This window comes from Scyliorhinus torazame, unplaced genomic scaffold (genome assembly GCF_047496885.1).
Source record: "Scyliorhinus torazame isolate Kashiwa2021f unplaced genomic scaffold, sScyTor2.1 scaffold_551, whole genome shotgun sequence".
In the NCBI taxonomy this organism is placed as follows: domain Eukaryota; kingdom Metazoa; phylum Chordata; class Chondrichthyes; order Carcharhiniformes; family Scyliorhinidae; genus Scyliorhinus; species Scyliorhinus torazame.
Genome location: NW_027308278.1, coordinates 72,794 through 137,000, shown reverse-complemented (window position 1 = coordinate 137,000; position 64,207 = coordinate 72,794). Strand labels below are relative to the sequence as shown.

The 64,207-nt window shown below is 48.9% G+C and overlaps 2 protein-coding genes, 1 long non-coding RNA gene and 1 pseudogene across 11 annotated transcripts in view; 1 reads left to right on the top strand and 3 right to left on the bottom strand.

Annotated features, from left to right (window-relative positions):
• Positions 1 to 18,222: 18,222 nt before the first annotated feature.
• On the top strand, positions 18,223 to 45,450 carry LOC140406477 (uncharacterized). Of its 9 annotated transcripts, none has more exons than XR_011939159.1 (3): positions 18,327 to 18,615; positions 41,794 to 42,125; positions 44,964 to 45,450. XR_011939159.1 is itself a non-coding variant. In XM_072494505.1 (2 exons), exon 2 carries the CDS (start codon positions 19,376 to 19,378, stop codon positions 20,219 to 20,221), a length of 846 nt encoding a protein of 281 aa, XP_072350606.1. In that variant the 5' UTR covers positions 18,223 to 18,615; positions 19,020 to 19,375; the 3' UTR covers positions 20,222 to 23,289. The 9 variants fall into 9 exon arrangements, 1 of the variants encoding a protein (XP_072350606.1); XR_011939161.1 differs by lacking the exon at positions 18,327 to 18,615 and adding an exon at positions 37,907 to 38,201 and having other exon boundaries at positions 41,794 to 42,255; XR_011939162.1 differs by lacking the exon at positions 18,327 to 18,615 and adding an exon at positions 37,911 to 38,201 and having other exon boundaries at positions 41,794 to 42,170.
• Positions 25,109 to 37,864, bottom strand: LOC140406479 (uncharacterized). The gene is made up of 2 exons (XR_011939166.1): positions 37,731 to 37,864; positions 25,109 to 25,393 (listed from the first exon to the last, which is right to left on the bottom strand). It is a non-coding gene; the product is annotated as an uncharacterized lncRNA (long non-coding RNA).
• Positions 32,112 to 34,965, bottom strand: LOC140406481 (uncharacterized; annotated as a pseudogene).
• Positions 45,451 to 54,336: 8,886 nt separating the features above from the next.
• LOC140406476 (uncharacterized) overlaps positions 54,337 to 64,207 on the bottom strand; it is a 10,349-nt gene continuing 478 nt past the window's right edge. The window contains exon 2 of the mRNA XM_072494504.1: positions 54,337 to 58,404. Coding sequence (XP_072350605.1) covers positions 56,618 to 58,045 — 1,428 coding nt within the window. The 5' untranslated portion in view covers positions 58,046 to 58,404 and the 3' untranslated portion in view covers positions 54,337 to 56,617. The remainder of the gene's footprint in view (positions 58,405 to 64,207) is intronic.

Below are 64,207 nucleotides of genomic sequence, written 5' to 3'. Positions count from 1 at the left end.
GGTGCTCCGGTTTCCTCCCACAGTCCAAAGATGTGCAGGTTCGGTGGATTGGCCATGATAAAAGGTAGATTGGCCATGATAAATTGCCCTTAGTGTCCAAAAAGGTTAGGTGGGTTTACTGGGTTACGGGGATGGGGTGGAGGCGTGGGCTGGGCTGGGGTGCTATTTCCAGGGGCTGGTGCCGATTCGATGGGCTGAATGTCCTCCTTCTGTACTGTAAATTCTGTGATTCCACCGGGTGCTTCGGTTTCCTCCCACAAGCCCCAAAAGACGTGTTGTTAGATAATTTGGACATTCTGAATTCTCCCTCTGTGTGCTCGAACAGGAAGTTGGGGCTTTTCAGAGTAACTTCACTGCAGTGTTAATGTAAGCCTACTTGCGACAATAAAGATTATTTTAAAAAAGAGGGAGGAAAATCTGAAGGGTTGAGGAGAAACTGCTTCTCCCAGAAGGCTGTGAATCTATGGAATTCACTACCCCAGAGTGTGGTGGAGCTGGGACAGTGAGTACATTTAGGGAGGAGTTAGACAGATTTTTAATTGGGTTGAAGGGTTATACTCGATGGGCCAAATGGCCTAATTCTGCTCCTATATCTTTTGAACTAATGAAAGGGGGAGACATTGATTTGCTTCCTGATGTTGCCTAGAGGAGGAAGTTTTAGTCTGAAACTCATTGTCCAACCTCCACATTATGACATCACAAAGGAGTGTCCAGATGTTGGCTGATAAGTAGCAAGTTACATTTGTGCTACACCAAGTGGCAGACAATGACCATCTCCTACAGTGGCATTAGCATCGCTGAATCCTCCACAACCAACATCCTGAGGGTTACCATTGATCAGAAACTGAACTGGACTAGCCATATTAATACGGTGGCCACCAGGGCAGGCCAAAGACTACAGCGAGTAACGCACCTCCTGACCCCCAAAGCCTGTCCACCATAACAAGGCACAAGTCAGGCGTGTAATAGAATAATCACTACTTGCCTGGTTGAGTACAGCTCCAACAACACTCAAGATGCTGCTCTACACCATCCAGAACAAAGCAGCCTGCTTGACTGCTCTCCCTTCCACAAATATTCAAACCCTCCAACACCGACGAACAGCGGCAGCCGTGTTTACCATCTACAATGTGCACTGCAGTAACTCACCAAGGTTCCTCCGACAGCACCTTCCAAACCCAAGCCCACTACTATCTAGAAGGACAAGAGCAGCAGATACCTGGGAACCCCACTACCTGGCAGTTCACCTCCAAGTCACTCACCAGACGGACTTGGAAATATATCGCCCTTCCTTCATTGTTGCTGGGACGACATCCTGGAACTCCTTCCCTGACAGCATAGGGGATGTACCTACAACTCAAGGACTGCAGCGGTTCAAGAAGGCAACTCATCACCACCTTCTGAAGGGCAACTAGGGATGGGCAATAAATGCTGGCTGAACCAGCGACGTCCACACCCCGTAAATGAATTTTTAAAAATGTTATATCGTACAGAGATATATCTAGTGTTATATGGAATGTATTAGATATATTATTGATGGTTCTGTAATAAAATACATGTATTATTATTTCTAGTTTTGTAAATAGTACTGTACCTACATTATATATTTCCAGTCATACAGTCATTGCAGCACTGACAGAATCCATTTGGGAACTCAAGTCAATGCTGACTCTCTGTACAGCAATCCAGTCAGTCCCATTCCCCCTCGATATCCCTGTTCCTCTGCAAGTTTATTTTCTTCATATTTTATTTTGAATTATTGATCATATCGACTTCCACAACCCTTGTGGACAGTGGGTTCCTGATCATGCCCACTCCATGACTAAATCAAATTCTTCCTCAGAATCATCCCATCTCTAATCAGTAAATATACTTAAATGGAGATTCTCTACTCTTGTGCAGGTTGGTCGTGAGTTTAGATTTGTTGATCAGCATCAATCAGCACCTTCATAAGAATTGGGAGGGGAAGGAAGTGAATCCAGTCTGTATATTGCACACATTTATCATCCAGTAACAGAGACATATATCTGTCTGGCAGCCTCTGTGCCCAGGACAGGAAGCAGTGAGCATGGATATATCGATCAGCCTGAATCAGTGCCTTCAGGAGAATTGGGAGGGTGAATATTAGATACAGCAGAGTGAGACTGGAGGGAGAGCGTGTGGAATCGAGATTTAGAGCATTTGAGGGAAAGGGAGAGAGCTAACAATGTTCGATAGAAACTAGAATTGTCTGTTCTGAATTTCTATCCTGTACTGACAGTGATGATTTTTGTAAAATCTTTTTACAGGAAGTATGAACGAGAGGTGTTTGAGGCCGATATCTCAAACTAAATATCACGTCAAGAACTAACTGAGTCACTCAATTCTTGGGAACCGAATATCATCAACCTTTGAATCCAGAAGGAGAAATGTTTGTCTATTCTGTCTGCTTCAAAAGATTTTAAACATCAGTTTGTTTGGAAAAGCACTGAGACACACACAAACCCACGTGAGATTGTTCCAGTGAACTGACTGTGGAAAGAGCTTTAACCAGTTACACAGCCTGAAAAAATACTACACCGTTCACAGCAGGGAGAAACTGTATAGGTGTTCTGTGTGTGGACGAGACTTCGACTGATCGTACAGCGTGGTGAGACGCAAGATCACCCCGACCATGGAGAAACCATGGAAATGTGAGGACTGTGGGAAGGGCTTCAAAGGCCCGTACGGACTGGAAAGGCATCAACGCAGTCACATTGGAGAGAGGCCATTCACCTGCTCTGTGTGTGGGAAGGGATTCACAGCCCCATGCAAGCTGGAAAGGCACCAACGCAGTCACACTGGAGAGAAGCCTTTCACCTGCTCTGTGTGTGAGAAGGGATTCACTGACATTGGCAACCTGCGGAGACACGAACGAGTTCACACTGGAGAGAAGCCATTCACCTGCTCGGACTGTGCGAAGGAATTCATTCAGTTATCCCACCTGCAGAGACACCAGAGAGTTCACACCGGGGAGAGGCCATTCACCTGCACTGTATGTGGGAAGGAATTCACTCGGTTATGCCACCTGCAGACACACCAACGAGTTCACACTGGGGAGAGGCCATTCATCTGCACTGTGTGTGATATGGGATTCACTCAGTTTTCCAACCTGCAGGTACACCAGCGACTTCACACCGGGGAGAAGCCATTCATCTGCACTGTGTGTGATAAGGGATTTGCTCAATTATCCGGCCTGCGTAGCCACAATGTCACTCACACCAAAGGCAGGCCCTTTAAATGCTCTATCTGCAGGAGGGGTTTCAAAAGCTCTCAGCTACTGATGTCCCACCAGCGCGTTCACTCTGAGGAGAGACCGTTCAGCTGCTCTCACTGCACAAAGAGCTTTAGAACCTCCACCAACCTGATGAAACACGAGCGAGGTCACACCGGGGAGAGCCCGTTCACCTCTCCGACTGGGAAAAGATTCACTCGGTCATCACTTGCTCAACCACAATGTCACTTACACCAATGAGAGACCCTTTAAATGCTCCGACTGTGGGAGTGGGTTTAAAAGCTCTCGGGTACTGATGTCCCACCAGCGAATTCACACTGAGGAGAGACCGTTCAGCTGCTCTCACTGCACAAAGAGGTTTCAAACATTATCCACATTGCGGAGGCACCAGTGAGTTCACACTGGAAAGAAGCCATTCACCTGCTCTCACTGTGGGGAGGGATTCACTCAGTCGTCCAACATGCTGAGACATCAAAGGGTTCACAAGGGATGACGGGTTGGATTCTGCTGTTTTTCCTGCTGTTAATCACATCCAGGACTGAACATGGAGTGGGTGGAGGGGTTTGCCGTCTCATCAACTCCTCCTGGTGCTCGGACGTGGCGACCCTGGTGAACTACTCCTCCCCGGACCAGGAATACCCGACTGTGAATTACCGTCCATACTACCTTCCACAGAGTTCACTTCTGCCATCATCATGGCGTTCTACATCCCACCCCAGGCGGAAGTGAATTGGATTGGATTGGATTTGTTTCTTGTCAAGTGTACCGAGGTACAGTGAGAGTATTTTTCTGCGAGCAGCTCAACAGATCATTAAGTACATGGGAAGAAAAGGGAATAGAAGAAAATACATAATAGGGCAACACAAGGTATACAATGTAACTACATAAGCACCGGCATCGGATGAAGCATACAGGGTGTAGTATTAATGAGGTCAGTCCATAAGAGGGTCATTTAGGAGTCTGGTAACAGCGGGGAAGAAGCTGTTTTTGAGTCTGTTCGTGCATGTTCTCAGACTTCTGTATCTCCTGCCCGATGGAAGAAGGTGGACAGTGAGTAAGCCGGGTGGGAGGGGTCTTTGATTAGAAGAAGGCGCTTGATCAATTGTACACCGCTATCAATAACAGTGAAACAGAATACCCGAAGGCCTTGTGCATAGTGGCCGGGGACTTTAACAGGGCCATCCTCAAGAGTGTACTGGCAAAATTCCACCAACACATTTCCTGTCCCGACAGGGACCCTAACATCCTTGACCACTGCCACACAAACATCAAGGGCGCCAAGTCTGAGGCGTTCAAGTCAGGAAATCCGGATCTATACAAGAAATCTAGGTACAACCTCCACAAAGCCATCAGGGACTCCAAGAGACAATACCAGACTAAGCTAGAGTCACAGACTAACAACGTGGACTCTCTTGTTAGTTGTGGCAGGGCTTAAACAACATAACGGGCTACAAAGTAAAGCCGAGTAGAATCTTCTGCAGCAGCGCATCCCTCCCCATCAAACTCGATGCATTTGATGCTTGTTTTGAGCAGGAAACCAACAATCTGTTGTCAACTGTCCAGCAGCTTTGGACACACCCATACCCACCATCACAGCCTCCAAAGTCCGATTGGCCTTCTTGAAAGTGAACCCTCGGAAAGCGATGGGTCCTGTCGAGATCCCAGGTCGTGCACCCAGATCCTGTGCGGACCAACTGGCAGGTGTGTTTGCGGAATCCTCAACCTCTCCCTACTCCGAGGTTCCCACCTGCTTCAGGAAGACCACCATCATACCGGTGCCAAAGAAGAAGCAGTCAACGTGCCTCAATGAATACCGTCCGGTGGCCTTGACATCGATCATTATGAAGTGCTTCGAGATATTGGAGACATCTACTCCATACTCCCAGCATTCCTTGATCCACTGCAATTCGCACACCGCCACAACCGGTCCACAGCAGATGCCATCTCCCTGGCCCTATACACGCCCCTGGATCATCTTGACAACAAGGACTCTTACGTCAGACTCCTATTGATTGACTACAACTCCACCTTCAACACCATAATCCCAGCCAAGCTCATATCAAAACTCCAAAACTTAGGGCTTGGCTCCTCCCTCTGCAACTGGATCCTCGACTTCCTGGTACATAGACCACAATCAGTAAGGATAAACAACAACACCTCCTTCATGATAGTCCTCAATACCAGGCCCCACAAGGCTGCGTACTTAGCCCCCTACTACACTCATGATACACACACGACTGTGTGGCAAAATTTGGCTCCCACTTCATCTACAAGTTTGCTGATGACACGACCGTAATGGGTTTGATTTCAAACAACGATGAGTCAGAGTACAGGAGGGAGATAGAGAACCTAGTGGCATGGTGTAATGACAACAATCTCTCCCTCAATGTCAGAAAAACTAAGGAGCTGGTCATTGACTTCAGGAAGCAAAGTATCGTACACATCCCTGTCTGCATTAATGGGGCTGAGGTGGAGATGGTTCGCAGCTTCAAATTCCGAGGTGTGCACATCACCAGCATTCTGTCCTGGTCCACCCACATCAACGCTACGACCAAGAAACCTATACTTCCTCAGAAAACAAAGGAAATTCAGCATGTCCACAGCGATTACCACATGGGCGGCACGGTAACACAGTGGTTAGCATTGTTGCTTCACAGCGCCAGCGTCCCAGGTTCGATTCCCGCTTGGGTCACGATCTGTGTGGAATATGCATGTTCTTCCCGTGTCTGCGTGGGTTTCCTCCGGGTGCTCCAGTTTCCTCCCACAAGTCCCGAAAGAGATGCTTGTTGGGTGAATTGGACATTCTGAATTCTCCCGCAGTGAACTCGAACAGGTGCCAGAGTGTGGCGACTAGTGGATTTTCACAGTAACTTCATTGCAGCGTTAATGTAAGCCTACTTGTGACAATTATGAAGATTATCATTGACTTTTACCAATTTTTACAGATGCACCAACTTTTACAGGAGCACCATAGAAAACATCTTATCTGGCTGCATCACAGCTTGTGTTATGGGCCAGGGTTCAGAAAACTCCAAAGTAGATCATGGAGTTCACCTGACCTACAATTGTTTATTGACTTTGGTTCCGATGAGCACAAGGGCCTGCCTTTCAGGTGTTATTCAACAGAGGCCTTAAGCACTTTTAATCAAAACAAGCTTAATTCTACGAATTTAGTTAACATTTTTATAAACACACACAGTAAGCCCTTTTATCAATTACAAACATAAATACCCCACACAGCTGCAGTAATCTATGTACAACCCTTAATAAATTCCCCCCTTTAATTGTTCCAATTAAATAACAAGATCCCATAAACCAGTACCTCCTGTTCAAAGGTGTGGCCCAGCACACAGCACTCAAGACCTGGTATGGATGCTCTTGTTTCCTTTCCAAAACAGCAGGTTTGAATTCCTTCCAGAAAACAATTATTTATTTTCAAGTTATCAAATAATCTGGAAACAGCTTTTAAAATGAAGATCGCGAGACAGGCCAAAATACGCCTCTTTCTGAGTACAGCAGCCAAAAATGTGAGAACGAAAGCAAAATACTCCGAGCCACAAAACAGCCCCAAACCAAAGCGAAAGTAAAACCAACACCCAGAGCCACAGCCCAGCTCCACACACACAATGACATCACTGAAGCCATGTGATAAGACAAAACATTTCTTAAAGGGACACTCCCATGACACTGATATGGCAACTGCTCAGCCCAAGACTAAGAAACTAGAGAGTTGTGAACACAGCCCAGTCCCTCACACGAACCCGCCTCCCATCCATTGACTCTGTCTACACCTCCCTCTTCTTTGGGAAAGCGGGCAGCAAAATCAAAGACCCTCCCACCGAGGTTATTCTCTTTTCCAATCTCTTCCATTGGGCAGGAGATACAAAAGTCTGAGAACTCGCAATAACAGATTCTTCCTCGCTGTTACCGGACTCCAGAATGACCCTCTTATGGACTGAACTGATCTCTCCACACATCTTCCCTACTGAGCAGCACTACACGCCGTATGCTTCACCCGATGTCTATGTATTTAAATTGTGTATTTATCATATGTCCTATGTTTTTTCATGTATAAAATGATCTGTCTGTATTGTACGCAGAACAATACGTTTCACTGTACCTCGGTGCACGTGAATAAATTTAATCAGATCAAACTTTCTTCATTCTGACACTTGATGAAGTGGGAGGGTCGGAGGGCTTCTTTCTGCTGGATTGGCCGGTCTCACGACTTTGCTTCCAGTGGACCGATGCTCTTTGAGCCTGGGGGAGAGCACATTTCCACTGGAATGATCCACAAAGGCTGAAGTACATTTATTTTATCCTGGATAGTAAATAGTGTTTTTCCCCCACTACCGATGGATCCAAAATAAACCAGATGGGTTTTTACAACTATCGACAATGCTTTCATGGTCATCGATTACTTTTAATTCCAGATTTTTAATTAATTTAAATTTCACCATCTGCCGAACCTGGATCCCTATTGTATTACCCTGGGTCTCTGGATTACTAGTCTGGCTATTGTTTTCCGAGATGTGTTTTGTGAGAGATGAAGTCACTATAGTCAATAAGTGAGCTGTTTTCAAGTTGTTTCCTTTGCGTCCTGTACTTCACTAATTTGCAGACAAAACAGCTGCAACCGTACTGTGTATAAATGTGTTATTGTAACTACTCTGAGTGGTTCGCTGAAGCATTCCCCTGCGTGCTTGTAATAAAGATTCCCAAACTTTAACCAACTCTGGAAATTGGGAGGGTTGGATGGTTTCTTTCTGCGGAATTGCCCAGTCTCACACTTTGCTCCCAGCCTCAAAGACCATCCGTCTCCTTTCGGCATTTTGAGAATATCATTCAAATGCTTTTTATGTTCAAGCGACAAGGTTTGATTTTCCTGTTTTGGAGCAAATGGGATCTTGGGCATCAGAAATAGAGGGATTGAGAATAAAAGCAGGGAAGTTATCAAACTATTCGGAAGGACGAAGTGGATGGTAAGGGAGGTGGTGTAGCTCTGTTATTTAAGGATGACATCCGGGCATGACACCGATGTCACCAGATGACATTGGTGCTATGGAGGATAAGGTTGAATCCATTTGGGTGGAAATCAGGAATATTAAGCCGAAAAAGTCACTGATAGGAGTAGTCTATAGGCCACCAAATAGTAACATTATGGTGGGGCAGGCAATAAACAAAGAAATAACTGATGCATGTAGAAATGGTGCAGCAGTTATCATGGGGGATTTTAATCTACATGTCGATTGATTTAATCAGGTCGGTCAAGGCAGCCTTGAGGAGGAGTTTATCGAATGTATCCGTGATAGTTTCCTAGAACAGTATGTAATGGAACCTACGAGGGAACAAGCGGTCCTAGATCTGGTCCTGTGTAATGAGACCGGATTGATTCAGGATCTCATAGTTAGGGATCCTTGCGGAAGGAGCAATCACAATATGATGGAATTTAAAATACAGATGGAGGGTGAGAAGGTAAAATCAAACACTAGTGTTTTGTGCTTAAACAAAGGAGATTACAATGGGATGAAAGAAGAACTAGCTAAGGTAGACTGGGAGCAAAGACTTTATGGTGAAACAGTTGAGGAACAGTGGAGAAACTTCCAAGCGGTTTTTCACAGTGCTCAGCAAAGGTTTATACCAACAAAAAGGAAGGACGGTAAAAAGAGGGAATATCGACCGTGGATATCTAAGGAAATAAGGGAGAGTATCAAATTGAAGGAAAAAGCATACAAAGTAGCAAAGATTAGTGGGAGACTAGAGGACTGGGAAATCTTTAGGGGGCAACAGAAAGCTACTAAAAAAGCTATAAAGAAGAGTAAGATAGATTATGAGAGTAAACTTGCTCAGAATATAAAAACAGATAGTAAAAGTTTCTACAAATATCTAAAACAAAAAAGAGTGGCTAAGGTAAATATTGGTCCTTTAGAGGATGAGAAGAGAGATTTAATAGTGGGAGATGAGGAAATGGCTGAGGAACTGAACAGGTTTTTTGGGTCGGTCTTCACAGTGGAAGACACAAATAACATGCCAGTGACTGATGGAAATGAGGCTATGACAGGTGAGGACCTTGAGAGGATTGTTATCACTAAGGAGGTAGTGATGGGCAAGCTAATGGGGCTAACGGTAGACAGGTCTCCTGGCCCTGATGGAATGCATCCCAGAGTGCTAAAAGAGATGGCTAGGGAAATTGCAAATGCACTCGTGATAATTTACCAAAATTCACTAGACTCAGGGGTGATCCACGCGGATTGGAAATTAGCAAACGTGACACCATTGTTTAAAAAAGGAGGTAGGCCGAAAGCGGGTAATTATAGGCCAGTGAGCTTAACTTTGTTTGTAGGGAAGATGCTGGAATCTATCATCAAGGAAGAATTAGCGATGCATCTGGATGGAAATTGTCCCATTGGGCAGATGCACCATGGGTTCATAAAGGGCAGGTCGTGCCTAACTAATTTAGTGGAATTTTTTGAGGACATTACCAGTGCAGTAGATAACGGGGAGCCAATGGATGTGGTTTATCTGGATTTAAAGAAAGCCTTTGACAAGGTGCCACACAAAAGTTTGCTGCATAAGATAAAGATGCATGGCATTAAGGGGAAAGTAGTAGCATGGATAGAGGATTGGTTAATTAATAGAAAGCAAAGAGTGGGGATTAATGGGTGTTTCTCTGGTTGGCAATCAGTAGCTAGTGGTGTCCCTCAGGGATCAGTGTTGGGCCCACAATTGTTCACAATTTACATAGATGATTTGGAGCTGGGGACCAAGAGCAAAGTATCCAAGTTTGCAGACGACACTAAGATGAGTGGTAAAGCAAAAAGTGCAGAGGATACTGGAAGTCTGCAGAAGGATTTGGATAGGCTAAGTGAATGGGCTAGGGTCTGGCAGATGGAATACAATGTTGACAAATGTGAGGTTATCCATTTTGGTAGGAATAACAGCAAAAGGGATTATTATTTAAAATGATAAAATATCAAAACATGCTGCTGTGCAGAGAGACCTGGGTGTGCTAGTGCATGAGTCACAAAAAGGTGGTTTACAGGTGCAACAGGTGATTAAGAAGGCAAATGGAATTTTGTCCTTCATTGCTAGAGGGATGGGGTTTAAGACTAGGGAGGCTATGCTACAGTTGTATAAGGTGTTAGTGAGGCCACACCTGCAGTATGGTGTTCAGTTTTGGTCTCCTTACTTGAGAAAGGATGTATTAGCACTGGAGGGTGTGCAGAGGAGATTCACTTGGTTAATCCCAGAGCTGAAGGGGTTGGATTACGAGGGGAGGTTGAGCAGAATGGGACTGTACTCGTTGGAATTTAGAAGGATGAGGAGGGATCTTATAGAAACATATAAAATTATGAAGGGAATAGATAGGATAGATGCGGGCAGGTTGTTTCCACTGGCGGGTGAAAGCAGAACTAGGGGGCATAGCCTCAAAATAATGAGAAGTAGATTTAGGACTGAGTTTAGGAGGAACTTCTTCACCCAAAGGGTTGTGAATCTATGGAATTCCTTGCCCAGTGAAGCAGTAGAGGCTCCTTCATTAAATGTTTTTAAGATAAAGATAGATAGTTTTTTGAAGAATAAAGGGATTAAGGGTTATGGTGTTCGGGCCGGAAAGTGGAGCTGAGTCCACAAAAGATCAGCCATGATCTCATTGAATGGTGGAGCAGGCTCGAGGGGCCAGATGGCCTACTCCTGCTCCTAGTTCTTATGTTATACTGAACCTTTCTAAAGCTCTGGTTGGGCCACAACTAGAGTATTGAATCCAGTTCTGGGTAACCACACTTTAGGGAGGATGTAGAGGAGATTTACTAGAATGGTCCCAGGGAGGAGGGATTTCAACCACTAGGTTCGGCTGGAGAAGCTGGGGTTGTTCTCCTTGGAGCAAAGGAGGTTGAGGGGAGATTTTATGAGGTGGACAAGGTTATGATAGGTTTACATAAGGTGGACAAAGAAAAGCTGTTCCCATTAGCTGATGGTACAAGGATGAGGAGGACACAGATTTCAGATTATGTATCAGAGCTGTATCTATATCACAGCGTGGACTCAATGGGTTGAATGGCCTCCTTCTCTGACCAATGACTGTGATATAAAGGGAACAATTTCAGCTTCTCCAGTCTCTCCAACTAACTGAAGTCCCTCATCCCTGGTACCATTCTCGTAAATCTCCCCTGTACCCTCTCTGAGAACTTCACATTTCCTAAAGTGTGGGGCCCACATATAGGGTTCCAATCTAGAGGGATAGAACTGAAAAGGTTATGTTCAACTTGTTTAGACCCAGGGTTAGACTATGCTGGGAGTACTATCAACAGTTGTGATCTCCATATAGTGTGATGAATGTATGTATTATATGCATCTGGTACCAGAATGGTTACAAGCCAGGTTAGTGTGTGTACATATCTGCTGCAGTATTAAAACAAATCCTGGTTTAAAAGACAGGCAGACACTGTGGCTACAAAACAGGTAATTAAGGTTTCATAAAAATGAGATCATCCTTATTTCAAGCATGTTAATGTGTAAAAGGACAAGCCGAATGGATGTTTGTTGTGATTTCTGTAGAGTAGATAATTAGAGGCATTGTGTTTCAACTTAATTGATCTGGTCATGGGATTTGAGTGGGACATGGATTATGTAACTAATGGAAGGAGCTAGGTTTGTACCATGCCTGTAGCATTGAGTCAGTCAGTTGAGATTTGACTGTGAACAGAACAGCAGCTTTTGGAAAGTTAAACAGTGGTTTGACACAGGCAAGAATCTGAGGGCTGTTTCTCTCTCCAGGGTTCCTCTTTCTGCAAGCAGTCTTTGAAAGGAATGATTTATTTAGAGGCTGGCCTGTATTCCTGTGTTTACTCACTGTATTTAAAATGGGCTTTGACCTGAAATAGGTTTTGCCTGATTGGAGATGAAGAAAATAGCAGTCAGGAGTTTGTGTTTCATTTTATTGTTAAGCATTGTTTAACTCACAATTTTAAGCTATTTATGTTATAATGTTAAAGTTAGTTTAATGCTGTGGCAATAAAGTTTGTCTTAATAAACCATTTCCCTATCTGTGTGTGGAAACACTCCTGGAACAAAGTATTATTTCTTCACAGCTATTGTTATGGGCCAAAGTTCAGAGAACCCCAAAGTGTATCATGGAGTTCACCTGACCCACAACTTTTACTAGATTGTGATATGGGGAGCACACGGCTCACTCTACAGGTGTGGTACAGCAGAAATGGAAAAGTAGTTTTTTAAAGCAAAACAATGTTTATTCTATGAACTCAAGTTAACCTTTTTAAAACAACAGTGAACATCTTAGCAACCATTAATTCAAATACAACCCACAAAGAATACAACACTAAGTAGAATCGTAGAATTTACAGTGCAGAAGGAGGCCATTCGGCCCATCGAGTCTGCACCGGCTCTTTGAAAGAGCACCCTACCCAAGCCCACACCTCCACCCTATCCCCATAACCCAGCAACCCCACCCAACACTAAGGGCAATTCTGGACACGAAGGGCAATTTAACATGGCCAATCCACCTAACCTGCACATCTTTGGACTGTGGGAGGAAACCGGAGCACCCGGGGGAAAACCACGCACACACGGGGAGAACGTGCAGACTCCGCACAGACAGTGACCCAAGCCGGGAATCAAACCTGGGACCCTGGAGCTGTGAAGCAATTGTGCTAACGACTACACTACCGTAATCCTTAGTAAATTCCCAAACAACATTCAGAAGACAAAATACCTTTTTCAACACCAAGATCGGGTTTAAATTCACTATTGAGAACATTTACTCCTTTGAAAATCCCAAATGAACATTCATAAGCTTGCAGGTTCACACACATCCAGCTGTGATTTCAGCTTCTCCAAAATTAAAATGAAACCAAACCCACCCTGCAGCAAACAGCCTAAAGTGAAAGTAAAAAGCTGACAGACCGCCCAGCTCCACCCACTCTCTGAGATCACTGCAGTAATAAACACCCATTTCTTAAAGGTACTCTCACTACAGATACTTATATACACACCCATTTATAAACACCCATGACACTATACAAATCAAAAATAAATTTCTGTCCTGGGTCATAACAGAAAAAGGAAATTGAGGCACTGGAGAAGATGCAACAAATATTCACAAGAATAATACCAGAACTGAGAATTTTTATCATAGAACTTACAGTGCAGAAGGAGGCCAATAGGCCCATCGAGTCTACACCGGCCCTTGAAAGAGCACCCTACTTAAGCCCACACCTCCATCCTAGCCCCATAACCCAGTAACCTCACCTAACCTTTGGACACTGAGGGCAATTTAGCATGGCCAATCAACCTAACCCACACATCTTTGGACTGTGGGAGGAAACCGGAGCAACCGGAGGAAACCCACGCAGACACGGGGAGAATGTGCAGACTCCGCAGACAGTGACCCAAGCCGGGAATCAAACCTGGGTCCTTGGCACTGTGAAGCAACAGTGCTAACCACTGTGCTACCTGCCGCCCCATTGCACATTAACCCTCAGGAAAGGCTGGGGCTGCTTTTCGCTAGATAAAAGACTAGAGGGTGATCTGATGGAAGTCCTTAAGATTATGAAGGGGTTCAATAATCCAATAGGAATTTCAATCAGAAACCTCTTTACCCAGCGAGTGGTGAGAATGTGGAACTCACTACCACAGCGAGTGGTTAAGGGGAACAGCATGAATACATTGAAAGGGAACCGAGATTCATAGAATCATTGAATTTACAGTGTAGAAGGAGACCATTCGGCCCATCGAGCCTGTACTGGCCCCTGGAAGCGTTCATGAGGGAGAAAGGAATAGAAGGATATGCTGATGGGGGAGATGAAGAGGGGTGGGTGGAGGCTCATGTGGAGCATTAATACTGACATTAAATTGTGTTGTTGCGCTCCGAGGTTCAAAGAGCATCAAACTAATAAAGACTTTTATCAATGAAGGAATTTTATTTCCCTGTTAAGGGGTAATTTAGTGTGGCCAATCCACCTACCCTGCACATCTTTGGGTTGTGGGGTGAGACCCACACAGACACCCGTGGGGGAGAATGTCCACACGGACAGCGACCCAGAGCCGGGTTCAAACCCAGGTCCTCGGTGCCAAGAAGCAGCAGTGCTAACCACTGCACCACCGTGCCGCCCTGACATCAGCTATTTGTGAAGGGGATATGATAATGCACGGTTTGAATAAACTGCACATACACTGTATTTCCCAAAATAATTCCATTATGTTCCTCCATGTCCAGTTGTATCTGTGCCTTTTCCATGTAAGGTTTACTGAACAGTAAGGATATCTCCTCAGATCAGTGATGGCAGACTCGGCTAGTGAGTGGATCGCATGAGTGACCCTCATTCATCTCTGTGTCGGCAAGATTGAAATCCACTAACTGTGACCTATCTATCAGATTAAATACATTTAATACATACCAAATATTTCATAATGAGTTATAGAAAATGCTTAGTTCAATTCATTTATATTTTAATTGAACTATCAACTTCAAATGTTAAAAATAAAATATTTACACTTTGGATGCAGAGGGAGTGCACGGCTCACAGTCAATGTTGTGCAATCAGAATGCTCCTCACTTCACTTCCCCTCGCTTCACATGTGTCAAGTCAAGTCGCCATAGTGCCAGTTGACCACAGGCTGCCTTCCCCTTTGACAGGGAGAGCTGAGATATGGTGATTTAACTGGAGGATTACCATACCTCAGGTGAGGGCCAAGGTTGAGAAGGCAAAGCCTTCATGAATAACCTCAGCCAGTACGGGATTTGAACACGTGCTGGTGGCCTCGCTCTGCATCATAAACAAGCTGTCCAGTGGATCACTTCAGTAATACCGGTAGAAAAAAACTATGTGGACGGGAATCGGTGGAATATGGCAACCCTGCCTGTGGGCAACAGTCAGCAAAATGCCTTGTGGGCCGCGCTCAGAACCCAGATGGGCTGCATGTGGCCCCCAGGCCGCTGGTTTCCCACAACTGCTCTGTGTGTGGGAAGGGATTCACTCAGTCATCCCACATGCTGAGACACAAATGAGCTCACAGTGTGGACAAACCGTTCATGTGCTCTGACTGTGGGAAGGGATTCAAACATTCATCCACCCTTCTGACACATCAGCGAGTCTCTCCCCGGTGTGAACTCATTGGAGTGTCAGCAGGCTGGATAATTGAGTGAATCCGATCCCACAAATGGAGCAGGTGAATGGCCTCTCCGTGTTATGAACTCGCTGATGAGTTCACACAGGGGAGAGACCATTCACCTGCCCGAAGTGTGGGAAGGGATTCAGTGAGTCATTCAATTTTCTGACTCGCCAGCGGGTTCACACCGGGGAGAGGCCTTTCACCTGCACTGTGTGGGGGAAGCGATTCACTCGTTCTTCTAACCTGCGAATACACCAAGTCACTCACACCAATGAGAGTCCCTTTAAATGCTCTGCCTGTGGGAGTGGCTTCAAAAGTTCTCAAGAACTGATGTCCCACCAGCGCACTCACACTGAGGAGAGACCGTTCAGCTGCTCTGACCTTGGGAAGAGGTTTAGGTCATCCAACATGCTGGAACACCAGAGAGTTCACACAAGGAGAGGCCATTCACCTGCTCTGAGTGTGAGAAAGGATTTATCCAGTTATCCAAACTGCAGATGCACCAATGAATCCACATCGGACAGAGGCCATTCACTTGCTCTGATTGTGGGAATGGATTCTGTGATTCATCCACCCTGAAGCCACACCAGTAGAGAGAAGTCGTTCATCTGATCTATTTGTGGAAAAGGATTCACTCTGCTATGCATCCTGTTGAGACAGCAGTGTTCAGAAGTGATGACAGGGATTGGCTTCTGCTGTTATTGCTGCTGTTAATCACATCCAGGACTGAACCATCTTCATTCTGACACTTAGTGAGGTTGGACGGTTAGAGGGTTTCTTTCTGCTGGACTGGCCGGTCTCACGACTTTGCTTCCAGTGGGCTGATGCGCTTCGAGTCTGGGAGAGTACATCTCCTTTGAATTAATCCACAAAAGGTCACTTCCCACAACCGAGTGAATCCCTTCCCGCAGTCAGACAGGTGAACGGTCTCTCCCCGGTGTGAACTCATTGGAGTGTCAGCAGGCTGGATAATTGAGTGAATCCGATCCCACAAATGGAGCAGGTGAATGGCCTCTCCCTGTTATGAACTCGCTGATGAGTCGGAAGGCTATATGAATCACGGAATCCTTTTCAGCAAGTAGAGCAGGTGAACACCACATCCTGGTGAACACTTTCTCCCCAGTGTGAATGCACTGGTCGATCATCTGGCTGAATGACTCAGTGAATCCCTGTCCACATGCAGAGCATTTGAAAGGCCTCTCCAGAGTGTGAATTTACTGCTGTGTCTGCAAGGTGGATAAATTACTGAATCCTTTCCCACATTCAGAGCAGGTGAATGGCTTCTCCCCAGTGTGAGCTCTTTGATGTGGCAGCAGGTGGGATGACTGAGTGAATCCCTTCCCACACACAGAGCAGGTGAGTGGCCTCTCCCCAGTGTGACGACATTGATGAGTTTCCAGCACAGCTGGGGATCTGAATCCTTTCCCACAGTGCCCACATTTTCAGGTGCAGGCGTCCTTGAGACTCTCCAGGTTTCATAATCAGTTGAAGCCTCGTCCACAGCAAAAACGTGCAGGATTTCTCTCCGCTCTGAATGGTGCGATGTTTTATCAGGCTGTGTAATTGGTTAACACCAGAGCGGCACGGTGGTGCAGTGGTTAGCACTGCTGCCTAGGGTGCGGAGGACCCGGGTTCGATGCCGGCTCCTTGTCTGTGTGGAGTTGCACATTGCCTCCATGTCTGCGTGGGTCTCATCCCCCCCAACCCAAAGTTGTGCAGGTTAGGTCGATTGGTCGCACTAAATTGCCCCTTAATTGGACAGAATAATTGAGTATTCTAAATTTATAAAACAAAGTAATTGGTTGATGCTTTTTCCAGTCAGTTCCTTGGAACGCATTTACCCAGGTGTCTGTGTGTCTTGGTGCTTTAAAATCTCTTGAGACAGACAAACATTTCTACTTCTAGGTTCAAAGTCCGATGATATTCAGGTCCCAAGGAATCGAGTGACTTTGTCAGACCCAGATGCGAGATTTACTTTCAGATTTCTGTCTGTAAATCCTCACTTTCTAATGTACTGTAAAAGGAGATTATAAATATCATCACTGTCAAATAAAATAGAAATTCAGAAGACAATTCTAGTTTCAATGGAATATTTTTCCTCCCTCGTTCCCCTAAAGCTGTAAATTTCCATCCCACATACTCCCTCCATTCTCACTCTGCTGTATCTAATATTAACCCATGATTAGATATATGGTGTAGTGGGGGGGAAGTTTATTTCGGCAGTGAGTGCTGATGACTTGGAACTCACTACCTAGTGGTGCAAGTTGAGACGATAAGATTATTTGAAACTGAACGTAGAAGGGCACATGAAGGAAATAAACTTGCAGAGGTATGGTGATATCGAGGAGAAATGGGACAGCCTGAATTGTTCTGCAGAGAGTCGGCATGGACTCAAGTGACTGAATGGATTCCTTCTGTGCTGAAATAAAACTGTGAAATTATTCACAGACCTATATCAGAAGACAAGAAATAATAATAAATGGCTTAACCCCTTTAATGTGAACATTATGAAAGAGACCATTCTTTTAGCCAGACAAATAAATATGTCAAGCTGAGGGAGCAAAGGATGTCAATGTCTTTCAGAGAGAGAGACAGAGAGACCTGGGCCAAGCTTTTCAGAGTCTGCACCCTCCCTGGATTCGCTTCCTTTCCCTTCAGTTGCTGCAAGTCACCAATGTCCCCACAGAATGAGAAAGGAAATGGAAAGGGGGAAACACTGAGCTCCCAGATGAGGAGGAAGTTTTAGTCTGAAACTCATTGTCCAACCTCCGAATTGTGACGTCACAATGAAGCCCTGCCTGAATCAACCAATACCAAATCACACAGCTCCACGGTGACGTCTGCGGGTTCCAGTGCGCAGTCCCGTCCCCATTGTTCCCCCTCCCCCGACACCTCCTCCAGACACGGATTCCAGGCAACCGGCTGACGGCTCCCGCCAGAGCGAGAAGCCTCTCGGTGATCTCCGCCCAGGTCCGGGACTGCGCATGTTCAAGGGGCGGGTTGGTGCGCATGTGCGGGGAGGCCCCGTCCCTTGACCCTCATGCAGAAATATTGACCAATGGCAAACTGGGAGGACCGGAAGGCCTCTTCACCGCCTGCCAATCAGAGTTCCTTCATTGTCTACCTGCAGACTTTGGAAATTGAGCTTGTTAACCTGCTCATTCCTGCCCAGCAAAGCTGCTGCTCCTCACTCTGAATGAGCTTGAGCTTCACACCTCCCGTCTCCAACATCTGTGAGTAAAACACTTTATTTTCTCCCCCTTTCCATTTCTTTTCTCATTCTCACCTTCAATTGGTGACTTGCAGCAACTGAAGGGAAAGGAAGTGAATCCAGGGAGGGTGCAGACTCTGGAAAGCTTGACCCAGGTCTCTCTCTCTCAAAGACATTGACATCCTTTGCTCCCTCAGTTTGACACATTTATTTGTCTGGCGAAAAGGATGGTATCTTTCCCAATGCTCACAGCTCAGTCACTCCGCCCCTCCGAATCCGCTCCCTGAAGACGACGTATGGGGTAGTTTTTGGCGACTAGGTATTGGGGAATGAGAGAGGAAAAAATGTTCCATAGAAACAAGAGTTGTCGGTTATGAATTTCTATCCTTCACTTTTGTAAACTCATTTTGTAAACTCCTTTTATAGGATATTAGAAGAGGAGGAATTACAGACAGAAATCTCAAACGTAACCTCTCGATGTGACGGAGTCACTCTGTTCCTTGGGACCTGAATATCATCAGCCTTTGAATCTAGAAGGAGAAATGTTTGTCTGTTCTGTCGGCTTCAAAATATTTTAGCCATCAGTGTGACTGGAAAAGCACCGAGACACACACACCCGAGTGAGAGTGTTCCAGAGCACTGACTGTGGAAAGAGCTTTAACCGGTTACACAGCCTGAAAAAAAAATCACACCATTCACAGCGGGGAGAGACCGTACACGTGTTCTGTGCAGGAGGCGTCAACTGATTGTCTGACCTGGAGAGACACGAGGAGACCCAAAACATGGAGAAACCGTGGAAATGTGGGAACTGTGGGAAGGAATTCAGATCCCCATCTGTACTGGAAGCTCATCGACGCATTCACACTGGGGAGAGGCCCTTTACCTGCTCTGTGTGTGGGAAGAGATTTGCTGTGTTATCCAACCTGCGGGCACACCAGCTAATTCACACCGGCGAGAAGCCATTCAGCTGCTCTCAATGTGGGAAGCGATTCAGTGATTCATCCAACCTGCGGAATCATCAGCTAATTCACACTGGGGAGCGACTGTTCACCTGCTCTCAGTGTGGGAAGAGATTCACTCAGTTATCCCAGCTGAAGAGTCACCAACGGGTTCACACTGGCGAGAAGCCATTCACCTGCTCTCTGTGTGGGAAGGGATTCACTGAGTTATCCAGCCTGAAGAAACATCAGCGAGTTCACACTGGGGAGAGGCCATTCACCTGCTCTCAGTGTGGGAAGGGATTCCGTGTTTCATCCGTACTAGTGAAACACCAGCGAGTTCACACTGGAGAGAGGCCATTCACCTGCTCTGCTTGTGGGAAGGGATTTACTGAGCTATCCATATTGAAGAAACACCAGCGAGTTCACACAGGGGAGAGGCCATACACCTGCTCTCAGTGTGGGAAGAGATTCACTCGGTCAGACACCCTGCAGTCACATGAGCGAATACACACTGGGGAGAGGGCATGCAAATGCCCTCAGTGTGGGAAGGCATTCTATGTTTCAACCAGCCTATGGTCACATCAGCGAGTTCACACTGGGGAGAGGCCGTTCACCTGCTCTCAGTGTGGGAAAGGATTTATTCACTCATCCAGCCTGCGGTCACAACAACGACTTCACACCGGATAAAGGCCACTCGTGCCCACAGCCTGGGAAGGAAATCTGTGATTCATCGCAGCTGCTGATTCGCCAAGTTCACAATTGATTACAGTGGTTGGATTCTGTTATTGTTTCTGCTTCAATTACATCCAGGACTGCATTTTGTTCATTCTGACAGTTGGCCAATGGGGATGGTCAGACGGTTTCTTTCTGCTGGACTGCCGGTCTCACGAGGTTGCCTCCAGTGGGCTGATGCTCTTTGAGACTTGTTGCAATTGCCTGGTTCTAAATTTCACGAGGATCACAGACTGAAAGAGTGTTTGTAAGTTTGAAGATATTTAGTTCCCATTTCTGTTTGGAACCCCCAAAGCTTGCCACCTTGCCATGGAGATGGGCTGTGGTGGTTACATGTTTTTTTCTGTTTAATTTATTTGGGTGTTCTTCACAGAAGAAAACTATGAGGGTATGAAATAAATGAAAGAAAATTGCTTATTGTCACAAGTAGGCTTCAAATGAAGTTACTGTGAAAAGCCCCTAGTCGCCACATTCCGGTGCCTGTTCGGGGAGGCTGGTAGGGGAGTTGAACTGTGCTGCTGGCCTGCCTTGGCCTGCTTTCAAAGCCAGCGATTTAGCCCTGTGCTAAACAGCCCCCTCGGAGGGGCAAGTTGTTTGAGGTGGATTGGGAAACCGGGATTAGCTAAGATTAAAGGAAATATGACATATTTACCAGCTGGTCAGTTAGCTCAGTTGGCTGGTTCATGATGCGGAGCGACGCCAACAGCATGGGTTCAATTCCCCTACAGAGGTTATTGATGAAGGCCCTGCCTTCTCAACATTGCCCCTCACCTGAAGTGTGGTGACCCTCCAGTAAGTAATCACCAGTAAGCTCTCTCTCTCTCAAAGGGGAGAGCAGCCCATGGTCCTTTGGTGACTTTCATTTTACAGAATACAACAAGATTCCTTTAAGGATCACAAATCAAAGTTAAAGATCCCATTAGATCAAAGGAAGCGGCTCTTGAAGTGGCCAAAACAGTAGTAAGCCTGAGGATTGGGAACTTGTTTCGAATTCAGCAAAGGAGGACAAAGAAACTGATAAAGAAAAAATAGAATATGAGAGCAAACTGGGGAGAAACATAAAAACCCACTGGAAAAGCTCCGATAGGAATGTGAAAAGGAAAAGATTAGCAAAGACCAACATGGGTCCATTCCAGGCAGAGACAGGAGAGTTTATAATGGAGAATAAGAAAATGGCAGAGAAACTAAACAATGTGTGTCTGTCTTCATGGAGGAACATACAGAAAATTGTTCAAAAACTCAAGGGAACCAAGGAACTGGTATTCAAGAGGGACTGAAAGAGATTAGTATTAGTGACAAAGTAGTATTGGAGAAATTAATGTGGGTTGAAAGTTAATAAATCCCACAAAGTTGATGCTCTACATCCCAGAGTGCTGAAAGATGTGGCTGTAGAGATAGTGGATACATTGGTGATCATCTTTCAAAGATTCTACAGATTCTGGAATGGTTCCTGCAGGTTGGAAGGTGGTAAATGTAACCCCAATATTTAAGGAGGGAGAGAGTAAACAGGGAACCACAGACGCATTAGCCTGACATCAGTAGGAGGGAAAATGCTGCAATCTATTATAAAGGATGTGATAACAGACAAATTAGGAGCAGGAGTAGGCCACTCGGCCCCTCGAGCCTGCTCCACCATTCAATAAGTTCACGGCTGCTCTGATTGTAACTTCCAATCCACATTCCCGCTACCCTCCCGATAACCTTTCACCCTCTTGCTTACCAAGAATCTATCCAGCTCTGCCTTCAAAATATTCACAGACTCTGCTTCCACTGCCCTTTGAGGAAGAGTGCTCCAAAGACTCACGACCCTCAGAGAGAAAAAAGTTCTCCTCTGCCTTAAATGGGCAAGTTATTACTTTTAAAGTGACTCCAATTTCTAGATTCTTCCACAAGAGGAAACATCCTTTCCACATCCACCCTGTCAAGGCCCCTCAGGATCTTTTACGGTTCAATCAAGTCACCTAAACTCCATCGGACACAAGCCCAGCCCGTCCAATCATTCCTCATAAGACCAGCCTCCAATTCCAGGTACGAGTCCAGTAAACCTTCTCTGAACTGCTTCCAACACATTGACATCATTCCTTAAATGAGAGCAATACTGTACACAGTGCTCCAGATGTGGTCTCACCAATGTCCTTTGTAACTGAAGCATAACCTCCCTACTTTTGTATTCAATTCCCCTCACAATAAACAATAACATTCTATTAGCTTTCCTAATTACTTGCTGTACCTGTATACTCGCCTTTTGTGATTCATGCTCTTGGACACCCAGATCCCTCTGAATCTCAGAGCTCTGCAATCTCTCACCGTTTAGATTATAAGCTTTTTTTATTCTTTCTACCAAGATGGACAATTTCACATTTTTCCCTCATTATGCTCCATTTGGCAGATTTTTTCCCACTCACTTAACCTACCTATATCACTTTAGTCTCCTTATGTCCCATTCACAATTTACTTTCCTTCCTATCTTTGTTACAATTGGAACATAGGAGCAGGACTTGGCTATTCAGCCCGTCGACCTGCTCCACCATTCAATACGATCATGGCTGATCATCCACTTCAATGCCTTTCCCCCCACACTATCCCCATATCCCTTTGTGTAGGGGCTGGTTTAGCACAGTGGGCTAAAACAGCTGGCTCATAAAGCAGGATAAGGCCAGCAGCGAGGGTTCCATCCCCGTACCAGCCTCCCCGAACAGGCGCCAGAATGTGGCGATTAGGGGCTTTTCACAGTAACTTCATTTGAAGCCTACTTGTGACAATAAGCGATTTTTGTTTCATTTCATGTTATTGGGATTTAGAAATCTGTGTCTCTGCTTTAAACACACTCAATGACTGACCTTCCACAGCCCTCTGGGGTAGAGAATTCCAAACATTCACAACCCTCGGAGTAAAGAAATGTCTCCTCTGAGACTGGTCCTAAATGGCTTCCCCCTTATTTTGAAATTCTGTCCCCTGGTTCTAGACTCTCCAAACGGGGGAAACATCTCACCTGCACCTGTTACCCATTATTTTTGGCTATCCTCAACAGACACAGAATACAAAGCAGCTGATAAATGTGAAGAACTGATGATGAATGCTGCAGCATCGATAGCAACCTGTCTAACCATCAAGAGAAGAATTCTGCTGTCAGAGCCAGGCAACTACATATCACTGAATTGTTGAAGCTTTTCTTGTGTAATCTTGGAGGCCGCCCCGGTCTTTGGAAATCTAGGAATGGGTAAATTTATGCTCGCGACTGTGACATGTGAGACTAAAATGGACTACACTCGTGTGTATGTTTGCCTGTTGAAAAATGTAAAATGTTATTATAGAGTACAAGTTGCATGTAATCATAAGAAATGTTTAAAATTTTAAAAGTTTTTAGAAAAATAAAGCCATCTGCGTACATCGCTGGTTCATTTTTTTTGAAGGGGGAGGTGTGACGATTGGAAGATTTTTGGAAAATTTGATTATAAATGTATTGGGCAATTTAAGGGTTAAAAGCGTGGGGTTAGAGTGTGATTCACTGCAAAATTATAGAGAGCAGTTTTTGGAGAAAGGTTTGGAGAGAGAAGTTCAATTTTGGGCCCACAATTCTCCCACAGTGAGATAGATTGAGATCTGTATCTTTCTTTTCCTGTTGTTTAATGGGAGATTGAGTAGTAATGTTTAAATGGGTAATTGTAAGCTGTTGTTTTGGGTGTGAAGTTAAAAAGTTTAATATTGTAGCCACAATAAAGTTTTATTTTAAAAATAACCACGCCCTATTTCTTCATGCGATCATTCCTGGAGTGAATCATTCCTTCCGCACAGTCACACAAATAGACTGAAATATTGGGGTTTTGGTCCAGTATCCTAGCCACTGTTGGGGTCTGGTCTGGGATCGGAATAGTGACCGATGTAACAATTGGTTGGTGGCCCATTTTCCAGTCAGTCCTCCAGCACCTTCCTGTCTCTCTATTACTGCGACGCCCATGGCAGTTTCCCAACTGGGACACAGGCCCCGTTATTCTCAGCTAAATTCATCCCTCAGCTCTGTCGCCCGGCTGTCATTGATATGAGCAACAGAGACAGAAAGGTGCAGAGGAGCAATGGGAAGTTAAAACTTGTGGCTCAAAATCAATACTTCAACATTTGTCAGTGAAATCCATGTTATTTATACTGGGTTTTTAATTATTAGATTTAGGCATCGGAGGCAAAGGGTGGAGGGTTTTAAAGCGTAACTTTTCCTTTCTAACTAGAATCCGCCATGGCTCAGGGGGCAGCACTATCACCTCTGGGTCAGAAGGTTAAGACCCAGTTAGGGACCTGTGGACAAAAACCAGTTCCAACATTCCTGGTCCCAGCACTGAGTGAATGCTGCACTGTCAGAACAGCTTTCTTTCAAATAAGATATTAAACTGAGGCCCTGTCTCCCCCTGCCCCCGCCCCCCCACCCACCCCCACCCCCCCCCCCCCACACCCCACCCTCCCCCCCACTTTGAAGAAGAGCAGGGGAGTTATCCCCGGTGTCCCGGTCAATATTTATCCCTCAATCAACATCACTAAAACCAGATCATCTGCTCATTATCATTTGGTGTGTGGGATCTTGCTGTGTGGAAATTGGCCGCTGCGCTTCCTACATTACAACAGTGACTACACTTCAAAAGAACTTCATTGGCTGTAAAGCACTTTGGGACGTTCTGTGGTTGTGAAAGGCGCTATAGACATGTAAGTTTTTTAATTGAAGGTTTATGTTATCTGATCTTGTTATCTGGAACTTAATTGATTTGAGCCACACCCAACTTGCGATTTAATAAATTCACTTTGGTTCAGACAAGACTTTAACCAATTAAGACAAAATCAAAATTCTCTGGATAGTAAATTTAAAAATAAGTTTATTAAATGAAAAAAGTTTACTGAATAACTTTAACACATTGACTTTTCCAACTTCATGTGGGTGATCAGTCTGTAGAAGCGTAACCCTCTCTGGCTCCTTTGACAGTAATTCTTGTAGAATTCAGCCTCTGGAGTCTGGCTCCTCATTTGACAGTAATTTCTTTGGAACTCGACCTCGGGAGTCTTCAGTACTTGGCCAGCAAGGAAGATCTTCAGAACCTCTACTTTTATCCCCAAAGTGACCATTACCTCACGTCAGAGTTGGGTCTGTTGTAACATGATAATTGGTCAATTTGGTCACTAGATTAATTTAATTGGATCCCCAATTACTGACACCTTCTCATTATCTCAGACAGGAATACAATAGAACTGTTTCATACTATCCCTTCATCTGATTCTCTACAATCCCTTATTCATACAGTTTCAAATGTTGAGGCTAATCAGAGCTTGAAGGTCTCTCTTGTCAGTACATTTGTCCTTATTGCACTTTCTTTATACACAGCAATTAACCTTTGACATTTTTACAGCAAATGAGAATCGGGGCACGATCGAATGGCCACGATGCGCAAGGCGCGAATCCAAGTGCGCCAGTTAGATCGCAGGAGAGTCCGAAATTGGGCACCAAGAGGCAAACGGTTTCCGATCTAACCGGCCTATTCCCACTGGCTGGATTAAGGCCAATCTCCATCCCGTTAACGGGAAGGACCCCCTATCTAAAGGCAAAGCTTGATTTAAGCGACTCCATAGCCGGTCACATGGACGCCGATGAGTATTGGCCCCACACAGACATGGGCCAGGCATCACGGTACCGGAGGGGTTCCCGGGCCATGGAGGCCCCCGAATGGTCAGGTATAGGGCAGGGTGCCCCGCCCGGCACAGCCCCTGGGACGTGTGCATCTTGGCACCGCAAACCTGGACATTTCACACTCTGCCCACTCACTAAGATCATTCATAAAGACTGAGTCTTGATTTTGTGCAACAACCATGTCTTTCTCTCCATTTCAAATCCCCTGTGAAAATCCAAACACAGTGTATCGTGAAATTATTAGATTTAAAAAAGAACGAGTTGTTGGGATTCACTGCCTCACAATGGTGCAGGAAGGAAATTCAACTGTAACTTTCACAAGGGAACTGGACAGATTCTGGAGGAAAAGAAACTTGCCGGGCGATGGGACTAATTAGTTAATTCAAAGAGCTAGCATGGGAACAATGGGCGGGATGGCCTCTTTCTGTGCTCACTGAGACTCGTTTGCATTTGAAGAAAGTGGGAAATACCTGGAAGCCACTTCCTACGATGCGGGTAGAAGCAGAGATAATGGAAAGTCTCCCAAAGGAAATTAGATGGGCTTTTCAGGGAAATAAACTGACGGATACGGGAATAGGACGGGGCAATGGTTTGATCTACAGAGATCTACAAGATGTGAATCTTTGGAATTCTCTACCCCAGAGGGCTGTGGGAGCTCAGTCATTGAGTGTGTTTAAAGAAGAGACTGACAGATTTCTAAATACCAATAACACAAAGGGATATGGGGATAGTGTGGGGAAAAAGCCATTGAAGTGGATGATCAGCCATGATCGTATTGAACGGTGGAGCAGGCTCGACGGGCTGAATGGCCAATTCCTGCTCCTATGTTCCAATGATACAAAGGTAAGCAGGAAAGTAAATTATGAAGAGGACATAAGGAGGTTAAAAAGGTAGATGTTAAATGAGTGAAACAAGATCTGCCAAATGGAGAATAATGTGGGAAAATGTGTAATTGTCCATGTTGGGCAGAAGAGTAAAAAAGTTTATTATCTAAATGGTGAGAGATTGCAGAGCTCTGAGATTCAGAGGGATCTGGGTGTCCAAGAGCATGAATCACAAAAGGCGAGTATACAGGTGCAGCAAGTAATTAGGAAAGCTAATAGAATGTTATTGTTTATTGTGAGGGGAATTGAATACAAGAGTAGGGAGGTTATGCTTCAGTTATACACAGTAGCACAAGTGGATACCACTGTGGCTTCACAGCTCCAGGGTCCGAGAATCGATTCCCCACTGGATCACTGTCTGTGGAGTCTGCACGTTCTCCCCGTGTCTGCGTGGGTTTCCTCCAGGTGCTCCGGGTTCCTCTCAGTCCAAAGGTGTGCAGGTCAGGTGGTTGGCCACGATAAATTGACCTTAGTGATCAAAAAGTTTAGGAGGGCTTATTGGGTTACGGGGATAGCGCTTAAGTGGGTCGGTGCAGACTCGATGGGCTGACTGGCCTCCTTCTGCACTGTATGTTGTATGTACCATATTGGTGAGACCATATCTGGAGCACTGTGTACAGTATTACTCTAATTTAAGGAATGATGTAAATGTGTTGGAAGCAGTTCAGAGAAGGTTTACTGGACTCATACCCGGAATTGGAGGCTGGTCTTGTGAGGAATGATTGGACAGGCTGGGCTTGTGTCCGATGGAGGTTTGGTGACTTGATTGAACCGTATAAGATGCTGAGGGACCTTGACAGGGTGGCTGTGGAAAGGATGTTTCCTCTTGTGGGAGAATCTAGAAATTGGAGTCACTTCAAAAGTAATAACTTGTCCATTTAAGGCAGAGGAGAACTTTAACTCTCAGAGGGTTGGGAGTCTTTGGAACTCTCTTCCTCAAAGGGCAGTGGAAGCAGAGTCTTTGAATATTTTTGAGGCAAAGATGGATAGATTCTTGAAAATCAAGGGGGTGAAAGTTTATCAGGGGTAGGTGGGAATAAGACCACACTAAGACCATAAGGAATAGGAGTAGGCCATTCGGCCCTTCAAGCCTGCTCCACATTTCAACAGGATCATGGCTGAAACCAACATTCCTCACATTCACTTTCCGGCCCTTTCCCCATAATCCTCGGTTCCCTGACTGAGCAAGAATCTAGCTCAGCCGGGCAGCACGGTGGCACAGTGGTTAGCACTGCTGCCTCACGGCGTCAAGGTTCCAGGTTCGATCCCGGCTCTGGGTCACGGTCCATGTGGTGTTTGCACATTCTCCCAGTGTTTGCATGGGTTTCGCCCCCACAACCCAAGGATGTGCAGGGTAGGTGGATTGGCCACGCTAAATTGTCCCTTAATTGGAAAAAAATGAATTGGGCACTCTAAATTTACATTTAAAAAAACAAATTGAGATAAAAAATCTATCTCAGCCTTAAATATACACAAGGACTCTGTCCCCACAACTCTCTCAGTTCCAAAGACTCTCAGAAGAAATTCCTCCTCATCTCAGTCTTAAATTGACATCTCTTTATTCTGAGACTATGCCCTCTGGTCAACTCTCCCATGAGGGAAACATCCTCTCAGCATTTACCCTGTCCAACCCCTTAAGAATCCTGGATGTTTCAATGAGATCACCTCTCATTCTTCTAAATTCCAATGAGTAGAGTCCAAACCTGTTAAACCTTTGCCCCGAAGACAATCCCCCCATAATGGGGATCATCCTAGTGAACCTTCTCTAAACAGCCTCCAATGAAATAATATCTTTCCTTAAATAAGGGGACCAAAACTGCTCTCAGTTCTCCAGATGTGGTCTCACCAGCACCTTGTACAGCTGCAGCAAGACTTCCCGACTCTTATACTCCAACCCCCTTGGAATCAGGGCCAACATTCCATTAGCCTTCCTGATTACCTGCTGCACCTGTCTGCTAGCTTTCTGTGTTTCGTGCACAAGTTCCCCCAAGTCCCTTTGTGCTGCAGCTTTCTGTAGTTTTTCGCCATTTAAATAATACTGTTCTTTTGTTCTCCCTTCCAAAATGAACTTCACATTTTCCCACATTATGCTCCATGTGGCAACCTTTTGTCCACTTGCTTAACCTCTCAATATCTCTTTGCAAACTGTTTGTATCCCCCTCACAACTTGCCTTTCCATCTATTTTTGTGTTGTCTGTAAATTTGGGCACAGTACGTTCGCTTCCTTCCTCCAAGTCATTAATATAAATTGTACACAGTTGCGGTCCCAGCACTGATCCCTGTGGAACCCCACTGGTTACAGGTCACCAACCTTAAAAAGAACCCCTTATCCCCAATCGTTGTTTCCTGCTCATTAGCCAATTCTCTATCCACGCCAACCCCATGTGTTCTTATCTCATGACTTAATGTTTTGTGAGGTACCTTGTCAAAGGCCTTCTGGAAGGTTAAATACAACACATCTACTGGTCCCCCTCTATCCACTCTGGTTGAAACTTCCTCGAAACACTCTGATAAATTAGTCAGACACAGTTTCCCTTTCACAATGCTATGCTGACTCTGCTTGATTAGATTATGATTTTCTCAATGTGCTGCTATTACTTCCTAATAATTGATTCCAACATTTTTTTCAACAATAAATGTTAGGCTGATCGTCGTATAGTGTCTCGTTTTTGCCTCCCTCCCATTCTGAATCGGCGGGTTGTCACATTGGCAGTTTTCCAATCCTCTGGTACTTCTCCAGAATCCAAGGATGTTTGGAACATTACAATCAATGCATCCACTATCTCTGTAGACATTTCTTTTAGGATCCGAGGATGCAGCCATCCAGGGGACATATCTTATCCCCATCGGTTTGTCCAATACAACTTCTCCAGTGATGGCATTTAATTGCTCCCTCCGTATTCTTTCGTATTAATGGAATATTCGATTTATCTTCCACCATAAAGGCTCATGCAAAATATCTGTTTAACTCCTCTGCCATTTCCTTGTTCCCCATAACTGACACAGTGGCGTGGAGGCACAGTGGTTAGTACTGTTGCTTCACAGCTCCAGGGACCCGGGTTCAATTCTCGGTTTGGGTCACTGTCTGTGCGGAGTCTGCACGTTCTCCCCAAAACTGCGTGGGTTTCCTCCGGGTGCTCCGGTTTCCTCCCACAAGTCCCAAAAGACGTGCTTGTTAGGTGAATTGGACATTCTGAATTCTCCCTCTGTGTACCTGAACAGGTGCCGGAGTGTGGCGACTAGGGGCTTTTCACAGTAACTTCATTGCAGTGTTAATGTAAGCCTACTTGTGAAAATAATAAAGATTATTTTAATAATAAAAAATATTATTAGGCTCTCCCAAGATTTATTTTCAAAGGAGCCTCTGTGGAGTTGAGGTTTCAATTAGATCAGCCGTGAACTTATTGAATTGTGGAGCAGGCTCGAGGGGCCGAGTGGCCTGCTCCTACTCCTAATTTGTCTGTTATCACATCCTTTATAATAGATTGTAGCATTTTCCCTCCTCCTGATGTCAGGCTAATGGGTCTGTGGTTCCCGTTTTCTCTCTCTCCTTAAATAGTGGGGTTACATTTACCACCTTCCAACTTGCAGGAACCATTCCAGGATCTATAGAATTTTGAAAGATGATCACTAATGTATCCACTATCTCTACAGCCACCTCTTTCAACACTCTGGGATGGAGAGGTCAGCTTTTGGGGATTTATTAACTTTCAATACCATTAATTTCTCCAGTGCTACTTTTTCACTAATACTAATCTCTTCCAGTTCGTCGTGCTCACTGGTCCCTTGGTTCTCTCGTGTTTTGGGGATGATTTCTGTCTCTTCCTCTGTGAAGACAGACACACATTGTTTAGTTTCTCTGTCATTTCCTTATTCCCCATTATAAACTCTCCTGTCTTTCTGGAATGGACCCACATTGGTCTTTGCTAATCTTTTCCTTTTCACATTCCTATTGGAGCTTTTCCAGTCGTTTTTTATGTTTTCCCCAGTTTGCTCTCATATTCTATTTTCTCTTTATCAGTTTCTTGGTCCTTTGCTGAATTCTAAAACAAATTCCCAATCCTCAGGCTCACTACTATTTGGGCCACTTTATGAGTCTCCTCCATTGATCTAATGGAATCTTTAACTTTTCTTGGTAGCCACGATAGCTTCATTTTGCTGTTTAATTTTTGCTTCTTAAAGGAATCAATATTTTATGTAAATAAAATGCGAGTGGTTGCCTGTCTATTGTCTATCGTCATACAAAGAACAAAGGACAGTACAGCACATGAACAGGCCCTTCGGCCCACCAAGCCTGCCCGGATCATGATGTCTGTCTAAACTAAAACCTTCTGTGCTTCCAGGGTCTGTATCCGTCTATTCCTATCCTATTCATGTATTCGTCAAGATGCCTCTTAAACGTCACTATCGTACCTGCTTCCACGACCTCCTCCGGCAGCGAGTTCCAGGCACTCACCACCCTCGGTGTAAAAAACGTCCCTCGCACATCTCGGCTAAACTTTGCCCATATGTCACCTGGTAATTGACTTTTGCCCCTTGCACCTTAAACCTCTGTCATCTGGGAAAAAGCTTCTATCAACTCTATCCATGCCACTCATCATTTTGTAAACTTTTATCAGGTCGTCCCTCAACCTCGTCGCTCTAGTTAAAACAATCCGAGTTTATCCAACCTCTCCTGACAGCTAATCCCCTCCAGGCCATGCAACATCCTGGTAAACCTCCTCTGTACTCTCTCCAAAGCCTCCACATCCTTTTGGTAATGTGGTGACCAGAATTGTCGGCAATATTCCACGTGTGGCCTAACTAAGGTTCTGTTCAGCTGCAGCATGACTTGCCAATTTCTATACTCAATGCCCCGACCAATGAAGACAAGCATGCCGTCTGTCTTCTTAGCTCCTTATCCACCTGCATTGCCACTTTCAGTGATATGTTTATTGTCATTTCCCAATCTACCACAGACAACTTGCCCCTCATACCATGACAGTCTCCTTCTGCGACAACCACCCAGATAAATTAGACAAATGAAGTATGTAACCACCATAGCCCATCTTCATGGCAACATGGTTGCTTTGGGAACTAAATATCTTCCAACGTGCAAACACCTTTTCATTCTGTGCTCCTCGTCACACATGGAACCAGGTAATCGCAACGAGGCTCAAAAATGGTCAGCCCACCGGAGGCAGAGATGTTAGACCGGCCAGTCCAGCAGAAAGAAACCCTCCAATCATCACCAGTCACCAGATGTCAGAATGAACAAAATGCAGTCCTGGATGTCAGTGAGAGCAGAACCAATAACAACGGAGCCAACATCTGTAATTTATTGTGAACTTGTTGGAGTCACAACAGATGTGATGAATCAGAAAACCCCTCCCCACATTGAGAGCAGATGAATGGTCTCTCCCCAGAATTAACTCGCTAGTGTCTCCATCGTTGGGACGGATCATTGAATGTCTCCCCTGCTCAGAGCAGGGGAATGGCCTCTTCCAGGTGTGAACTCTCTAGTGTTCCCGCAGGGTGTATGGATATCTGAATCCCTTCTCTCACTAAGAACAGGTTAACGCCTTCTCCCCTGTGTGAACTCGCTGGTGGCTCTGCAGGTTGGATAACTGAGTGAATCCCTTCCCACACTGAGAGCAGATGAACGGCCTCTCCCCAGTGTGAACTCGCTGGTGTCTCTGCAGGTCGGATGAGTGAGGGAATCCCTTCTCACACTGAGAGCAGGTGAATGGCCTCTCCCCAGTATGAACTCGCTGGTGTCTCTGCAGGTCGGATGATTGAGTGAATCGCTTCTCACACTGAGAGCAAATGAACGGCCTCTCCCCAGTGTGAACTCGCTGGTGTGTCCGCAGGCCGGATAACTGAGTGAAACATTTCTCACATTGAGAGCAGGTGATCGGTCTCTCCCCAGTGTGAACTCGCTGGTGTCTCCGCAGGCTCAATGAAGTAGTGAATCCCTTCTCACACTGAGAGCAGGTGAACGGCCTCTCCCCAGTGTGAACTCGCTGGTGTGTCTGCAGGACGGATAACTGAGTGAAACACTTCTCACATTGAGAGCAGGTGAACGGCCTCTCCCCAGTGTGAACTCGCTGGTGTCTCCGCAGGCTCGATGAAGTAGTGAATCCCTTCTCACACTGAGAGCATGTGAACGGCCTCTCCCCAGTGTGAACTCGCTGGTGTGTCTGCAGGACGGATAACTGAGTGAAACACTTCTCACACTGAGAGCAGGTGAACGGCCTCTCCCCAGTGTGAACTCGCTGGTGTAATTGCAGGGTGGATAACTGAATGAATCCCTTCCCACACACAGAGCAGATGAACGGCCTCTCCCCAGTGTGAATGCGCCGATGAGCTTCCAGTGCAGATGGAACCCAGAATCCCTTCCCACAGTCCCCACATTTCCATTGTTTCTCCAGGGTGGGGGTGTCCTCGTGTCTCTCCAGGTTTGTCGATCAGTTGAAGCCTCGTCCACACACAGAACACGTGTAACGTCTCTCCCACTGTGAATGGTGTGATGTTTTTTCAGGCTGCGTAACTGGTTAAAGCTCTTTCCACAGTCAGTGCTCTGGAACTCTCTCACTCGGGTGTGTGTGTGTCTCGGGGCTTTTCCAGCCACACTGATGTTTTGAAGCGGACAGAAAAGACAAACATTTCTCCTTCTCAATTCAAAGTCCGGTGATATTCAGTTCCAAGGAATTGAGAGACTCAGTCAGATTGAGACGTGACGTTTGCGATTTCTGTCTGTAATTCCTCCTCCTCTAATATTCTGTAAAAACAATTTACAAAAGTTACTTTTCCTCTCCTCATTTTGGAGAAGGTATCCTGAGGGTAACGGCAGTCTGGCCGTGGGATTAATCCTCCGGGTCCTCAGTCTTATTGAGGAATGTCCCCTCGGATCTATTGTGGTGGTGATTCTTTTGTATTTTTGTTATTATGGGAGGGTTTATGTGTTGTTGACTTTATCCTACTCTGGTACAGACGGGGCTTTTATCTGTGAAAGGAGCAGTTTGGGGAGACTTTGGTGCCTCTGGTGTAAAGTGAGTTGGAGGAGGGGGTAATGGCGCACGCCCGATTGTGGTGTGAAAATCTGTTCCTGTTCTCTCTGTCGCCTAACTAATGGCGGCAGTTAATCTGCAAATTTTCTCAGGGAATGTACGGGGCATCCATCACCCTATCAGAAGGAAAAAGATCCTCTCTTTTCGAAAGGAGAACGTCGACATCGCTTTATCCAGGAAACGCATCTGGATTATGAGGAACACTTTAAATTGAGGCGGGATTGGATTGAGCAGTTTTTTTCACCTCTTTTTCATCGAGTCGCAGACTTGTGACAATGCTTATTATACACTATCCAAGCAGTCAGGGTAACTGTGCCGATTACAATGTGCATGTCAATTTCCTTTGTGTCGGTCCCTCCATCTCCTGTCCCTCCCCTCCGCCCCCTTCACTCGTCGTTTCTGGGTCCTTTCCTGGCCCTTCACTGTACAATGGGAGTTATCTGTTATTTACAAGTGGACGGTGCCCTCCCCCCCCCCATTGATGGGCCTCCCCCCTTCCACCCCGCGCACTCCCTGTCCTGTTTTTCACCTTCCCTTGGGGGTTCCTCTTCTTGTTTTTTGTTCTGGGCTCTCTGGTCTCTGTGTCAGTTGGTTTCTGTTTCTTCCTCCTTGTCCCAGTAGCCCCCTTCCCCCCGTCCCGTTTTCCTGCCTGTTCCCTGTGATCCCGTTGGCTCCCGTACGCCCACCTCCCTCCCCAGTGTTCCATTGGCCGCTGGCTTCAAACAGGTCCTGGAACAAGTTGGTGAATGGCCTCCACACTTTGTGGGAACCATCCTCTGACCCTTGGACGGTGAACTTGATCTTCTCCAGGTGGAGAAATCCAGATAGGTCTGCCAGCTCGTCTGAGCTGTGGGTGGTGCTGCTAATCGCCAGCCGAGCAGGATTCTCCAGCGGCCGATTAGAGAAGCAAAGGCAAGGGCGTCCACCCTCTTCCCCATGAATAGATCTGGCTAGTCCGATACCCCGAAGACTGCCATTTGTGGGCATGGCTCCACCCTCATAACCATGGACATTGCCTCTAAATAGGCTGTCCAGAATTCAACTGTAAATATGCTGTCCAGAATTTGACAATTCTGGGACATACCCAGAACAGGTGGGCATGGTTTGCCGGGCCCCCCTGGCACCATTCACATTTGTCCTCCATCTCCGGGAAGAACCTGCTCATTTGGGTTCTTGTCGGGTGTGCTCTGTGCACAACATTCAGCTGCATGAAGCTTCGCCTTGCGTAGGAGAAGGTGGAGTTGGTCCCGTTCAGTGCTTCGCTCCAGAGTCCCCACCCTATTTCCGTCCCTCGCTCTTCCTCCCATTTTTCCTGGGTTTCGTCAAGTAAGGAGCGCATCCTTATTAAGAGTTGTCCGTACAGGTCCCCACAGTTTCCCTTCCCCAGACTGTCTTCGTCCAGTAACTCCTCTTGCATTGTGCTTCTCAGGGTTTCTGGGTATGCTGGTGTCTCCTTGCGGAGAAAGTTTTTGACCTGGAGCTCATCCCTGTTTGGTAGGTCCAGTCTATCCGTCAGCTCCTCTAAGGTCGCTAGTCTATTTCCCGTGTAAAAGTCCCTAACCATCAGTGTTCCCCCTTCTTGTCTCTACCTCTTGAAGGTGATGTTGAGAATGGCTGGTGCAAACCTATGGTTGCCGCAGATGGGGGCCATAAGGGACACATCGGTCATACTGAAATGCTGCCACATCTGGTTCCAGGTTCTCAGGGTAGCTGCCACCACTGGACTGGTGCTGACGGGGATGGGAGTGTTGCCGTAGCGAGGGCCGGGAGGGTCATTCCTGTACACGAGGACTCGGCCATCATCAACCATTCCATGTCTGGGTCCTTTACCCATCTCCTCACTCTTTCGGCCGTGGCTGCCCAGTGATAGTATTGCAAGTTCGGGAGGGCCAGGCCTCCCATGTTTCTTCTCCATTGTAGTACTGTTTTAGGGATTTTTGAATTCTTGCCCCTCCGCACAAACGATGTTAGGTTAGGTGGGTTGACCATGATCAATGGACCGGATTATGGGACTAGGATGGGGAGTCTGCCTCTGTGAGTGCTTTTTCTGAGGGTCAGTGCAGACTTGAAGAAGCAAATGGCCTCCTTCTGCACTATAGAGATTCTACGTCATCTATGTTATTTTAATTCGACTCTGCTGTTAGTGTGTTTTGTAATATTTTGGGGTATGCGCCCTGCATTGTTATTCTTCTGTTTTTATATAATTTTACCCTCTTTCCCCGCTCACTATGTTAACCTGTTAACTGATCTGGCATTTCATCTAGAGGCTCTGGTCGCTCAAATATCCTGCTCTGAATTAATTCTGCAATGTATTGCTTGTATTTATGCGGAAGTATCAGTTGTTCTACACTGTACCCATTTTCCAGCAATATTTCTGTTATTCTGTTGCATTCATTATTTTAAAAATGGTAAAAAAACATGACAAAGGAAATATTAAAAATCTGTCCAACTCATCCTTGAATATATTCAGTGACCCAAAGACTCCACTGATCCCTGTGGAAGAGAATGCCATAGACTAATAGCCTTTTGAGGGAAGAGATGACTGGAAATATATAAAGCCGATCATAGAATTTACAGTGCAGAAGGAGGCCATTCGGCCCATCGAGTCTGTACCGGCTCTTGGGAAGAGCACCCCACCCAAGGTCAACACCTCCACCCTATCCCCATAACCCATTAACCCCACCCAACACTAAGGGCAATTTTGGACACAAAGGGCATTTATCATGGCCAATCCACCTAACCTGCACATCTTTGGACTGTGGGAGGAAACCGGAGCACCTGGAGGAAACCCACGCACACACGGGGAGGATGTGCAGACTCCGCAGAGACAGTGACCCAAGCCGGAATCGAACCTGGGACCCTGGAGCTGTGAAGCAATTGTGCTATCCACAATGCTACCGTGCTGCCCACTTTTTTTTAAGAAATAAGAATAGCGACAGTACAATATTATACAACCAGAAATAATAGTAAATGTACTTTATTACAGACCATAAATAATATATCTAATTTAAAACTACTAGACATATCTCTAACTGATATTAATTTACTGTCCCATTAAATGTCAGCCATCTCCTGGAGAAACCAGCCCTTTAATTGTGATAAAAGAAAATTACTGTGGGTGCTGGCATCTGAAACGAAAGAGAAAATGCTGGAAAATCTCAGCAGGTCTGGCAGCATCTGGAGGGTGAGAAAAGAGCTGACGTTTCGAGTTCGATGACTCTTTGTCCAAAGCTTTGTCAAAGAGTCATCGGACTTGAAACGTCAGCTTTTTTCTCCCTACAGATGCTGCCAGACCTGCTGAGATTTTCCAGCATTTTCTCTTCCTTTAATTGTGAACATCAGGAAAGAGACCATCCTTTTATTTATTAATTATTTTTTTTTAAAAATGCATTTTATTCAAACTTGTATCAAAGTGGGTTACAGCAAATAAACACCCCGGGAAACATTCTTCCCAACAATCAACTATACGGTTTGTACAGATTTTTCTCCTTTTTCATTCCCCCCACACGACGAACGGCTCCTCAAACATGGTCACAAACATCCCCCACCTTTTCGCAAACCCCCCTGCTGCACCCTTAACTCAGACTTTCTCTTCTCTAACCGCAGGAAGTCGTGCAGGTCACCCAACCGCGCTGCTACCCCCGGTGGCGAGAGACCATCCTTTTAGCCAGACAAATAAATGTGTCAAGCTGAGGGAGCAAAGGATGTCAATGTCTTTGAGAGAGAGAGAGACCTGGGCCAAGCTTTCCAGAGTCTGCACTCTCCCTGGATTCACTTCCTTTCCCTTCAGTTGCTGCAAGTGATCAATTGAAGGTAAGAATGAGAAAAGAAATGGAAAGGGAGAGAAAAGAAAGTGTTTCACTCACAGATGTTGGAGAAAGGAGTTTTTTTCCTTCACTTCCGCTGTGACATCACAATGGGGCACTGCCCGAATCAGCCAATAGGAATTACTCTTCCGCGCTGTCGTCACCGGGTTCCAGTGCGCAGGCGCGGCGCTCCCCGCCCCCACCCGTTGTTTCGTCTGCCCCTTGAATAAGGGGGGAAATAAACCGGCAACAGAACCTCCTCGAGACAAGGTTTCCAGGCAACCGGCTGACGGCCAGAGCGAGAAGCCAATCGGTGATCTCCCCCTGCCCACGACTGCGCATGTCCAAGGGAGAGGGGAGGCTGTGCATGTGCAACGGGTAGCCCGCCTTCTGACCTTTTACCTGAGGTATTAACCAATGGCAAGAGTTGGAGGACCAGAAGGATGGTCCTCCTGCTAATCAGCTCGGGCTTTGTGTGACTGCTCGATTGAACTTCACAAGGATGCAAACCTCCTCCCGTCTCCAACAACTGTGAGTAAAACATTTTCTTTTCTCCCCCTTTCCATTTCGTTTCTCATTCTGACCTTCAATTGGTCACTTGCAGCAACTGAAGGGAAAGGAAGTGAATCCAGGGAGGGTGCAGACTCTGCAAAGCTTGGCCCAGGTCTCTGTCTCTCTCTCCATTAAAGACATTGACATCCTTTGCTCCCTCAGCTTGACACATTTATTTGTCGAGATCTTCTCAGAAGCCCAAATACGACATTCATGAACCCTGCCGCTGCCCAGCTTGTAATATAATTAGGAGCCAATTTAGCTCAGCTGGTTAGTGATGCAGAGCGAGGTCAGACTGGTCCTCCCTCATGATTGTCAGATGGAGGGCAGCACGGTAGTGCAGTGATTAGCACTGCTGCCTCACGGCGCCAAGGTCCCAGGTTTCATCGTGGCTCTGGGTCACTGTCCGTGTGGAGTTTGCACATTCTCCCCATGTTTGTGTGGGTTTCACCCCCACAACCCAAAGATATGCAGGGGAGGTGGATTGTCCAAGCTAAATTGTCCCTAAATTAGAAAAAATGAAATAGGTACTCAAAATTTAAAAAAGAAATTGATTGTTGGAAGGATGCCCTCCAGCTTTCTCACCAAAACTTTAGACAGCAGTTTCAAGTCAACAGATTGACTGATAAGAGACACGCTCCCTCGATCCTTGTCCGCTTCAGAATCAAACAGACATAAGCCTCAGAAAGAGTCAATGGCAGCATACTTGAGTCAAAGTGATAATACATACCCACAAATAGTTCCAACAGTAAACCTCAAATCCCATGTAAACCCCACACCCACAGCCATGTGGTCCCAGCGCTTTACCTGGCTGAAGCTCCTTCATGGTCTTTGACATCGCTTCCCTAGAAAGAGTAGCATTAAGAGCCTCACACTGGTTTTCTGAGGCCTCCGGAAGATTCAAGGAAAATAAATAATGCTCCACACTGCCAATACATCACCAGACTGCTCAGACTTGTATAATCCTGCATAGAATTCCCGAAATTCCTGTTTATTTCCTCCGTCTTCGTGACCCTTTTCCCTTTGCCAAGCCGCACAGAGAAATCCGCTCCAAAGTTGGCCTTTGTATTCGCTCGGGTTACTCCCAAACTCGTACAACTTATGCCTCGCAAACTTTCAACTGTTCTCAACCTGCTGAGTAAATAGGGAGTCTTGCTGCGTTAACCTCCTTCAGCAATAGCTTACTCGGGCCTCCTTATAATTCTCCTCGGCCTTCACCAAACAAACCTCCAGACGGCGCTGGTTCTCCAACACCTGCACCTCTTATTTGCAGTGTAAGAAGTATTCACCCCCCCCCGCCCCGGCGATGAGTGAAAACATCGCTCAGTGTCTTATTAACCCATGTCCACAAAATCCTCAGTTCGGCACCAGCCCTTCTCTCTTGGCGAAGTCCATCGCATCCTCGGGCTCCTCAAAGCAATGGTGCCGTCCCTCGTGTGTGATCCACAGGCGAGCCGGATACAGCAGCCGAAACTTCACCTGCTTCTTAAACAGAATCTCTTTGACTTGCCTGTAGCCTGCCCTTCTTCTGGCCACCTCCACGCTCAGGTCCTGGTAGATGCGCATGACACTGTTATTCCAATGGCAGCTCCGCGTGCGCTTAGCCCACTGTAGCACCCGCTCCTTGTCCAGGAACCTGTGAAACCGGGCCACCATCACTCGGGGGAGGGGGGGGGCACCTCTCGCGGCTGCCTCGCCAGCGCCCTGTCCACCTCCACCGGGCGCGGGAAGACATCATCTCCCAACAGCTTCTGGAACATGCCCGCCACCGTCTCCCTCAGCCCCCTCCGGGAGACCAACGATTCTCAAACTCTGCTGATGGGACCTATTTTCCAGGACCTCTACCTTCTCCAGAAGCCTTTTTTGTTGGTCCTTCAGCCTCTCCATCTCCGCTTCCACCACCGTTTTGGTTATCCTCCTGCTCCTCCAGCGCCTTTTCCAACTTCTGGATCGTACGATCCTGGGCATCCAGCCTATGCTCAAGCCCTCGATGTCCTTCTGAATCAGGTCTAAACTGTTGCGCTGCAAAACAGTAAAGCCCTCTTGAATGACCTTCAACAGATGCTCCGTTGTTGGCTGGGCTGTCTGCACCGCAGTCCGGACGTCGGCCATATTGTCCTCAGCAGCAGCTTGTACACTGCCCTTGTTTGCCCACTTCTTCAACTGTTTGCGATTCTTTCTGCTTCTTAATTCCATACACCTGTGTCTGGAGTCAGTGCCTGAGTGCCTATGCCTTCCGAACTAGCACTCAAAAGTACAAAAAAGTCAGGGAAAAAGTCCGACTGGATTGAGAGCCACCAAGTGTGCGACTTACTCCTCCTTAGCCGCCACCGGAACCTCCACCTAACCTTTTTGAACACTAAGGGCAATTTATCATGGTCAATCCACCTAACCTGCACATCTTTGCACTGTGGGAGGAAACCGGAGCACCCGTACGAAACCTACGCTGACGCGGGGAGAACGTGCAGATTTCTACAGACAGTGACCGAAGCCGGAATCGAACCTGGGACCCTGGAGATGTGAAACAACGGTGCTAACCACTGGGCTACCAGGCTGCCCATCTAGAATGCCTGAAAGACGTGCGTTTGGTGAATTGAACATTCTGAATTCTCCTTCTGTGTACCCTAACAGGCGCCGGATGTGGTGACTAGGGGAGTTTCACAGTAATTTCATTGCAGTGGTTTTTTAAAAATATAGATTACCCAATTCATCTTTTAAAATTAAGGGGCAATATAGCGTGTTCAATCCACCTACCCTGCACAACTGTGGGTTGTGTGGACAAAACCCAGGCAAACACAGAGAGAATGTGCAAACTCCACACGGACAGTGACCCCGATCCAGAATCTAACCTGGGACCTTGGCGCCGTGAGGCGGCAGAGCTAACCACTGCATCACCGTACCGCCCCATTGCAGTGTTAATGTAAGCCGACTTGTGACAATAATAAAGATTATTTTAAAATTTTAGGGTACCCAATTCATTTTTTTCCCCAATTAAGGGGCAATTTTGCGTGGCCAATCCACCTAGTTTGCACATCTTTTTGGTTGTGGGGACAAAACCATCACAAACACGGGGAGAATGTGCAAACTCCACACAGTGTCCCAGAGCCGGAATCGAACCTGGGACCTCGGTGCTGTGAGGCCGCAGTGCTAACCCACTGTGCCACCCCCGATTATTATTAAGAGGGAGTAGCCTCTCCAACTCTACTTTACCTTTCCATTTCTTTTCTCATTCTGAGGGGACTTTGGTGACTTGCAGCAACTGAAGCGAAAGGAAGTTTGTATGTTGCACACATTTTGAGTTTGGTATTATAGACATATTCCTGTCTGGCAGCCTGCATGGAGATTTTCAGGCCTCTGTCCAGGACAGGAAGCAGTGAGCATGGATCTGTGAATCAGCCTGAAGCAGCACCTTTCGAGATTTGGGAGGATTAGAGAAGATAAATATTACATACTGTAGAGTGAGAATGGAGGGAGAGTGTGTTGGGTGGAAATTTACAGCTTTTGGAGAATGAGAAAGGAAAGAATGTTTTATAGAAACTAGAATTGTCTGTTCTCAACTTGCATCTTACAGGATATTAGATGAAGATTTGCAGAAAAAAACAAACATCACTTCAGGATTTGGAAGAGTCACTTGGTTTATCGGGACCTGAATACGGTACACGTGACAATAAACAAATCCAATCCAATCCGGAGAACCATCACAGCAAAAGACACCTCTGGGGTTAAGGGTTGCCAGTCAGGCAAAGGAACACAATGGCAGTAAACACAGGAATGAAGAATCACATTGGGCTGGTTCCAGGAGAATTGAGTGACAATTTCTGCAACGTAACCATGGAGTGTGATTATTGATCGTGTTAAAGTAAAAGTAAGAAGTCTCACAACACCACGTTAAAAGTCCAACAGGTTTGTTTCGAATCACTAACTTTCAGAGCACAGCTCCTTCCTCAGGTGAATGAAGAGGTGGGTTCCAGAAACATATAGATAGATAAAGTCAATGATGCAAGACGATACTGTTGAATGAGAGTCTTTGCAGGTAATTAAGTCTTTACAGGTCCAGACAGAGCAACTGGAGAGAGGGATAATCACAGGTTAAAGAGGTGTGAATTGTCTGAAGCCAGGAGAGTCGATAGGATTTTGCAACCCAACAATACAGAATCGCCAAGCAGAAACTTATAGCTAGGTTCCGCACACATGAGTACAGCCTCAACCAAGACCTTGGATTCATGTCGCATTACATTCACCCCCCACCATCTGGCCTGGGCTTGCGAAATCCTACCAACTGTCCTGGCTTGAGACAATTCACACCTCTTTAACCTGCTCCATCTGGACCTGTAAAGTACATTTATTATTATTTCTAGTCTTTTAATATTGTACTGCAACCATGTTATATATTTTCAGTAATCTCTTATCTCAGAGGGTTGTTAATCTCCGGAATTTGTTTCCCCTAGGGTCCAGTGGAGTCTGGGAGTCATTGAATATATTCAAGAATAAGCTAGACAGAATTATTTGTTTTATTATACGTGCCCAGTCTTTTTTTCAATTAAGGGTCCCTCTCCCTTGGACATGTGCAGTTCCAGACCACCCACCCATCTGGGATAAAGCAGTTTCTCCAGCATGGGAGGATTGTGGGAGCTGCGTCCGCCATTACTTGTCCGGAGCAGTCTCCAACCTCCTGAGACTCGGATGAAAAGTGAGGGGGTGGACATTGACACCAACCTGACACAAAGTATATGTGGGTAGTCACTGGATTTGATTGTGACCCCCCACCCCCTCCCTCCCTCCCTCACCAAAACATAATTTTTTCATTTAAGGTACCCAATTCATGTTTTTTCCACTTAAGGGCCAATTTAGAATGGCCAATCCACCAACCCTGCACATCTTTGGGTTGTGGGGATGAGACCCACACAGACACGGAGAGACTGTGCAAACTCCAAACGCAGTGTCCTGGGGCCGGGATCGAACCTGGGTCCTTGGCGCCGTGAAGTTAGACAGAATTCTGATTGACGAGGGAGTTGAGGGGCACGGGGAACAGGTAGGAAAATGGACTGAAAGTTAAGATGAGGAGCGAATTCTTCACTCCAGGATGTGGTGAAGCTTTGGAATTCTCTGCTCCAGAGGACTGTGGAGCCTCAAGTCATCAAGTATTTTCCAGATCGAGTTGATAGGTTTCGAGATGTTGAAGTCACTAAGGGAAATGGTGCTGAGCTAGATCGGCCATTGAGCTTATTACAGGGTTGAGCAAATTCAATGGGCCAAATGGCCAACTGCAGTGCCTATTTGTACTGGAAGCTCATTGGCGCATTCACACTTGGCTGAGACCATTCAGCTGCTCTCTTTGTGGGAAAGGATTCAGTCAGTCATTCACCCTGCAGACACACCAGTGAGTTCACACTGGGGAGAGACCGTTCACCTGTTTTCGGTGTGGGAATGGATTCACTCAATTATCCAGCCTGCAGAGGCACCAGTGGGTTCACACTGGGGAGAGGCCATTCATCTGCTCTCACTGTGGGAAGGGATTCTGTGAATCATCCACACTGCGGAGGCACCAGCGAGTTCACGCTGGGGAGAAGCCGTTCACCTGCTCTCAGTGTGAGAAGGGATTCTGTGCTTCCTCGAACTTGCTGAGACACCAACATGGTCACAATTGATTACAGGGGTTGGATTCTGTTGTTATTGTTTCTGCTCTCAATTACATCCAGGACTGCATTGTGTTCATTCTGTCAGTTGGTCAATGGGGAGGGTCGGAGGGTTTCTTTCTGCTGGACTGGCCTTCTCATGACTGATGCTCTTGAGCCTTGTGGCAAATTTCATAAGGATCACTGAGTGAAAGGGTGTTTGGAAGGTAGATGACAGATAGTTCCTGTTTCTGTTTGAAACCCCTAAAGAATGCAGGTATAGGCTTTGGTGGTTACATGGTTCTGTCTCAGAAGGAAACTGTCAAGCTATGAGGGGCAAGTTGATTGGGAACTTACAATAAAATGTGTAATGATACACAGGCAGTCGCATTTAAGGAATTATCACATATTTACATAAAATATAGATTCCTTTAAGAAACAAAAATCCAACAGGAAAAGTGACGCAACCGTGACTATCAAGAAACATTAAAGATTCCATTAGGTCAAAGGAAGAGGCTCATTGATAGATTACAGATTTATTGCTTCACTGATTTATTGGTACCTTGAAGAATCAATGCAGTATAATTCTTAAATTCAGTATACATACAGGCAGAAATTGTTTCAGATAAAAATATGAGAATTGCTGTACAGCAACTTAATATGTGTCAGAATCTAACACAGTTTCAAGAAAAGTTGCATAAAAGCCCTCGTAATGAATAAAACATTGTTCTACAAATACATCTAGCAATGAAAACGTATCGCAGCCTCAGCAACAGAAACATTTACAAAATGTAGCAAAGCCTTAGCAACAAGCAAGGTTAATGCAGAACGCCTTATCTTCAGAGGATTGGTACACATGGCGGGAGCATGTAGACATTTAATTAACTTGATAGACATTAATGAATCTTAAGTAAAGACCAATGCCTGGATAACAAATCATGCTCCAAGTGACAGAGTTTTCTGATTAAATCAGGAAGCCTCAGCTGAGAATTTGAAACCAATAAGGGGTTAGACCATTGATAAGAATTTCTTTAAGAATAGTTTCATGACTAAAGTTTGTTCTATATTCATGCTTTAAGAAATTCTGAACCATCTATTGATTTCCTAATATTTTCTTATTTCATAGAATTTCATTTCATAGAATTTACAGTGCAGAAGGAGTCCATTCGGCCCATCGAGTCTGCACCGGCTCTTGGAAAGAGCACCCTACCCAAGGTCAACACCTTCACCCTATCCCCATAATCCAGTAACCCCACCCAACACTAAGGGCAATTTTGGACACTAAGGGCAATTTATCCTGGCCAATCCACCTAACCTGCACATCTTTGGACTGTAGGAGGAAACCGGAGCACCCGAAGGAAACCCACGCAGACACGGGGAGGATGTGCAGACTCCGCACAGACAGTGACCCAAGCCGGAATCGAACCTGGGACCCTGGAGCGGTGAAGCAATTGTGCTATCCACAATGCTACCGTGTTTCCCCAATGTTTTTGTTTAACTCTCTTTGTTATGTTTTGATGTATTATTTGATCTGAATTTGGAATTATTTTTATGTAAGAGAATTGAGGTGGATAATTAGCAATAAAGTTGTATTTTTGGACACCTCCAATCAACCAGATTTTGGGCTCATTTTTGAAGATAAAATAAGAGATCAGGGGCAAAATTCTCCGTTATCGGCGGAAACTCCGCCGATCGGTGCAAAAAACGGCGCAAATCCCACTTGCGTCACGTCATAAAAATGGGCCGATAGTCTGCGGCCCGAAATGGGCTAGCAGCGACGTAACGGGATCCGCGCTTGCGCAGTGGTTCACGCCGTGCAGCGTCATACGCGCTGCACGGCGTGACGGCTCATAAGGCCGCGCAGCTCCCCCCCCACCCGACCGGAACAGCCGACCGCAACACCCGACTTGATGGCTGGCCGTCGCTCAGCCCCGAGGTTCGAGTCACGCGATGTGGAGGCGCTCCTGGATGCGGTGGAGCAGAGGAGGGACGCCCTGTATCCCGGGCACGGCCGCAGAGTTGCCCCACGCCACAGCCGGCGTCTGTGGAGGGAGGTGGCAGAGGCCGTCACCGCTGTGGCCCTAACACCACGGACAGGCACCCAGTGCCACAAGAAGGTGAACGACCTCGTCAGAGCAGGCAGGGTGAGCGTCCCCCATATCCCCCCTCCCCCATATTCCCCCCTCCCCCATATTCCCCCCTCCCCCATATCCCCCCTCCCCCATATCCCCCCCTCCCCCATATCCCCCCTCCCCCATATTCCCCATATCCCCCCTCCCCATATCCCCCCTCCCACATATCCCCCCCTCCCCCATACCCCCCTCCCCCATATCCCCCCTCCCCCATATCCCCCCTCCCCCATATCCCCCCCTCCCCCATATCCCCCCCTCCCCCATATCCCCAAGTGAATCCAGCCCTAACCTTAACCTCTGCAATGCACGCGCAACCGATGGCGTGCATTCATATACCTGCCTAACACTGTTGCCTTTTACCCCTGCCACCACCCCCCCCCCCCCCCCCCCAGGAGAAGCGCGCACACAACAATAGGGAGCATGTGAGGACTGGAGGAGGGCCCGCTGATGAGAGGCCACTGACCGTACACGAGGAAAGGGCCCTGGAACTGGCTGGCGGACCTGAGGACCGGGAGGTTGCTGATGCAGAGGTCGGGGCCCCACGAGCAAGTGAGCCACCAACAGCCCGTCCCCATATCCCCCTCTCCCGTATCACCTGATCACTGCCTGATGTCTAACCATGCATGCTTCATTGTGTATCGCAGGACCAAACGTCCAGGCACCCATCCCCGCAGATGCAGACCGCCCGCAGGATGCCCCTCGGAGACCACGGGAGACGGAGAGACCCGAACCCTCCAGCATGCGACGCCCGCAGGATGCCCCTCGGAGACCACGGGAGACGGAGAGACCCGAACCCTCCAGCATGCGACGCCCGCAGGATGCCCCTCGGAGACCACGGGAGACGGAGAGACCCGAACCCTCCAGCATGCGACGCCCGCAGGATGTCCCTCGGAGACCACGGGAGACGGAGAGACCTGGAGCAACAGGGAGACGACACCCCCGTCACGTGCGGGAGCGACCACCCAGCGATGAGGGGGGCAGCCACAGGCCCCCGTCACATCCGAGCCAGGACACCACTACCCAGGACACCACTATCCAGGACACCCCTACCCGGGACACCACTACCCAGGACACCCCTACCCGGGACAGCACTACCCGGGACAGCACTACCCGGGACAGCACTACCCGGGACGGCACTACCCAGGACACCCCTACCCGGGAAGACGAAATACCGGACAGTGACTCAGTGGATGGGTGGAGACGAACCCCCACCCCAAAGTGCCATGGACTCAGAGTGGGACGAAGAGCACGACACAACGCCACTGCTGTCACCAACACCCTCCACCATCGCAGAAACACTCACCACGGTTGGGCACTTTAGTGATGAGGCGTCTGGTACACTCACTGGTGCGCACAACACAGCCGTCCCGGTACAGCAGGTGGAGGTAGGAGCAGCAGAGGGACCGGGCGGTCGGAGGGCAGCCCAGGCCAAGCGAACATCTGCCGCCCAGATGGATCCCGGGTTCCTGCAGTTACCACACCCACACATAGATCCGATGCAACCACCGACACGGAGACGAGCGAATAGGGTGACGGATGGCTTGCGGCGGCTGCGGTCGCAGGTGGAGGAGTCCACCCGCGTCCAGGAGCTGGGAGTGGTCCCGGTCATGCGTGCCACCCAGGCTGACACCGCACGGGTGGCGTCCGCGGTGGAGGCAATGGGTGCGACGGTGTCAGACATGGGGAACGGTTTGCGAGGCCTGGGGCCTTCCGTGCAGGCGGCGTCTGTGGCCCAGGAAATGGCTGCCCTCTCACAGGAGGCCATGAGCCAGTGCCAGCGCCAGATGGCAGAGGCGCTCAACGCCATAGCCCAGTCTCAGCAGGCCATGGCCCAGTCTCAGCAGGCCATAGCCCAGTCTCTGCAGGCCATGGCCCAGTCTCTGCAGGCCATGGCCCAGTCTCAGCAGGCCATCGCTGAGGGCATCGGCGCCAGTGGCCATGTGCGAGCTGGCGTCGCACTGTCGCAGACAGGGTTCGACAACCCCCTGGGCTCCATGGCTGCAAACCTGCAGACCCCTGTCGATACCAGCACGGGCCTCCAGGACTGGCAGCGCCAGATGTCGGGGGCGCGTCGGATGGCCAGTCCGTTCGCATCCCCCACCCATGTAGAGGCCTGGGGGCCATCGGGCACCCCGAGGGAGGAGGAGGTGGTGTGGTCCGTCCCGGCTCCCTCTGTAGGGGAGGTCCCGGTACACCGCGACACCTCGGACCCTTCCGTCCCAGGTGCATCGGGTGGGCAACGGGCAGGACAGGCTGGCAGCTCGCCATCCCAGTCGCCCGGGCCGCAGCCTGGCCCATCTAGGCCAGGACGCCCCAGGAAACGGCCGCCAAAGGGATCCAGTGTCAGAGGGCAGGAATCACAGGAGTCCACCTCCAGTTCTGCTGTACCGTCTGGGGAACCACGTAGACGTAGTCAAAGGGCCCGTAAGGCCAAACAATTAGACACTGAGTAAGTTGGCACGGGTGCAGGGCACAGATGAGTTTTAGGCGCTAGGGCACGTGCATGAACTCCTTTGGTTAAAGTCAATGTTACACCTACCGAAGCTGCCTTTGTGCTCTGTCCAAAGTGTGCGGGGGTGTCATGTACGTTGAGCGCAAGTGTGTGTGTGTGAGGGGTGGTCTTACCTCAGCCCCAGGTGAGTCTGCCCCCTTCCCCCTGGGCCGCCATCAACATCCCCCGGGCAGAGGACGGGACCGTGCGCTGCAGTGTCACAGCCGCATGCAGGGATGGTCCGGGTGGATGGTGGTACTGTGGCCATGGGTCAGACATAGTCCAACGATGTAGAGCCAGGAGCTCATCGGAGGCGGGTTGTCATCATTCTCCATGGCCTGCGATAGACACGCGTCCACCCGCAACTGGGTGAGCCCGGCCCGTTGTGCCGCCGGTGGATCGGCAATTGGGAGTGGGGGGGTGGTGTGCATGCGGGTGGGGTGTGTGGGGTTGGGGAGGGGGGTGAGGGTGCTGGGTGGGTGGATGGGTGGGGGGTGTGGGTGGTCGGCTGTTGTCATGGTGTGCGGTCTGTGGCCATACTACCCGATTCCCACGCCCATCTAGTCAGTGAAGCGGGCGTCTATTAGTCTGTCCCGTGCCCGCTGGGCCAGCCGGTAACGGTGGACAGCCACCCGTCTGTGTCTACCCCGTCTGCCCTGACCATTGCCCCCATCCCCCTCATCTGGGGAGGACTGGGCCTCTTCCTGCTGCTCCTCCACTCCGCCCTCCTCTGCCTGCGGCACATCGCCCCTCTGCTGGGCTATGTTGCGCAGGACGCAGCACACCACAATGATGCGGCCGACCCTATCTGACCGATACTGGAGGGCGCCCCCAGAGAGGTCCAGGCACCTGAAACGCATCTTCAGCACGCCAAAGCACCTCTCGATCACTCCCCTTGTCGCTACATGGGCATCATTGTAGCGGTTCTCCGCCTCATTGCGTGGCCTCCGTATAGGCGTCATCAGCCACGATCGCAATGGGTAGCCCCTGTCGCCCAGCAACCAGCCCCTCAGCCGGGGATGGCGTCCCTCGTACATGCCGGGGATGGATGACCGCGACAACACGAATGAGTCGTGTACACTGCCTGGGTGACGGGCGCAGACGTGCAGGATCATCATGCGGTGGTCGCAGACCACCTGTACGTTCATCGAATAGGTCCCCTTCCTATTAGTGAACACGGCCCTGTTATCTGCAGGTGGCCGCACGGCGACGTGCATCCCATCGATCGCGCCCTGGACCATGGGGAACCCGGCAACGGCAGAGAAGCCAACGGCCCGGGCATCTTGGCTGGCCCGGTCCACGGGGAAGCGGATGTAGCGGTGCGCCATGGCATAAAGGGCATCTGTCACTGCCCGGATGCACCGATGTCTGCGATATGCCGGACAGGTCCCCACTCGGTGCCTGGAATGACCCCGTTGCATAAATGTTCAGGGCCACCGTAACCTTGACGGACACGGGGAGAGGGTGTCCCCCGCCAGTGCCACGCGGTGACAGGTGTGCCAGCAGGTGGCAGATGTGTGCCACGGTTTCCCGGCTCATCCGGAGTCTCCTCCTGCATTCCCGGTCCGTGAGGTCCTGGTATGACTGCCGGGGCCGGTACACACGGGGCGCCCTCGGGTGCCTCCGTTGCCGTGGGGCCGCGACGCCCTCCTCCCCCTCCTCGTCCTGTCGGTCAGGTGTCCCTCCAGCCTGGGCGGCTGCCGCCTGCCCCTCTGCGGCAGCCTGCGCCGCCTCTCTGGCACGCTCCTCCTCCTCCTCCTCCTCATCCAGGGCAACATAGACATGAGCGGCTGCCACCACGGCGGCCAACATCGCTGGATGGTCTGAAAACATGACGGCCTGGTGGGGGGGAGGGGAACGACGACATGTCATCATTGCCCATATCCCCTCCTCCCCCCAGCCAGGTGGCATGGACCGCATGGGTCCAACTGTTGGAGGCTGGCACCTGGCCAGGTGGACCAACTCATTTGCCCTCCCATCACCCACCCCGGCACGGACCCCCCCCCCCCCAACCTCCACCCCGGCACGGACCCCCTCCCCAACACCCACCCCAGCACGGACCCCCCCCCCCAACCTCCACCCCGGCACGGACCCCCTCCCCAACCCCCAACCTCCACCCCGGCACGGACCCCCCCCCAACCTCCACCCCAGCACGGACCCCCCCCCAACCTCCACCCCGGCACGGACCCCCTCCCCAACCCCCAACCTCCACCCGGCACGGATCCCCTCCCCAACACCCACCCCAGCACGGACCCCCCCCCCAACCTCCACCCCGGCACGGACCCCCTCCCCAACCTCCACCCCGGCACGGACCCCCCCCCCAACCTCCACCCCAGCACGGACCCCCCCCCAACCTCCACCCCGGCACGGACCCCCTCCCCAACCCCCAACCTCCACCCCGGCACGGACCCCCTCCCCAACACCCACCCCAGCACGGACCCCCCCCCAACCTCCACCCCGGCACGGACCCCATCCCCAACACCCACCCCAGCACGGACCCCCCCCCCAACCTCCACCCCGGCACGGACCCCATCCCCAACCCCCAACCTCCACCCCGGCACGGACCACCCCCCAACCTCCACCCCAGCACGGACCCCCCCCCCAACCTCCACCCCGGCACGGACCCCCTCCCCAACCCCCAACCTCCACCCCGGCACGGACCCCCTCCCCAACACCCACCCCAGCACGGACCCCCCCCAACCTCCACCCCGGCACGGACCCCCTCCCCAACCCCCAACCTCCACCCCGGCACGGACCCCCCCCCAACCTCCACCCCAGCACGGACCCCCCCCCCAACCTCCACCCCGGCACGGACCCCCTCCCCAACCCCCAACCTCCACCCCGGCACGGACCCCCTCCCCAACACCCACCCCAGCACGGACCCCCCCCCAACCTCCACCCCGGCACGGACCCCCTCCCCAACACCCAACCTCCACCCCGGCACGGACCCCCTCCCCAACCCCGAACCTCCACCCCGGCACGGACCCCCTCCCCAACCCCCAACCTCCACCCCAGCACGGACCCCCCCCCAACATCCACCCTGGCACGGCCCCCTCCACAACCCCCAACCTCCACCCCAGCACGGACCCCCCCCCAACCTCCACCCCGGCACGGACCCCCTCCACAACCCCCAACCTCCACCCCAGCACGGACCCCCCCCCCAACCTCCACCCCGGCACGGACCCCCCCCCAACCCCCAACCTCCACCCCGGCATGGACCCCCCCCCAACCTCCACCCCAGCACGGACCCCCCCCCAACCTCCACCCCGGCACGGACCCCCTCCCCAACCCCCAACCTCCACCCCGGCACGGACCCCCTCCCCAACCTCCACCCCAGCACGGACCCCCCCCCCAACCTCCACCCCAGCACGGCCCCCCCCCCAACCTCCACCCCGGCACGGACCCCCTCCCCAACCCCCAACCTCCACCCCGGCACGGACCCCCTCCCCAACCCCCAACCTCCACCCCAGCACGGACCCCCCCCCCAACCTCCACCCCGGCACGGACCCCCTCCCCAACCCGACACGGACCCCCTCCCCAACCCCCAACTTCCACCCCAGCACGGACCCCCCCCCAACCTCCACCCCGGCACGGACCCCCTCCACAACCCCCAACCTCCACCCCGGCACGGACCCCCTCCCGGCACTCCCCCGGAGCCCAGCCTACTCTAACCACCCCCCCCCCCCCGCCGCACACACACACAAGCCGAGACACACCTCTCCTCAGGCAATCAGTCTGCGGCCACGCCATTTCCTGCCCAGAGCCAACCCCCCAGGCCGTCACTCACCTCCTCGCTGGTCGGCGTGAGCCTGGAGCACCGGGTCACGCCGATGAAAAGGAGGTTTGATTCACGTCGACGTGAACGGTCATCACGTCGACGGGACTTCGGCCCATCCGGAAGGGAGAATATCGGCAGGCCGAAAATCGGCTGCCTTGCGCAGACCCGTGACATTCTCCGCGGCAGCGGCGCCATTAACGCCCCGCCGACTTTTCTCCCTTCGGAGACTTCGGCGGGGGCGGGGGCGGGATTCACGGCGGCCAACGGCCATTCTCCGACCCGGCGGGGGGTCGGAGAATGACGCCCCTTATCACTCATATAGTTGCCAAAATAAGTGTAACCCTGAGGATTGGAAACTTGTTTTAGTATTTACAAAGGAGGATCAAGAAACTCAAAGAGAAAATAGAATACGAGAGCAAACTGGCTAGAAACATAAAAAAACGATTGAAAAAGTTCCTATAAAATGTGAAAAGGAAAAGATTCGCAAAGACCAATGTGGGTCCATTCCAGGCAGAGACAGAAGAGTTTATGATGGGGAATAAGGAAATTACAGCGAAACTAAACAATGTGTGTCTGTCTTCACAGAGGAAGATACAGAAATTGTCCTAAAACATGAGAGAACCAAGGGACCAGTGAGCACGAGGAACTGAAAGAGATTAGTATTAGTGAGAAAGTAATACTGGAGAAATTAATGTGGTTGAAAGTTAATAAATCCCCAAAAGCTGATGCTCTCCATCCCAGAGTGTTGAAAGAGGCGGCTGGAGAGATAGTGGATACATTGGTGATCATCTTTCAAAATTCTATAGATTCTGGAATGGTTCCTGCAGATTGGAAGGTAGTAAATGTAACCACACTATTTAAGGAGTGAGAGAGAAAACGGGGAACCACAGACCCATTAGCTTGACATCAGTAGGAGGGAAAATGCTACAATCTATTATAAAGGATGTGATAACATACGAATTAGGAGCTGGAGTAGGCCACTCGGCCCCTCGAGCCTGCTCCACCATTTAATAAGTTGATCTGATTGTAACCTCAATTCCACATTCCCCCCGATAACCATTCGCCCCCCTTGCTTATCAAGAATCTATTCAACTCAGTCTTCAAAATATTCAAAGACTCTGCTTCCACTGCCCTTTGTGGAAGAGAGTTCCAAAGACTCCCAACTCTGAGAGAAAAAAGTTCTCCTCTGCCTTAAATAGGCAAGTTGTTACTTTTAAAGTGACTCCAATTTCTAGATTCTCCCACAAGAAGAAACATCCTTTCCACATCCACCCTGTCAAGGCCCCTCAGGATCTGATACGGTTCAATCAAGTCACCTAAACTCCATCGGACACAAGCCCAGCCCGTCCAATCATTCCTCATAAGACCAGCCTCCAATTCCAGGTACGAGTCCAGTAAACCTTCTCTGAACTGCTTCCAACACATTTACATCCTTCCTTAAATGATAGCAAGACTATACACAGTGCTCCAGATGTGGACTCATCAATGTCCTGTATAACTGAAGCACAACCTCCCTACTTTTGTATTCAATTCCCTTTTTGTGATTCATGCTCTTGGACACCCAGATCCCTCGGAGTCTCAGAGCTCTACAATCTCTCACTATTCAGATCAGAAACTGTTTTATTCTTCTGGCAACATGGACAATTTCTCATTTTCTCACAATATTCTCCATTTGGCAGATCTTTTCCCACTCACATAACCTACCTCTATCCTTTGTAGTCTCCTTATGTCCTCTTCACAGTTTACTTTCCTACCGATCTTTATACCATTGGAGCATCAGAGCAGGAGTTGGCCATTCAGCCCATCGATCCTGCGCCGCCATTCAATGCGATCATGGCTGATCATCCATTTCATGGTAGCACACTGGTTAGCACAGTTGCTTCACAGCTCCCGGGTCCCAGGTCCGATTCCCGGCTTGGGTTACTATCTGTGCGGAGTTTGCACTTTCTCCAGGTGTCTGAGTGGGTTTCCTCCCACAGTCTAAAGATGTGCAGGTTAGGTGAATTGGCCATGCTAAAATGCCCTTAATGTCCAAAAAGGTTGGGTGGGGTTACTGGGTTACGGCGATAGGGTGGGGGTGTGGACTTTGGTAGGGTGCTCTTTCCAAGGGCCGGTGCAGACTCAATGGGCCAAATGGCCTCCTTCTGCCCTGTAAATACTATGATCCTATGATTCAATGTCTTTTTCCCCACACTATCTCCATATCCATATGGGTTATTGATATTTAGAAATCTGTCAGTTGCGTGGCACGGTTGCCCAGTGGTTAGCACTGTTGCCTCACGGCACCAAGAACCTGCGTTCGATCCTGGCCCTGGGTCACTGTCCATGTGGAGTTTGCACATTCTCCTTGTGCCTTGTGGGTCTCAGATCCACAACCGAACTTGATGTGCAGCATTGGTGAATTGGCCACGCTCCACTGCCCCTTAATTAGAAGAAAATAATTTATTAAACAAAAAAAAAAGAAATCTGTCAGTCTCTGCTTGAAACACACTCAGTGACTGAGCTTCCACAGCCCTCTGGGGTAGAGAATTCCAAAGATTCACAACCCGAGGAGTAAAGAAATGTCTCCTCAGAGACCCGTCCTAAGTGGCTTCTCCCTTAGTTTGAAATTGTGTCCCCTGGTTCCAGACTCTCCAACCAGGGGAAACCTCTCACCTGCACCCACCCTGTCTATTCCTTTGTGGATTTTGTAAGTTTCAATGAAATCCCCTCTCATTCCTTGGAACTCTAGAGAAAAGAGGCCTAGTTTCCCCAATCTGCTTTCATAGGACAGTCCTGCCATACCCGGGACAAGTCTGGTCAAACTTTGTTGCTGTTCCTCTGTGGCAATACCTTTCCTAAGTAAAACTGCACACATTACTCCAGCTGTGGTCTAAGCATTTCATAATGATCGATGTCATTGAGGCACGTTGCCTGGTTCTTCTTTGGCACCGGTATGATGGTGGTCTTCTTGAAGCAGGTGGGAACCTCAGAACGGAGGAGGGAAAGGTTGAGGATGTCCGTGCATGGCAGGGACTCCCGTCAGGACCTGTCGCTTTCCGAGGCTTCACTTTCAAGAAGGCCAATCTGACTTTGGAGGCTGTGACGGTGGGCATGGGCGTGTCCAAGGCTGCTGGGGCAGATGACAAAGGTTTGTTGGTTTCCTGCTCGAAATAAGCATAGAATGCATTGCGTTTGTTGGGAAGGGGTGCATTGTTGCTAAAGATTCTACTCGGCTTTGCTTTTTAGCGCATTATGTTGTTTACGCCTTGCCACAATCGATGAGAGTCCATGATTCTCGCTTAGTCTGGACAACTCTTCTGTTGTCTCTTGGTATCCCTGTTGGCTTTGCAGAGGTTGTACCTAGATTTTTTTGTACAGGTCAGGGTTGCCTGACTTGAACGCCTCAGACCAGTCGGGAGTGAATCTCCCGATTAAGCCATGGTTTCTGGTTGGGTAACGTACGTACTACCTTCTTTGACACACAATCTTCTACACACTTGCTGATGAAGCCTGTGATGGTGCTGGCATACTCGTTTCGGCTAACTGCCGAGTTCTTGAATATGGACCAGTCACGTAGGAGCTCTTTTGCCTCAGACCAGCATTTGCACAACCTTCTTAACCGGATTTTCCCGTTCAAGTTTCTGCTTGTACGCCGAGAGAAGGAGCGCCATCTTGTGGTCCGATTTTCCGAAGTGCGGTCAGGGGATGGATCATCAGGCGCCCTTGATGTTTGTGTGGCAATGGTCAAGGATGTTGGGGCCCCTGTCGGGACAGGAGATGTGTTGGTGGAATTTTGGCAGTACACACTTGAGGTTGGCCTGGTTAAAGTCCCCGGCCACGATGAACAAGGCCGCCAGGTATTCTGTTTCATTGTTATTTATAGCGGTTACAATTCATCAAGCGCCTTCTTCACTTCCGCCTGGGGTGGGATGTAGACCGCCGTGATGATGGCAGAAGTGAACTCCATGGAAGGCCGTATGGATGGCACTTCACAGTCAGGTATTCCAGGTCCAGGGATCAGTAGTTCCCCAGGGTCGCCACATCCGAGCACCAGGTGTTGACGAGGAGACAAATCCCTCCACCCACTCCAGGTTCAGTCCTGGATGTGATTAACAGCAGGAATAACAGCAGAATCTAACCCATCATCACTTGTGAACCCTTTGGTGTCTCAGCGTGTTGGACGACTGAGTGAATCCCTCCCCACAGTGAGAGCAGGTGAATGGCTTCTTTCCAGTGTGAACTCGCTGATGTCTCCGCAATGTGGATGATGTTTGAAACCTCTTTGTCGCAGTGAGAGGAGCTGAGCGGTCTCTCCTCAGTGTGAATGCACTGGTGTTCCATCAGTACCCAAGAGCTTTGAAACCCACTCCCACAGTCGGAGCATTTAAAAGGGTCTCTCATTGGTGTGAGTGACGTTGTGGCTCAGCAAGTGATGACCGAGTGAATCTTTTCCCAGTCGGCGAGGTGAACGGGCTCTCCCCAGTGTGACCTCGCTGGTGTCTCCGCAAGTTGGATGAGGTACTAAAGCTCTTTGTGCAATGAGAGCAGCTGAACGGTCTCTCCTCAGAGTGAAAGCGCTGGTGGGACATCAGTAGCTGAGAGCTTTTGAAACCCCTCTTGCAGTCAGAGCATTTAAAGGGCCTGCTCTTGGTGTGATTGACATTGTGTTTCAGCAGGTGGGATGAATGAGCAAATCCCTTATCACACACAGTGCAGATGAACGGCTTCTCCCCGGTGTGAACTCTCTGGTGACTCTGCAGGTCGGACAACTGAAAGAATCCCTTCCCACAGTCAGAGCAGGTGAATGGCATCTTCCCGGTGTGAACTCGTTTGTGCCTCCGCAGGTGGCCAATGTTAGTGAATCCCTTTTCACACTGAGAGCAGGTGAATGGCCTCTCCCCAGTGTGAACTCGTTCGTGTTGCCGCAGGCTGCCAATGACATTGAATCTCTTTTCACACTGAGAGCAGGTGAAAGGCCTCTCTCCAGTGTGAACTCGTTCGTGTTTCCGCAGGTTGCCAATATAATTGAATCTCTTTTCACACTGAGAGCAGGTGAAAGGCCTCTCCCCAGTGTGAACTCGTTCGTGTCTCCGCAGGCTGCCCATTTCAGTGAATCCCTTTTCACACTGAGGGCAGGTGAAAGGCCTCTCTCCAGTGTGAACTCGTTCGTGTCTCCGCAGGTGGCCAATGTTAGTGAATCCCTTTTCACACTGAAAGCAGGTGAATGGCCTCTCCCCAGTGTGAACTCGTTCGTGTTGCCGCAGGCTGCCAATGACATTGAATCTCTTTTCACACTGAGAGCAGGTGAAAGGCCTCTCCCCAGTGTGAACTCGTTCGTGTTTCCGCAGGTTGCCAATATAATTGAATCTCTTTTCACACTGAGGGCAGGTGAAAGGCCTCTCCCCAGTGTGAACTCGTTCGTGTCTCTGCAGGCTGCCAATGTCAGTGAATCCCTTTTCACACTGAGGGCAGGTGAAAGGCCTCTCTCCAGTGTGAACTCGTTCGTGTGTCCGCAGGCTGCTAATGTCAGTGAATCCCTTTTCACACTGAGAGCAGGTGAAAGGCCTCTCTCCAGTGTGAACTCGTTCGTGTCTCCGCAGGTTGCCAATGTCAGTGAATCCCTTTTCACACTGAGAGCAGGTGAAAGGCCTCTCCCCAGTGTGAACTCGTTCGTGTCTCCGCAGGCTGCCCATTTCAGTGAATCCCTTTTCACACTGAGGGCAGGTGAAAGGCCTCTCTCCAGTGTGACTGCGTTGATGCCTTTCCAGCTCGCACGGGGCTCTGAATCCCTTCCCACAATCCTCACATTTCCATGGTTTCTCCATGGTCCGGGTGATCTTGCGTCTCACCACGTTGGATGATCAGTTGAAGACTCGGCCACACACAGAACACATGTACAGTCTCTCCCTTCTGTGAATGGTGTAGTATTTGTTCAGGCTGTGTCACTGGTTAAAGTTCTTTCCACAGTCAGTGCTCTGTAACAGTCTCACACGGGTGTGTGTGTGTGTCTCAGTGCTTTTCCAGACACACTGATGTTTAAAATCTCTTGAAGCAGACAGAATAGACAAACATTTCTCCTACTAGATTCAAAGGCCAATGATCCCAAGAATTGAGTGACTCAGTCAGTTCTTGACGTGATATTTAGTTTGAGAGCTCGGCCTCAAACTCCTCTTGTTCGAACTTCCTGCAAACAGATTTTACAACAGTAATCATTGTTAGTACAGGATAGAAACTCAGAACAGACAATTCTAGTTTCTATCGAACATTCTTTCCTCTCTCTTTCCCTGAAATGCTCTAAATCTCAATCCCACACACTCTCCCTCCATTCTCACTCTGCTGTAGCTAATATTCCCCCTCCCAATTCTCCTGAAGGTGCCGATTCAGGCTGATTGACAAATCCAAGCTCACTGCTTCCTACCCTGGACAGAGAGACCTATATTCACTTACTTTCCCTCCCAATTTTCCTGAAGGTGCTGATCAACAAATCTAAACTCACTAAAACCTGTACAAGAGTAGAGAATCTCCATATAAATACATTTACTGATTAGAGATAGGGAAATTCTGAGGAAGAACTTTATTTAGTCATGGAGTGGTCATGACAGGGAACTCACTGCCCACAAGCGTTGTGGAAGTCGAGATGATCAATAATTCAAAATAATATATGAAGAAAATAAACTTGCAGGTGAACAGGGATATCGAGGGGGAATGGCACTGACTGGATTGCTGTACAGAGAGTCAGCATTGACTTGAGTTCCCAAATGGATTCCATAAGTGCTGCAATGACTGTATCACTGGAAATATATAATGTAGGTAGAACTAATAATACATGTATTTCATTACAGAACCATCAATAATATATCTAATACATTCTATATAACACTAGATATATCTCTGTGCAATATAACATTTTTTTAAATTCATTTACGGGATGTGGGAGTCGCTGGTTCAGCCAGCATTTATTGCCCATCCCTAGTTGCCCTTCAGAAGGTGGTGATGAGTTGCCTTCTTGAACCGCTGCAGTCCTTGAGTTGTAGGTACACACCCTGTGCTGTCAGGGAAGGAGTTACAGGATGTCGCCCCAGCAACAATGAAGGAAGGGCGATATATTTCCAAGTCTGTCTGGTGAGTGACTTGGAGGAGAACCTCCAGGTAGTGGGGTTCTCAACTATCTGCTGCTCTTGGCCTTCTAGATAGTAGTGGTTGTGGGTTTGGAAGGTGCTGTCGGAGGAACCTTGGTGAGTTACTGCAGTGTATCTTGTAGATGGTATACACGGCTGCCACTGTTCGTCGGTGGTGGAGTGTTTGAATATTCATGGAATGTGGAGCAGTCAAGCGGGCTGCTTTGTTCTGGATGGTGTAGAGCAGCATGTTGGAGCTGCACTCAACCAGGCAAGTAGTGATTATTCTGTTACATGCCTGACTTGTGCCTTGTAGATGGTGGAGAGGCTTTGGGGGTCAGGAGGTGCGTTAGCCGCTGTAGCCTTTGGCCTGCCCTGGTGGCCACCATATTAATATGGCTAGTCCAGTTCAGTTTCTGATCAATGATAACCCTCAGGATGTTGGTTGTGGAGGATTCACCAATGCTAATGTCAAGGGGCAGTGGTTAGATCCTCCTTGGTAGGAGATGGTCGTTGCCTGGCACTTGTGTAGCACAAATGTGATTTGCCACTTATCAGCCAACATCTGGATACTGTGTAGGACATGCTGCATTTGGACATGGACTGCTTCATTATCTGGAGTCATGAATGGTGCTAAAGATTGTGCAGTCATCCACAAACATCCCCACTTCTGGCCTTATGATGAAAGGAAGGTCATTGATGAAGCAGCTAAAGATGGTTGGGCCTAGGAGTGTGCCCTGAGGAACTCCTGCAGCTGAGATGATTGACCTCCAACCACTACAACCATCTTTTTTTGTGCCAGGTATGACTCCAACCAGCGGAGAGTTTCCCCCGATTCCCACTGACTCCAGTTTAGCTGGGGCTCCTTGATGCCATAGTCGGTCAAATGCTGCCCTGATACCAAGGGCAGTCACTCTCACCTCTGGCATTCACCTCTTTTGTCCATGATTGAACCAAGGCTGGAATGAGGACAGGAGCTGAGTGACCCTGGTGGAACTCAAACTGAGCGTCCGTGAGCAGGTTTTGCTGAGTAAGTACCACTTGATAGCGCTGTTAATGACCCCTTCCATCACTTTGCTGATGGTGGAGAGTATTCCGACAGGAAAGTAATTGGTTTGGTTTGTCCTGTTTACTGTTCCCTTTAATGTCAGCCATCTCCTGGGGAAACCAGCCCTTTAAATGTGAACATTAGGAAAGAGACCATCATTTTAGCCAGACAAATAAATGTGTCAAGCTGAGGGAGCAAAGGATGTCAATGTCTTTCAGAGAGAGAGACCTGGGCCAAGCTTTTCAGAGTCTGCACCCTCCCTGGATTAACTTCCTTTCCCTTCAGTTGCTGCAAGTGACCAATTGAAGGTGAGAATGAGACAAGAAATGGACAGGGGGAGAAAAGAAAGTGTTTTACTCACAGATGTTGGAGACAGGAGGACATTTCAGTCTGTGTGAAGCCCAATCTCCTTTCACATAAAGCCCGTGCTGATTGGAGGACCAGCGTCCTTCCGGTCCTAACTCTATCCATTAGACAACACCTCACAGGAAGGTCAGGGGCTGGGCTTTCCTCCACACATGCGCAGCTTCCCCTCACCCTTGGACATGCGCAGTACCTGATCACCCGCCCGTGCGGCGGATAGAGCGGGTTCCCCAGCGCGGGGGATTGTGGGAGCTACGGCCGACACTGTCCAAACTCCTGGGGTGAAAAGTGGAGGAGGCTTGGGCGGTTGTGTGCGAGCTTGGTGTCCGCCCCCGGGCCGATTCGAAAGGCAGGCCGCCTCTGGGAGCTTCCTGGATGGGGTGAAACAGCAACTCGGCGCCCATTGCTCCTGGTCCCTGAGGGAAGGGGAGAAGACCGGTTTCGGAGTACTGAGACCAGTCGTGTTTCAAGTCAGCGTTTGAGCTGCGGAGACGCTGCTTCGGACTGCGAGGTTTGCTGTCGGCGGTTTTGAGTTCGCCCAATGGAGGACGAAGGAATGGAGGAAGGATGGCAGCTGGATTGGCTGCTGGAAGCGGCGGGTCGGAACCGGGAGTGGATACCCGATGGGCGGCCCGCGGCCTGCAGCCCGGGGTGGGTTGCTGCCGTTCCTGGGGTCTCCGGGGGTTCGGCCCCCCTGGACGCCCTGTGGGCGGTTGGGACTGACTCTGGGACTTTCCTCCCCGTTGTCGACTGTTGCCAACATTGGAGTGACTCTGGCTGCTGCCATTGGAGGACTTTGAGGACATGTTGTTCCTCGTGAAATTTCGGCAAGAGCGCCGGTGCTGTGTTATGGAACTTGCAAAATTAATGGACTTTTTCTGCAGACTTTTTCTATGTATAATGAGGGATTTGCTTTCTTGTTTTCCTTGCTTTTGTTTTATTTAGTAGCCTATAACATTTAACACATTTCGGTCCTCCGGAATGGTATTTAGTAATTGTGGTGGAACGCTGGTTAGTGCAGAACTGCTCTCCCTCCGAATGGTCCTGTGCCCTCGGGCGGGTCCAGGAGAGGGGAACCCTCTCTCCTCCGCCGCGCCCGGGTCTGGCTCTCCGGGGGGTCTGTGCTCTCAGCCAAGGGGGGGCCTTTCCCCCGGGGTGTCGGCGGCAGGGCGGGGCGAACGGGGGTGGGTGAGCAGGGATTAGTGTTCGGTGATGGATTCTACCCCGTTAAACCATTTCTGGGGTAAATTAAGGCCTGGTGCCTGGTGATTGGGTTTTGATATGATACTGTTAAAAAGAATTGAGGCCCTGTGGGTCATATTTGTAACTGGAGCGGCCGTATTGTATCGGGGCCTTGTGCCTCGCGACTGCTTGTCTTTTGTGTTTAGAGTCGTTACCTTGAAACGTGCCTGTGTCGTGTGTTGTACTTTTGGGTTTTATTTCTCTTTTCTTTACTTTATTTTGGAGTGGTCGTATGGTTTCGGGGCCTTGTGCCTCGCGACTGCTTGTGTATGTGTTTGGAGGTTGATGCCTCGATGTAATTGTGCTTTGTGTCTCCTTGTTTCTTTTTACTTTTAGAACAGTCGTTTGGTTTCATGGCCTTGTGCCTTACGACTGTTCGAGTTATGAACCTGTTTGATTGTTACCTGAACTACACGTAGGGCCTGTGCCTTGCGGCTGGTTGCGATAAATGACTGGTTAATAGGTATTTGGAAACGTATTTCGGCCCTGCGCTTTGCAGCTGTTTGTGTTCAATGACTGTTACAACGTTGTCGTGAAATGTAATTGGGCCTGGCGCCTCACAGCTGTTTTGTGGTCAGTGATCGTTTAATCGTTAATGTGAAGTGTAATTGGGCCTTGTGCCTTGCAGCTGTTTCGTGTTCAGTGACTGTTGAATCGTTAATGTGAAGTGTAATTGGGCCTTGTGCCCTGTAAATGAGTCTGTGTTGAAAATTGTGACGACATTAAAAGAGGTACTCACAGATGTTGGAGACACAGGAGGATGTTTCAGTCTGTGTGAAGCCCAATCTCCTTTCACATAAAGCCCGCGCTGATTGGAGGACCAGCGTCCTTCCGGTCCTAACTCTATCCATTAGCCAACACCTCACAGGAAGGTCAGGGGCTGGGCTTTCCTCCACACATGCGCAGCTTCCCCTCACCCTTGGACATGCGCAGTACCTGATCACCCGCCCGTGCGGGGGATTGTGGGAGCTACGGCCGACACTGTCCAAACTCCTGGGGTGAAAAGTGGAGGAGGCTTGGGCGGTTGTGTGCGAGCTTGGTGTCCGCCCCCGGGCCGATTCGAAAGGCAGGCCGCCTCTGGGAGCTTCCTGGATGGGGTGAAACAGCAACTCGGCGCCCATTGCTCCTGGTCCCCGAGGGAAGGGGAGAAGACCGGTTTCGGAGTACTGCGACCAGTCGTGTTTCAAGTCAGCGGTTGAGCTGCGGAGGCACTGCTTCGGACTGCGAGGTTTGCTGTCGGCGGGTTTGAGTTCGCCCAATGGAGGACGAAGGAATGGAGGAAGGATGGCAGCTGGATAGGCTGCTGGAAGCGGCGGGTCGGAACCGGGAGTGGATACCCGATGGGCGGCCCGCGGCCTGCAGCCCGGGGTGGGTTGCTGCCGTTCCTGGGGTCTCCGGGGGTTCGGCCCCCCTGGACGCCCTGTGGGCGGTTGGGACTGACTCTGGGACTTTCTTCCCTGTTGTCGACTGTTGCCAACATTGGAGCGACTCTGGCCGCTGCCATTGGAGGACTTTGAGGACATGTTGTTCCTTGTGAAATTTTGGCTGGAGCGCTGGGGTCATGATGTGGAACGTGCAAAATTAATGGACTTTTTTTTTTTATGGACTTTTCTATGAGTACTAAGGGATTTTGTTTTCATGTTTTCTTTGCTTTCGTTTTCTTTAGCAGCCTATGACATTCAACTCATTTCGGGTTTCCCTGAAATGGTAATTAGTAATTGTGGTGGAACGCTAGTTGGTGCGAAACTGCTCTCCCTCCGAATGGTCCCGAGCCTTTGGGCGGGGTCCAGGAGGGGGGAACCCTCTCTCCTCTGCCGCGCCCGGGTCTGGCTCTCCGGTGGTCTGTGCTCTTAGCGAGGAGGGGCCTTTCCCCCAGGGTGTCGGCTGCAGGGCGGGGTGAACGGGGGTGGGTGAGCGGGGATTAGTGTTCGGTGATTGATTCTATCCTGTTAAATCTTTTCTGGGGTGAATTGAGGCCTGGTGCCTGATGATTGGGTTTGATATGACACTGTTAAAATGTATCGAGGCCCTGTGGGTCATATTTGTTTCCGAAGCGGCCGTATTGTATCAGGGCCTTGTGCCTCGCAACTGCTTGTCTTGTGTGTTTAGAGGCTGTTACCTCGAAATGTACTCGTGTCTTGTGGTTTTTTTGTTCCTTTTTTCTTTGGAATGGTCGTTGGGTTTCGTGGCCTTGTGCCTCACGACTGTTCGTGTGA

Bases quoted from the DNA above. Each gene is read 5' to 3' on its own strand.
- LOC140406477 (XM_072494505.1), top strand. From the start codon at position 19,376: ATGGAGAAACCGTGGAAATGTGGGAACTGTGGGAAGGAATTCAGATCC.